This window comes from Phascolarctos cinereus, unplaced genomic scaffold (assembly GCF_003287225.1).
Source record: "Phascolarctos cinereus isolate Bilbo 61053 unplaced genomic scaffold, phaCin_HiC Scaffold_2;HRSCAF=192, whole genome shotgun sequence".
NCBI classification, from domain to species: domain Eukaryota; kingdom Metazoa; phylum Chordata; class Mammalia; order Diprotodontia; family Phascolarctidae; genus Phascolarctos; species Phascolarctos cinereus.
The window spans coordinates 199,330,737-199,402,825 of NW_027555625.1; positions in this window are offsets into that span (position 1 = coordinate 199,330,737).

A 72,089-nucleotide genomic window follows, 5' to 3' on the forward strand; every position below is an offset into this window, starting at 1 on the left:
TATCCATGAAAACTGTACCACTACATAACTGGTCAACTCTAGTTTTCTTTTAAAATACTTTTCTAATCTCTCTTTAACTCAAAAGCCTTTAACTTAGAAAACCATAAAATGTATTGGCTTGGCACTGGTGCAAAGGCTGTTATCCTGCATTACAGTTTGGTGACAATTTTGAAATGGCTCATTTTAGACCATGCAATAGCCAGCATTAACTCTATGTGGTGTAGAGGAAAGAGTATTGCCTTGGAGTCAAAGGCCATGACTCTTGATCCCAGCTACATTGTTTATGAGCTGAGCAAGCCTGTATAAATACACTTCTCTGAAACTCACTTTCCACCTCTGTAAAATAAAGAAGTTGGACTAGATCAGGCATTCTTAAGCCAGGGGTCTATAAACATTTTTTTTAATATTTGATAACAATTTTAATTGGTTTCCTTTGTGATCCTATGTATTTCATACATTTAAAAACATCATTCTGAGAAGGGCCCCAGAGGTTTATCAGATTGTCAAAGGGGTCCATCCATGACGTAAAAAAAGAGTAAGAATCCCTGGACTAGATGATCTCTAAGGTCCCTTTCGATTCCAAAGCCAAGCATTCTACAAAGATGTTTCAACATCCAAAGAAGACTGTAGAAGAAGTTGGGATTTTACTCTCAATGGAATTCCAGTTATGGTGCTCTTCTTGTCATCCATTTTTCTGGTTCTGATGCTAACAATTGTACTTGTTTGCTATGTTGAGCTTAGAAAAGCTGAAATTTTAGCTTTGAAAATGATGCCCCAAGAAGGAACAGAATAAAGTTCTACTTTACTGGGAGTCTGAATACCTGGGTTCTTGCTTGAGTTCTACCACTAACTAGCCCCATAACCTCAAGGAAATCTCATGACCTCCCTAGGCCTCATTTTCTACATCTTCCAGCTGGAGAGCATCCAGAGGAGAGTTTTCAGGATGGTTAAAGAACTCAAGCTCATGAAATCTGAGGATATGTTGAAGCAAATTGGGATATTTCAGCTGGAAAAGAGAATGGGTTGAGGGGGAGGGAGGAAAAGAGGCGGGGAAAGAGGGAGGAAGGGAGCTATCTTCATATATTTAAAGGCCTGTGATGTAGAATAGGAATTCAACTTATAACAGTAACAGCTAGTATTTACATAGTACCCTAAGATTTGCAAAGCACATTACATATATCATTTGATCCTCATAATTTCCCCTGCCCCACAAAAAACCCAAACTCCTGACTCTGAGAGCTCACTGTATTCCTAGAATCCACACAATAGAAACACCCTCCACCCTACATCTTCTCCTTCTAATTCGCTGGTTCCTCCCAGAACCTCCATTTAAGGGGATGCGCAGGCCAGCCCTGCCTTCATTGTTGTCTAGGTTGCACTCTTGATTCTCCAGGACTTTCTCTACACTGCTCATGTGGGTAACTTCACTCTCAGCTTCCTTTTCTATGTTGTTACACCCATAAGAATGTACTCTCCTTTAGGGCAGGGACTAACTTTCTTTTTGCTCATATTTATATTCCCAGACTTTTAAATACAATGCCTGTCACATATTAAGCACTTAATAAATGTTTGTTCACTTAACTCACAAATCCTAGGAGGTAGGTGCTATTATTATCTCCATTTTATAGATAAGGAAACTGAGGCTGAAAGTGGATAGGAGACTTGCCCAGGGTCACACAGGTAGTAAGTATCTTAGGCAGGACTTCAAACTCAGGCCTTCCTGACCCCAGGTCCCACGTTCTAATCATTATGACACCTCACAGCCTCATTATTCTGTTTGGCTTTAAAGGGCAGAACTGTGAACAATAGGAGGAAGTTGTAAAGGAACAGATTTAGCCTTTTTTTCCAGTTCATAACTAAATGACCTCTGAAGTCTCTTGAAGATCTATATCTAAGATCCTGTGCCTTCAAAAAAGATTCTCACCAACTGGTGCAGTAGTTCTTAAAGTAGGCCTTTATCATATGCTTAACTCTTACAAGGAGAGGCTTGAGGCCCAAATGAGACACCAAAAAGTTTGGAGGCAGGGTGGAGACAATAAGGGGAGAATACAACCAGGGAAGGACCTAGATCTTGGGTGCAATAGTCCTAAGGTTATTGCAGGAAGAGAGGGGGCGTTGCATAGGGAGGAGCAGGAGAGATGTTACTACAAATAAGTCACCCATAGACTTCAGCAGGAAGGAGAGGGTGTGTTTAGAATAAAGCACAGATTGCTCCTTGGAAGGAAATAACATGAATCAAAGTGGAAAAGGTAGGGGCCATATTATAGTGGTCCTTGAATGATACAATAGAGTCTGAACTTTGCTCAGTAGACAAGAGGGAGTCATTGGAATAATCAGGTGGCATAACCAGCTCCATGTGTTACCAAAAAACAGATTGGGGAGAAGAGAGTATCTGTCAAGAGGTTACTGCTGTAGTTTAGTGGGCAGTAAGAGGGTCTGGACTGTGGTGGTAGTAGTAGGAAGAGATAAAAGGATGTGCATTAAAGAGATACTGAGGAAGCAGAGCTGAAAGAACTTAGAAAGGATGTGACTCCTGGCTGCAGTCTAGGGGGTTTCTTCACTATCCTACAGTGCCTCTCATTCATCTAATGTGACTGTGGGTTCTGCTACTAGGACTTGGGCTCCCTGACCTAATATGAATTAAGTATTCTTACAGATTCTGTGATTTAGACTTGCTGGAAGGCAAGAGGCCTAGGTCTTAATAACTCATAGAAATGCCTTATACTATGTTTAAATTATGCTTTGGAGAAAAATAGAGAGGGAGGAAAAGAGAGGGAGGGAGAGAGAGACAGAGGTGGGGGAGAGGAGAGAAAGAGGAAGAGGGAGAGAGACAGAGACAGGGAAAGGGGGGAGAGAAGGATAAAGTGAGAGAGACAGAGAGAGGAGGGAGAGGAGAGAGAAAGAAAGAAAGAGTGGGGGAGAGGAGAGAGAGAGAAAGACAGAGCAGGGGTAGAAGAGAGAGAGACAGAGTGGGGGAAGAGGAGAGAAAGAGGGAGAGGGAGAGAGACAGAGATAGGGAAAGGGGGGAGAGAAGGAAAAAGTGAGAGAGATGGAGAGAGGAGGGAGAGGAGAGAGAAAGAAAGAGATGGGGGAGAGGAGAGAGAGAGAGAGACAGAGCAGGGGTAGGAGAGAGGGAGAGAGAGAGGGAGAGGGAGAGAGAGACAGAGTGGGGGAAGAGGAGAGAAAGAGAGGGAGACAGAGATCGAGACAGACAGACACAGACACAGAGACGCAGACAGAGTCAGAGAGTCAGAGACAGAGTGAGGAGAGGAGAGAGACAAAGAGAGAGAGAGAGTAGGGTGGTGACCTTTGTCCCACTTGTCCCACTTGAAAACTTCAGTCCTGGCACTCAGAAAACATCTCTGGTCTGTCAATGTTGATTCCTGTGTGGAAGCATAAAAAACATGAGAAGCTAATACTGGCTGAAAGCAATGAAAGAGCATCATATTCTCTAATGTAAGAGAAATCCAGAGAAATTTAACTTTGGTAATTCTCCATCCAAACTTTGGATCTATACAGATGGAAAGATCATTTGAAGAAGAAACTTAGTGCCAGTGCAGGGGTCTGTCTAGGCACTGTATAAGTAGTATGTACAATCTGCCCAAGGACACATATACACCTGGGTGATTTCCCCCTCTCAACTAAATGATGATTTAGATAAGGTGGAAGCTGAGTGTTGATAGTCACCATAGTCAGGGAATTCAAACGGGTCTATCTCAACCCCAGGGGAAGCTCTGTACAGGAAGGGAATAAAGGTTTCTCTTTTCTCACCTAATCCTCAGATTGTAATGCTGCCTCTAAGGAACAGAGGGCATTCACAGTGATAAAAATCCTGGGCTGAAGCAGGTGCCATGGAGCACTGAGAGCTTGGTCAGACACTGAAGATGCCAAGATCATCCACTGCATCCTGAGGCATCTCTAGTCATCTTGACTTTTGTCTTCCCACTGAACTGCACTAACTCAGGAAGACAGAGTGAGGGTGATGACTGCCTCACTTAACTTCGATTCACATAAACTCAACATCTCACCTGCGATGTCATTGGTCCTCTTCAAAAATGAACAAACAATAATTCTGGGACATTCACAATCTTAGGATTAGGATTGCTAAGCAGTCAGTCTATGGATGGTAACGGTCATCTGGAGTTATCCATAAGCTCAGGGGATCACGTTAGAACGGCCAGCTCTGTTTTGCTCACCCTACTTAACAATCAATCAATAAGTGTCTATTAAGGACTCACAGAGTGCCAGGCACTCTTTTATACACTGGTGTACAAAGCAAAAGCAAAAAAACAGCTCTTGTTCTCTAGAAACTTATATTTCTTTTAGAGATAATGGTGTCTTAAGAAAATATAGAGAAGTAATTACCTATAAAGTCAGGCAATGATCATTGCTAGTGTGCATGTAAAATGCACTTTGTGTATAACTGTGCTAGATGTTACTATGTGCTATGCATAACTAGCAAGTTTTGTTATGTAACATGCTATTGTAGTTATGTAGCTAATATGCAGTGTTAAGTATGTCATATTGCTCTACATACATGGAGTGTTATGCATTGCATGAGACTTGTGATTTGGTCTCAGGAGTATTTTTTTTTATTGCATGCTAAGACCTTTTCTTCAAGTGATCCTGTTTTCTGTATACCATTATAAAGTGGTGATATAGTACAAATGAGACAATTAGTGGAAAATCTATTAGACATTAATTTCTGATGCTTGTAATGAAGCTGATAGTGCATGAGAAAAATATTTTTCCTCCCCTCCGCCACCATGTAATTTACTGGGACTGAAAAAATGTTTATTCTAGGGAGGCCTGACTGCAAATTATTACTGGAGAGAAGACAAAGCTGACCAGCCTTTTCAGTTTCCAGCAACCAGACAAGTATTTGTAAATGACCCAGAACAGAAGACCAGGATGGAGACAGATGGGAAACAGTTTCTTCATCACAGTTCAACTCAGTTTGTCTTCTCTCTAAAGTAGAGTCCTGGGAATTCTTTCCCCAGTCACTACAGGGACTGTTAGATGAGAAGAAGGAAATCATAACCACAACTGACATGATTTTAGCATTTTAACATTTGCAAAGCATTCTACACATGTTATCTCAGGGTGCAGGACTTTACGTCAGAAAGACCTATGTGCAAATCCTGCCTCACATATTTACTAGTTGTGTGACCCTAGACAAGTTATTTAATTTTTTTTTTTGGAGGGAGAGGGTCTCAATTTTCTCATCTGTAAAATGAGAGGGCTGAACTTGACCTCTAAGGTACCTTTCAGCTCTAAAATCTATGATTCCATGACTTTTGGCCCTATAAACTTTAGCAAACGCCCATGAGAAAAGAGATGGGCATGTTATTATCCCAGTTTTACAGATGAGGAAATTGAAACTGAAAGAGGTTAAGTAACTTGAGCAGATCTGGGATCTAAACATTGGTCCTCTGACTGTAAAAACAATCATCTTCCCACTTTAAAAGTGCATATTTTTAAAACAGGGAATTTTGTCTTTAATATTTCAACTGACCACTCTCTTATAGTTCTCCTCTTAGCAGTCTGATAGCTCCTTCTCAGGCTCCTCTGCTGGTTTGTTTTCCATATTATGTCCATTAACCATGGGTATTCCCCAAGGTTCTGTCCTGGTCCTTATTATCTTCTCCCTAATACTATTTAGTTTCATGTTCACCTAAGCTCCTATGGATTCGATCATCATCTCTGCACTTATGAATAGCTAATCTAATCCTAACCTCTTTCTTGACCTCCAACCTTCTATTTCCTTTTGCCTATTGGAAATTTTGAACTTCATGTCCTACGAACATCTTGAGCTCAACACATTCAAAACTCTCCTCACTATCTTTCACCAAAAGCCCACCCTTCTTTTTAACCCCCCTATTCCTATTATGGGCTATCTCAGGGGTGTCCTGACTTTTGTCTTGCCACTGGTCTTTGAAGACTCTGGAAGAGAGAGTGAGGCTGATGACTTTGTGCAACTCTGCATCACTTAAATCCAATTCACATTCAAGTTAAGCCATCATCCTGTGATATCACTGTCCATCCCATGATGTCATCGGTCCTCTTCAAAAACGAAGGACAAACAACAACTTCGTTGAGGGCACCACCATCCCACCAGTGACCCAGGCTTACAACTTAGATATCTTAGTCCACTCTTCACTTTTTCACCTATGTGCTATCTGTTACAAATTCTGTCAATTTCCATACTCTCTTTTATAGGACCCCTTCTCTCCTCTGATACTGACTTGATGTAGGTCTTCATCATCTCACGCCTAGATAACTGTAACAGCCTTCTGTTTGATCTTTCTTCTTCAAATCTCTCCCCACTCCAATCCATCCTCTAGCCATCTATCAAAGAGGACTTCTTAATCTCAGGTCAGATCATCTTACTCTGCCCCGCCAACCTGCAATAAATTCTAGTGGGTCTTGCTTACCTCCAGGATAAAATATAAAATCATCTGTTTGGCTTCTAAAGCCTTTCATAACCTAGGCCCTTCCTATATTTCCAGTCTTACCTTACTTCCCTATAATCCAATAATGCTGGCTCCCTTGCTGTTCCATTTAAATATGTGTGCGTATTATATATACAATAACATACATGCATACATACATACATACTTACATACATATATACATACATAAATAGTACATCATTGTATGTATGTTGTCTCCCTCATTAGATCATGAACCCCTTTGGAGCTGGGGCTGTTTTTGCCTTTCTTTGTAGCCCTAGCACTTAGCAGGGTGCCTGATACATAGTAGATACTTAATAAATGCTTGTTGATTTGATTTTTACAATAAAATTTGAGAAGTGGATTTTTTTCCTTTTTCTTTTGCCTACACACAAACAAACTCAAGAGAATAGAAATCCTTTGTCTTATATTTGCTTCAGACACAACTAGCATTTCAAATAATAGCTTGTGTTGGGTCTGCTTTAAATGCTTGAAATAGAATTTCATTTTAGAAGAAGTATGTTCCTATCTTAGCAAAAGGCCAATAATAATAACTTTTTTTCCTCTGGGTCTAGCAGTTAATTTACACTCTGGATGATTCTTTAATAACCTTGAATATGCCATGGGATTTTAAGAACTTCCTGTTTCTTTTTGAACCCCTCTTATGTTACAATTTTCCTTCTAGCAGAGATGAATCTTTTATCTGTTGTACCCTTAATACCACTGCTAATCTCAGTATAGAAAAGCTTCCTAATTTGAAAAGGAGAAGTTTAATAGGACATGGAGCTGATTGTTTGCACAATCAGCCCATCTAATTGAGCTACAGTATTCTAAGCCACGCTTGCGTACGGAGAGACAATTTTTCCTTCATTTTCCATTTTATCAGAAAATTAACCTTCATTTAAAACGCTGGAGTTGAAAACACTTTTATAGCTACAGTTTCGCTGCTGTTCATAAGAATTTGAATTTTAAATTTGCCATCAGTCCTTTGAAAATGGAGCAAACTGCAGGATGCTTCGGGGAACAGGTGTTTATGATCAAACAGACGTCAGGATGTGACCCATGTCCAAGGCATTATAAGTGCCAACGGAGTGAATGGATAACCAGGTCTCCTCATTGTTCTTTCAACCTTTACAAAAATAATTATGTCTGCTTGAGATTTAACTAATGCCTTTTGTTTCCCTCAAGAAACTAAGAGCTTCACCTACATTGTCTTACCTACCCTTCCTAGGACCAAAGGCATTTATTACGTGTCTCTGTATGTGATAGAAAGCTGTTATATGACTTGGTGGTTCGTTTTTTTTTTAAACAGATACAGAACAAGTAAAAAGTCACCTAATAAGACAATATATCTAAGTCAATTAATCAACCAATAGGCATTTATTAAGTATCCACTATGTGTTGGGCACTGCAGTACACTCTGGGGATGTATAAGTAAAAAGAATGAAACAATCTCTATTCTCAAATCCCAACTTTAAGTAGGGCATGCTTGGTCAACCACAAAAAAGTAGTTAGTTTAGATAAAGTCACATCCTCTAAAAAAAGCATAAAAATCAGAATGCTTTCAAGATCTTGATGCGCCTGATGCACTGTTAGTATATTGGAGTCAGAATACCTGAGTTCAAATCTGGGTCCTGTTACATATTATTTGTATGCCTTAAAGAAATAACCTCTAATCTGTGGTTTTTATATTCTTAATCTATAAGATTAAAAGGTTAGACTAGAAAATCTAAGGTTTCATCCAGTTCTGAAGTGAACAATTATTTTTAAATTTTTTTAAAAAATTATTTATTTTTAGTTTTCAACATTCATTTCTGTAAGATTTTGAGGGTTTTTTTGAGTTTAATTTTCTTCCTCTTCCTCTCCTCCCCTCTCCCCAAGATGGTGTGTAATCTGATATAGACTCTATAAAGTTGATAATTCTTAATAATAATAACAGCTATCATTTCTATAACATTTTAATGCTTACAAAGTACTTTACATATGTCATCTCATTTTACCCTCACAACAATCCTGAGGGATGGAGGGTTAGAGATGCTATTATCATCTCCATTTTACAGACAAGGAAACTGAGACACAGGGAAATTAAGTGACTTGACCAGGGTTACATAGCCAGTAGGTATCCGAGGCAGGATTTAAACTCCAGTGGATAAAGGCAAACAGAGGTTAAGTGACTTGCCCAAGGTCAAACAGCTAATAAGTCTCAGACCAAATTTGAACTCAAGTCTTCTTCATTCCAGGCCCAGTGCTCTAGCCACTAAATCATCTAGCTACCCAAAGCCCCTTGTTATCTGTCCTCAGCTGATCTTCCCAGACTCAGTGGACATTACTCTCTGCTGCTGCACTCTATAATCCAGCCAAACTAGCCTTTTTTTTTCCTGTTCCTCATGCACAGTGTTCCATGTTCCATCACTGAGCCTTTATATTGGCTATTCTCCCATGTCTGGAATGCACTCACTCCCACCTCCACTCTACCTCATGGCATCTCTCCCTTCCTTCAAGATGAAACTCAAGCACAATCTTCTACATCAGGAATCCATATATTTTTATACCATGGACCCCTCTGACAGTCTAGTGAAGCCTGTGGACTTGTCCTCAGAATAATGTTTTTAAACATATAAAACAAAATATGTAGGATTACAAAGGAAACCAATTATATTGAAATGGTTATCATTGTTTTAATATTAAGTTCTCGCATCCAGGTGAAGAACTCTTCTTCATGATCCCTTTCCTGATCCTCCAACTGATCCCCATCCCAACACCATGTATTTGACTACCTTGTATTTAGTCTCTTTATATTAATTCTACATAGCCTTCTATGTGTGCATGTTGTCTTCCCCTTGAATGTCAGCTCCCATACAAGTAGGGATTAAGCATCTAGCATAGGACCTGACACATAGTAGGTGTTTAATAAATATTTATTGATTGGTTGATTGATTCATAAAGAATAATTGCTACTTGAACACATAGGCAGGTACCTGATACTGCTACAGAATAGAAGATGAAAAGGCTGAGCGAATCATTATGGAAGACTAGAACCTGTTACAGACAGGGTCAAAATATGTGCTCAAGGGACAGATCTGGAATTGAGAGACCCAGAACTAGAGCTGGGAGGCCAATGTTGTGCAGTTTAGAAAGTATATATGCCAGGCAAGTGGTGCTAAAAGGTGGTAGGCACATCTAGAGTCAATTCCCCCCTCATAGGATGAAGTACTGCTCGGAATACCAAGCAAGAGGGGATTGAGGGTAATGGTGCCTCTGACAAATAACCTGAGCTAGAAAGACACAGAGCAATGGTTCTAGAAGCAGTCGTGGAGTCCTGAGGAGTCCTGGCTTCTGTGTTCATCCTCATTTTTGCTTTTTTGGGACCTCCCTGAGGAGTTTAAACTGTCTAGACTAGAGAATGTGACCTTGGTTTGAGTCCCATCTCCTACATAAAATAACAGATATAGGATTGGAAGGTCACTGAGCAGTTCATCTAATAAAATCCTATCATTTTACAGATGAAGAAACTGGGGGACTGAGAGTGAAAAAAATTTCCCCATGTTCATGCAGGTAATAAGTGGCATGGCTAGGATTCAAACCTTGGTCTTCTTTATTCTAAATCCAGAGCTTTTCCCGCAGTTTTGCCAAGTCAGTTTTCTCTTCTTTAAGACAGGGAAAATAAAATGATACAATCCATATCATTGGCCTTTTGCTTTGCCAAAAAACAGCCCCTCAGAAAGATGCTTGACATTCCATCCAGTGGCAAAATGGAACATTGCTGGTGATTCAGCCTCTGCCAGGTGCACCATGGGGGCCTGGCACATACTTTCTGAACAAATGAATGTACATCCTGGTCATTGTCCATTTCAGTCAGGAAAACAATAATAGCTGGTACTTGCATGGTACTTTAGGTTTGGCAAAGCACTTTACAAATGTTTTCTCATTTAAGCTTCACAACAACAACCCTCTTTGGAAGGAGCTGTTATTATGCCCATTTTAGAAATGAGAAACTAATGGTGAGAGAAGATAAAAAACTTACCCAGAGTCTGATATCTAGTGAGTGTCAGAAATAGGATTCATACACAAATGCTTTATGGGTGCAGTGTGTCCTATAAGGGAAGATAGCAGAGTGTCTGGCTGAGCATCTTCCATCTGCCTCAAGGTCAATTCCTCCCGCATGCAGAGAATTCACCAGTTCCTGCTGCTGTCTGATTTCCAGCCTCCTTAGGTTCAATTCCATCGCCTGATGTACCCTTTCCTGCCCAATATCCACCCTTTTGAAGGAAGAGGAGCAGTAAAGCAGAACCTCTCATCTGAGTGTGTGCCTCCCACCTCATCATGCACTTACCTCTAGCCTGCTCTCCAGCCTCCTTTACTTTCGCATTAGTCATGTTGTAAAGAAGAATTAGAACCAATGAGAGAAGCCATGAGAAAGAAGAAATAAAAAGAAAAAAGAGAGATCAAATAATATGTTTTGATCTGCATTCAGACTCCATAGTTCTTTTTCTGGAAGTGGATAGCATTTTCCATTATGAGTCCTTTGGAGTTGTCTTGGATCCTTGCATTGCTAAGAAGAAATGAGTCTATCAAAGTTAGTCATCGCACATTGTGGCTGTTACTGTGTACAATGTTCTTCTGATTCTGCTCACTTCACTCCGCATCAAATCATTCAAGTCTTCCCAGATTTTTTTGAAGTATACCTGCTCATCATTTCTTACAGCACAATGGTATTCCATTACATTCATATACCACAATTTGTTCAGTCATTCCCCAAATGATGGGCATCCCCTCAATTTCCAATTCTTTACCACCACAAAAAGAGCTGCTATAAATAGTTTTGAACATGTGGGCCCTCTTCCCATTTTCATGGTCTGTTTGGAATACAGACCTAGAAGTGGTATGGTCCAGCCTCCTTTGGAAAGTAGAGTGGCACCCTCTATTCAATGATGAACATTCTCACACCTGGTCATACTCTTCATATCCCAGTGATTCTGAAACCCTGTAGGTCATCATCTAAACCCCATTCCCCATCATCAACCTTCTTATTCCTTTTACCCATCCCCTCAATCCTCCCACCCCAAAGTTTTAACCAAACACTATCCATCCCTTCCACTGTGTCCTGTAGAATGCCTGTTCTTTAGGCAACAACTTTCTCTTTATGTCAAATCTTTTTCTCTCCCATTCCTATCTACTAGTCATTACTGAAACTTGATAACATAGCCTCCCTGTCCATCATTTCCTATACTGCATGTACCTTTACTCATTCCCCTTTGCTCACCATTTGAGGCAGGGGAGTTAGAATACTCCCACTCCCAATTCCCACTTCCAGGTTCTTCCCCTATCTCCATCATTCAGTAACATCTCCATCTTTTTTTATTAATATCTGCCACCCAACCAAAATCCTGGCAGTTTTTGCTATAGACCTCTGTGTCACTCTTCTTTCTTCCTCAATGAGTCCAGTACTTTGCTCATTTTTTTCTTTCCTCCTCAACCCCTGCCCTCATACTAAGTGAATTCAGCACATATATTGACTCCTTCAAACACCCTAACCATTCAGTTCCTAGACCTATTTATTTCCCATGACCTATTCATCCAGCCCATCTCAGCCACACACAAAGATGGCCATACCCTTTATCTTGCCATCACCCACAAATGTAACACTTCCATTTTCAAGAATTACAAATCCCCTTATCTGACCATAATGCATTATCTTTTCACTTCTCCCTCTGCCTTTGTGTACAAAACCCTGCTCTTCACCTATTTTGTGATTTCCAGTTCTTTGACCCCTCAATTCTCTCTCAGGCCATCTCCCCTGCACTAACTACTCTGTGTTCTTTTCCCCATCTTGACCCATTAGTGAACCTGTTCAACTCTACACTGTTCTACTCTCTTGAATCCCTAGACTCTTTATCATTAGCTGATTATTACATCCTTCCAAGCCTTGGACCTGGATCCCTCTCATCATTTGTTTCATTTGCTCCTGTTGAACGGAGGTTGAGGAAATCACTCATCTTTTCTGACTGGGTCCACTTCAAATTCCCATTATACAATCTCAACTAAGCACTCACTGCTACTAGGCAATCATACTATACCTCCCTTATCAACTCACCATCCTACTTTCCACAATAATTCTTCCAAACTTTTCATTGCTCCTTAAACATCTCATGGCACCCTGTCTCCCCCACCCTCTCAGCTTAGAATCTTGCCTCATGTTTTACAGGAAAAAAAAATGAGTACAGCCACCACGAGTTCTATCTTCTCCTCTATTCCTCTCATATAACTTATATGCCTTGTGCTACTAGATCCTCCTTCACCTCTTCACATGATGATATGGCCTTTCTCCTCACCAAGGCTAACCTCTCTACCTGCCCAAGAAATTCCATTCCAAAAACTCCTCCAAAAGACTGCCCTCTTTGTCGTCCCCTCTATCACGTATTTTTAATCTTTCTCTGTCTACTAGCTCATTCACTACAGGCTTTAAACATACCCATGTCTCCTTCACCCAGAAAAATACCCTCACTTGGTCTTTTCATTGCTATTAATTTTATCTCTTCTTCCCTTTGTAGCTAAACTCCACAAGAAAGTTTTCTAAAGCAGGTGCCTCCATTTTTTCTTCTCCTGTTCTCTTCTTAACCCCTTACAATCCAGCTTCTGAACTTATCATTCCACCAAAACTGCTCTCTCCAAAGTTACCAACGATCTCTTAGTTGACAAATCCAATGACCTTTTCTAATATTTATTGTCCTCCAAATCTCTTCAGTCTTTAATACTGTTCATCACCCTCTCCTCCTTGATACTCTCTTTTCTCTAGGTTTTCAAGATACTACTCCCCCCTTGTTCTCCTACCCATCTGATCAGTTTTTCATGGTAACCTTTGCCATTTTCTCATCCACTTCATACTTTTTAACCTTAAATGTCCCATAGGGGTCTGTCTTAAGCCCTCCTCCCTCCTACTTTCATCCTTCTCTTGGTAATCTCATCAGTTCCCATAGATTTAATTTCCATCTCTAGGCTGACAGTTTTCGAATCTACCCTGCCCCAACCTCCTTACTGACTTCTAATTTCATATCCCCAGATGCCTTTCAGACATTCCAAACAAAATGTCCACAGACATCTTAAACATGTCCAGAACAGAACTTACAACCTTCTCTCTAAACCACCCCCCACCTTCCTTATTACTATAGAAGGCAACACCATCCTCACATCCTTATCTCCTCACTATCCCTCACACTCCATATCCACTCTATTGCCAAGACATTTTGATTTCACCTTTACAACATTTGCTGAATTCACTTCCTTCGCTCCTCTGACACTGTTACCACTCCAGTGTGGTCCCTCATCATCTCATACCTGGATCATTGCAATGTCCTGCTGGTGGGTCTGCCTACCTCAAGTCTCTCCCCTACTCCAATCCAAACTCCATTCAGCCACTACAGTGATCTTCCTGAGCCCAAGTTCCACCATCACTACCCCTACTCAATTACAAAATCCTCTGCTTGGTGTTCAAAGCCCTTCATAAGCAAACTTCCTCTTAACTTTCCAATATGTTACTCCCTGCAAACTAGTCTTTGATCTAGTGACACTGGGCTCCTTGCTGTTCTATGAACAAGTCTCTCCTTCTCTTAGCTCTAGGTCTTTTCTCTGACTGTCTCCCATACACAGCATGTTCTTCCTCTTACTCTTCACCTACTGGTGAAGTATGAACTAACATCCCAACTTTTACAGGAAGCTTTTCTGAACCCCTCTTAAGTCTAGTGCCTTCCCTCCTTATCTCCTATTTTTATCTAGCTATATTGTACATATGTTTGCTTGTTGTCTCTCCCATTGGACTGTGAGTTCCTTGAAGGCCAGGACCATTTTACCTCTTTCTGTATCCCCGGCATTTAGTAAATCACCTGGCATAATGTTGGTTTTTATCCTTTGTTTTCAAAGAGGACCATGACATTGGGAAGTTGATGCCATCACTTGCAAGTGAACTGTATTTAAATGAAGGAGGCCTGTGCAAGTTCACCAGCCTCACTGTCTCCTCCACAGCCATTTGGGTCCAGTGGCAAGATATAGATCAGAACAAATGGAGATGGCCCCTGCCTAATATATAATAGACACTTAATAAATGTTTATTGGTTAATTTATTGATTGATATTCCTGGCTTCAAATCCAATAGTCTATCCACTATTTCAAACCATTTCTGAAATGTGTCAGTTGACCCAAAATGATCTGATTTCCTTAATGTAATCCTTTTTCTTCCTCTCAGTCTTTGTCTGTGGCTACTTGCAGATTGCATGAAGAGCTCAAGATTGAAGATGTAATTTTTTTTTGTGCACTTGGCCTTCAAATTCAGCAGAATTTGGATCTTTTGAAGTGTTTTAAAAACAATCTGTACTAATGGCACAATGTTCTCATCAATGCCCTTTGAGGGCCAAATTTTTTAAAATGGCAAAGGAATGTGTTTGCAATTTTACTCGTGGACTCATTTGAGGGTGTAAATACTTTAACTAGAACAAACAGCTGATCTTCCAACTCAGATAATGACATCCAAAGCTTAGGTAAAGTAAAAGGCATCTAGATTCCATTACTTTAAAGACCAAAATTATATGGTGCTAATACATAAACCAGCATGGTGCTCCATACACAGTAGGAATTTGTTTTAAAACTTTAAAAGTAGTATTAATAATACCTTTTGTTTCATATACCACTTATGTCTCCCTAGAATATAACATTATAACTAAAAAAAACTCTGGGTCACATCAATCAATACAGCAACCATCTCTAAAATATACAACATTCTATTCCTAGAATTGCACACTTGAATCCAGGTGTCTCTGACTTCAAAACCAGTCTGACTCCCACCATCATTCTCATTTCTTATGTCACAATGATATTTCATTACATTCACATACCTTGATTTACTAAGCCATTCCCCAATCAATGAACACTTGTTTTATTTTCAGTTTGATTTTACCACAAAAAGAGATGCTATGAACATGTCGGCATGTAGAAGACTTTTCTTCCTGTCTCTGCTCTCCTTGGGGTACAGGCCTAATAGTAGGATCACTGAGTATGAACAGTTTCACAACTTTTTTGTATAATTATAAATTGTTTCTGAGAATAGCTGGGCATATTCTCAGCTCCACCTAAGGTGAAATTAGTATGCTCTGCTTCCTTTAGCCTTTCCAATTCTATTTCCATCCTCTCTCCTCTTTGCAAATTAGATGGGTGTGAGGTGAATCATTAGAATTGTTTCAATTTGCAGTTCTCTTGCTATTAGTGATTCAAATCATTTTCTCATGTGGTAGTTGATGGTGTACAATTCTTTTGAAAACATGTTCTTCATGTCCTTTAAGCACTTACCTATTGGAGATGTTTTTAAAAATGTGTGCTGCATGTGTTAAAAACTGAATTAAATCATCATTCACTTCTCACTCATTCTTTCACTCTAGAAATTTTAGAGCAAGAATAAACAGTAGAGACCAAATAGTGTGACATCTTTATTAAAATTAAATGTCAATAGAGCCAAGAGAGCCTAATTGTAGTTTTGGGGTCATTTCGGTCTTGTCCACCTCTTTGTGACTCCATTTGGGGTTTTCTTGCAAAGATAATAGAATGATTTGCCATTTCCTTCTCCAGTTCATTTACAGATGATAAAATAGAGGTGAACAGGATGAAGTGACTTGCTCAGGGTCACACAGCTAGTGTCTGAGGTCAGATTTGAATTCAGATCTTCCTGACTCTAGGCCCAGCACTCTATATCCTGCACCACCTAACTGCCCATGAGAGTCTAAATCATCTCCAAAAAGATGGCTAGGATTTGGGGTATGGAAGGGCCCTTAAAGATTGTTTAGTTCTGTTTTTTCTGCTTCTGGGAGCTAAGATGGCAGAGTAAAAAGGTAGTTACTCTCACCCTCCCCTATCAACCTCTGAAAACCCAGAAAATATCACTCCAGAAAAAAAAAAAAACCCTGGAACAGCTGAACTAGAAGAAAGATGGGGAACCCACAGTGCATCAGCCCAACAAACGGGTCTCCCAGTGCCTCAGCAAAAATAAAGGAAGCAGCACTACGAAGGGCCCCAGGCAGGTAAGCACCCTGCAACATTCATCTGAAAGGAGCTGAAGAAAGTAACCTAAAGTCTTCCTAAAGTCCCAGCCTTGCTGATTCCAACCCAATACCAGGTAAGCTGTCAGAACCCTACAGCCTCCAAATGTCAACCAGGAGGAGATCCTGAAGCCCAGATGGTAGAGCAGGCAAACACCAACACCTGGACCTCCCAGTGCCTCAGTGAGGGCAGGGGAACCAGTGGAAACCAGCTTAGAAAACCACCAGGTACCTCAGCACTCTACCTCAAAGGAATCTCCCAGTGCATTAGCAGAAACAAGGGAGACAGCACTGCAAGGGGCCCCAGGCAGATAAACACCCTGCAGTACCCATCTAAAAGAAGCTGAAGAAAGCTAAAGGAAAGGAAAAGCAGGCAACCTAGAATTGCCTGAAAGTTCTAGCCTTGCTGATTCCAGCTCAACATGAGGTAAGTTGCCAGAAACCTACAGCCTCCAAATGCCAACATAAGAGGCCCCAGCACACAAGGCCAGCGACCAAGACCTAGGCTCTCAACACAAGAAGCTTGGGTCAATGCCCTCTGTTCCCCAGCAGGAGAGCTCAATCTCTTTAATGGCCAGGGAATAAAGAAACCATGAGTAAAAAGAAATGTACCATTGATTCACATTATAAGAAGAGTGAAGATCAAGATAGAAATTCTGAAGAGGACAACATTGACAACAAACCCACATCTGAAACATCAAAAGGGAATATGAACTTGTCTGAAGCCCAAAAAGCCTTCTTAGAAGAGCTCAAGAAGGATTTTAAAAGTCTAATGAGAGAGATAGAAGGGTCCTTAAAAAACACAATTGGCAAACTGGAAAAAAAGTACACTGAAGAAAACAAATCCCTTAAAAATACAATTGGCCAATTGGGAGAAGGAAATACAAAAACTAACAGAAGAAAACAATCTGTTAAAAACTAGAATTGGACAAATGGAAACTAATAACTCTATAGAGAGCAAGAATCAGTCAAACAGAAACAAAAAAAAATTAAAAAATGGATGAAAACATAAAGTACCTCATTGGTAAAACAACCAACCTGGAAAATCGATACAGGAGAGAGACAATTTAAAAATTATTGGAGTACCTGAAAAGCATGATGAAAAAAAGACCCTCAACAGTATCTTTCAGGAAATCATAAAAGAAAACTGCCCTGAAGTCCTAGAACCAGAAGGTAAAATAACCATAGAAAGAATACACTGCTCACCACCTGAAAGAGATCCCAAATTAACAACGCCAAGGAATATAATAGCAAAATTCCAAAATTACCAGATGAAAGAGAATGTGCTGCAAGCAGCCAGAAAGAAATAATTTAAATATCATGGAACCACAGTCAGAATTACACAGGACCTTGCAGCTTCTACATTAAAAGACCGCAGGGCAGGGAACATGATATTCCATAAGGCAAAGGAGCTTGGATTGCAGCCAAGGATCAACTACCCTGCAAAATAAGCATGACTTTTCAAGGGAGGTGATGGATATTCAATGAAATAGGGGACTTCCAAACCTTCTTGATAAAAAGACCAAAGCTCAACAAAATATTTGATCTTCAAGTGCAAGATTCAAGAAAGACATAAAAAGGTAAATGGGACAGAAAGATAACAATATGTTGTTAACAGAGGCAGATCATTTACATCCCTACAAGGGAAGATGACACTTGCAACTCTTGAGAATTGTATTGTTATTACACCATGTTAAAGGAGTATACATAAAGGGAGTAGACATTAGTTGACTTTGATGTAATGATAAAAAAAAAATCTAATCAAATGGGTTAAATGGATCCAAGTAAGTGGAGTAGTCTGATCTTACAAAATGTACTGAGAAAGGAGTAGGCAGACAAGGGTAAATTACATTACAGGAAAAGAGAAAATCCTGTTACAGTAGAGAGAAAAAAGGGAGGGGGGGTGAGCATTGTTTGAACCTTGCTCTCATCAGATTTGGTTCAGGAAGGGAATAATATAATCAGTTAGGTATAGAAATCTAATTTGTCCTATAGGCAGTAGGAGGGAAAAGGTGAAAGAAAAGGGAGGGGGGATAGAAGGGAGGGAACAAGCAATAAGGGCAAAAGGGAAGAAAAGGGAAAGGGATAATAGAAGGGAGGGGAGACTGAAGGAGGCAGCGGTCAAAAGCAAAACACTAGTGAGGGGGGGAAAGAAGAAAGGAGAAAGAAAAGCATAAATGGGGAAAAAGGATGGAGAAAAAGACAGATAGTAATTATCATTGTGATTTTTTTTTCTCTTCTATTGAGTTTTGTTTCCTCTTTCTGATGGTTCCTCCTATTGGTTTTAATTTGTACTTACAACTTCACTAATGTGAAAATATGTTTAATAGGAATGTAAATGTATAGCCTATATCAGATTGTGCACTGTCTTGGGGAGGGTGGTGCAGAGGAAGGGGGAGAAAATCTTTAAACTCCAAAGCATATGGAAGTGATTGTTGATAAATCAAAATAAATTAATAAAATAAATTTTAAAAAAAATTGTTTAGTTCTATCTCTTCATTTTACCAGTATGGAAAATGAGACCCAGAGAGGTTCATAGGATCATAAGATCACAGATATCAACCTGGAAAGGACTTCCAAGGTCATCTTGTCTAACTCTCTCATTTGACGGAGGAGCAAACTGAGATCAGGAGAAGTTAAGTAGCCTACCCACAGTCACCACATAGGTAATGGGATTTGAACTCAGATCCTCTGTCTCCAGAAACAGTGCATGTGTTTCCACTAGATATCACTGCCTCCCCACAAGTGACTTGTTCATAGTCACCCAACTAATAAGTACCAGTTCCAGGATACAAACCCAGAAGTTGTTAAATGAAATAGATTTTTACTTCTTCACTACCAATGACCACACAGTGGACATAGAAGATGTGAGAAATGGACAGCACATGCCTGGCCTAGGTTACTTCTTGAGGGAAAACAGAAGTACATTGTGGGAGAGAGACTAGGCTGAAACTGTGCTGGATTGTGTCCAAGCTCTCCTCTCTTCCATTTCAGAGAAGAGATAGTCTTGTGTATATTGTCACCTTCTTTGTGTTAACAAATCATCCATAGTATGCTGAGTGGAATGTCCACACATCTATCCTTCTTTATGAATTTGTCCACACTGTGACACTAGTTTCATGGCTTAGGAAAGAGTATTCTCTGAACCTCAGTTTTTCTGTCTGTAAAACAAGTATGATGATGGTATGGGAGTAGTGATAACTTGCCTTTTTAAAGCACTTTGAGATTTGCAAAGCACTTTTAAAATAAAAACATATTATTTCATTTGTATCTAATACTTGCACAATACCTCATTTGGATTTGTGAGAAAAGCATTTGGGGGAATTGTACTAAGTAATTATCATTATCATTTTCATTAGAGGGGTCTCAGCATATGGTGCTGTTAACCACCCTCTTCTCCTGGATACTCTCTCCCTTCTGGGTTTTAGAAACACTGCTATCCCTTGGTTCTCCTCCTGCATGCCCAACCACTCTTTGCCGGATCATAATCTTTACCAAGCCAACTAGCTGTGAATGTACACCAAAGCTCTGTTTTAGGCAATTTCTCTGTTTCTCTCTGTCTGTGTGTCTAACTCTCTCCATCTCTGTCTTTTTGTCACTCTGTCTCTGCCTCTGTGTGTGTCTCCTCTCTCTCTCGCTCTCTCTCTCTCTCACTCACTCTCTCTCTCTGTGTGTCTCTCTGTCTCTCTCTCTGTCTCTCTGTCTCTCTGTCTGTCTGTCTGTCTCTCTCTTTCTGTGTGTTTCTGCTTCTCTGTGGGAGTCTAACCCTCTCTGTCAGCCTCTCTTGACTAATTATTCCCTCTGCAGATGACTCCCAGACCTCCATGTTTAGCCCTAGTCTATCTCATTTGCTCCAGATCCAAATCATAAACTACTAATTGCACATTTTGAACTGGATGTGCTATAATCAGTCATCTCAAACTCAATGTGTCCAAAATGGGCATCAGGATGCACAATCTTTCTCCCAAAAACTATTCATCTTTTTTTTTTGGCTAGGCAATGGGGTTAAGTGACTTGCCCAGAGTCACACAGCTAGTGAGCGTTATGTGTCTGAGGCTGGATTTGAACTCAGGTCCTCCTAACTCCTGGGCCAGTGTTCTATCCACTGCAACTATTCCTCCTCTAAATTTTGCTATTTCTGCTATGGGTGCCACCATCCTTCCAATCACACAGATTTATACACTTTGAGAATTCTCCAACTCCTTCCTCTGCCTAACTCCCACATGTCCAATTAGTTGTGAAGGCCTATTTATTCTACCTCTCTGTTTTTCACATCTGACCCTTTCTCTCTGCTTACAGTTAGGGCAAGCTCTTCTCACTTCTTGCCTATGCTATAGTAAAAAGCCTCCTAATCAGCCTTCCTGACTCCAGTCTTTCCCCTTGGGAGTCAATCCTTCACAGAGCTGCCAAAACATTTTTCCTAAAGCACAAGTCTGACCATGTCATTCCTCTGATCAATAAATTCCACTTCCTTCCTCTGGAATGAAATGCAAACTGTTCTTTTTGACACTTAAAGCCTTTCACAACCCAGTCTAATATATGTTTTCAGCTTTATTATGTTACTCTTCTTCACACATGCTTCAGTCTAAGTAAATTGTCCTTCTTACTCTTCCTCACCTATAACACTCATTAAGTTCACAAAGCATAGGTTAAGAACCCATTATATAGGTGGTCTCCAGAAGACTGATGAGCTTTAATATATTATAATTCTAGAATCCAAATCTCTTTACTTTGGAGAAGCTGTCTAATCCCTAATAAAATCCTAGCCTGACCATCTTATGGCAGGGATAGCCATAGTATATCTATAGTAGATAGCATGCTAAACTTAAGTTCCAGAAGACCTGGGTTCAAATCCTGCTTGATTCATACAAGCTGGACAAGTTATTTAACCTCAGTTTCCCCATCTACAATACAGGAACGTTATCTTCTCCCTCAAATTGTGCTAGACAGACAGGAGGTAAATGGATAGAATTCCAGGCCTGTAGTCAGGAAGACTTGTCTTCTTGAGCTCAAATTCAGCTTCAGACACTTGCACGTCTCTTAAGCCTATTTGCTTATCTGTAAAATGACCTGAAGAACCAAACGACAAACCATTCCAGTATCTTTCCCAAGAAAAACCCAAATGGTTGAACTGATCCTGAGTGAATTGAGCAGAACCAGGAGAACATTGTACACAGTAACAGCCACAATGTATGATGACTAACTTTGACAGACTCACCTCCTCTCAGCAGTGCAAGGATCCAAGACAACTCCAAAGGACTCATGATGGAAAATACTATCCACATCCAGAAAAAGAACTATGGAGTCTGAATGAAGATCTAAACACATTATTTGATTTCTCTTTTTCCTTTCTTTTTTTATTTGTTTCTTTTTTCTCTTGGTTTCTCCCATTGATTTTAATTCTTCTTCACAACATGACTAATGTGAAAATAGGTGCAATATTAATGTTTATGTAGAGCCTATATCAGATTGCACATTGTCTTGGAATGGGGGAGGGGAGAGATGGGGAGATAATTTGGAATTCAAAATTTTATGAAAGTGAATGTTGAAAACTAAAAATAAATAAATAAATAATGGAATGACAAAAGGAGGGGGAAAAAAGAAAGAAAATTCCAAATGGTTTCATGAAGAGTCAGACATGACTGAAATGACTAAACAATAACAATAAAGGGTTATTGAGAGTCTCAAATGAGATAATGAATATAAGACACTTTGCAAGTTTTAAAGTACTATATAAATGATGATTATTATTACCTCTATGTGTTTGGGCAAGTCCCTTCTCCTCTTTGGACCTTAGTTTCCCCTCTGTAAAATGAGGGGATGTGATGAGATGATAGCTAATATCCTTTCCATCTGTAAATGTTTTGATCCTATGGATACAGTCCTTTACAATCAACGTCAGTAGATTATCCAATGAGTGAAGCTACCTTGTGACAAGATATGTTTGATACTAAAACAACCAAACTACCTTAGGTGGTCTGAACTGGACTCTAAAACATCTGATGGTAATGAGAAATTTCCAGGGAGCTGACAAAATGAAGCAGGGTGCCTGCACATTTCAGATCTCGGATTTAAAGCTGGACCTTTGAGGTTGTCAAGTCTTAACTCCTTGGTTTTGTAGAGGGAGAAACTGAGGATGAGAAAGGCTAAGTGATTTGTCCAGGGTCATGGAGCTAGTAAGTGACTGAGCTAGAATGTAAATCAAGGTCTTCTGACGCCAAATCCAGCATTGTGAATGAAAGGTGAATGGGAAAAAAAATTATTAAGTACTTTACCAGAGACTGTACTCAGTGCTCCAAATACAAATAAAAATAAGCAAAACCATCCCTGCCCTCCATGAACTTGCCTTATAATGGGAAAGAGGATACATTGCTGTTGTTTTGTCCTTCAGTTTTCAAACAGGACCAATGATGTCATGAATTGATATCTTGGATTTGCTCATCAATTAGATTTAAGTGAGTCAGAATTGCACAGAGACACCAGCCTCACTCTCTCTTCCTGAGCCATGAAGTCCAATAGCAGGACAAAAACCAAGATGACTGGTGATAGCCCAGGATGCAGTGGACAACGTTGGCATCTTTGATATCTGACCAAGCTCTAAATGTTCCTTCCACACAGCACCTGCTTCGGCTGCCTTCGTGGCCACTGGAACAAATGGTTCTCATCCACCCATTCTGCCAGGGGGAAGTTTTGAGGTAAACATCCCCCTAACTCACTGACTGGTTTGAGGTTTGTCTGTTACTTTCAACTTGGTTTAGCCCATCTACTGAGACAATTTTACTGGGGTGTATCCACTGCATATGTTCCAGCTTCTTAGAGTCACAGGTAAAAGTTAGGTGGCAGGTGGACACAGAAGATGAATGAGCATCCCTGAAAAGGGCTCAGCAAGCCCTCACACCAGAGATGCTAATCCTCCCTAAACACCCCCACAAACCCTGAGAGCACATGAAAGGACAGGGAGGAGCATTTTAGATAGAGAATTCAGGGGGAATGGTTATTGGAATCATAAAGCAGTTAACTGGGATAGCCTTTCTAGGAAATGTGGCATTGATTTAATTACTATTATTTAATTGCCATTCTTTCCATTGTTGTCCTATAAGCATGCATTTTTTTTTAATACTTTACAGAATTTGGAGCAGGAGAGGACCTTAGAAACCACCTAGTGCAGCACTCTGAACCCTAGGAAAGGGAACATGAGATACCCACAGTCACACAGGGTGGAGTAGATTCAAACAGCATTCATGCTGAGTTCTTCTGGCTCCAAATTTAGAGCTCTTTCCAATAGAGGAGACTTTCCTCTTCATAGATTCCTTTCCTTCTCTCTCTTTTTTCTTTGCTGTACACAATTTACTACTAAATCTGATGCTTGTGTCATAAACACAAGCAAATGTCTTGGCTTCCTTAATCACAGCAAACTCTCCCACTCCACTAATGAATATCTCCCAGGCAACTTCTTTCTCCTTTATTGGCATTCATAAAAGCACTAGCTGATTTGTCTAGCAAAGATTAGATTTTATTGGCTGTGTACAATTCAATCAATTAATTAAGAACTACTCAACACAGGGTTAGATTGGTCATTTCCCTCCTTTCAGTTTTAAAATATGTAAAAGGAAATATGGAGGATTCAAAAGTGGTCTAGACTTAGAGTTCAAATCCCATCTTTGACACAATAGTTGTATGGCCTTGGGTAATTGACTTAACCAACCAATCTGATCTTCAGTCTTCCAAGTATGAGGTAACAATATGTTCAGGGTTAGTTTGAAAATCAAATAAACTAACGTAAATAAAGCATTTTGCAAACCACAGGCCCTATATAGTATGATATGATGGCACAGGGCTGTATCACAACTACCCGGGAGGCTGAGGTTAAAAGATCTCTTGAGCTCAGGAGATCACACAATTTTTCACCAAGTTCAGTATTTATATGGTGAGCTCCCATAAGCAGAAGGCCAACCAGGTTGCCTAAGGAGGGGTAAATGAGCCCATATCAGAAGCAAGACAGGTCAAAGCTCCCATATCAATTGATGGTAGGATCAGACCTGTGAGTTATAGCCCCTGTACTTCCAGCCTGAGCAAGAGAGACCTAATCTGAAAAAACGCCCTATATAAATATATCGTTATTGTTGTTATTGTTATCATTACACAATACTGTATACTCAGACATTAGCTGTATAATCTGGCTCTCTTTTGCCTCAGTTTCGTTATCTATAAAACTGGAATAATAATAATAAAGCCTACCTCACTGGATATTTTGTGAGGCTTAGATCAGATAATGGATGTAAAATGCTTTGCAAAGTACTATATAAATGCTTGCTATTATTCTAATCAGACAGATAAGTGATGAAGTGAATAGAATTCCGGGCCTAGAGTCTGGAAAACCTGAGCTCAAATTTGACCTCAGACATTTACTAACTGTGTGACCCTGGGCAAGTCACTCAACCCTATTTGCCTCAGTTTCCTCATCTGTAAAATGAGTTGGAGAAGGAAATGGAAAGCCACTCCAATATCTTTGCCAAGAAAACCCCAAATGTGAACATGACTGAACAATAAACTAGTTACTATAATAATAATTATGACTATAAAAGTGACCTTTGGTCACTTCAAAAGGTCTCACTATTTATCTCTGTACTTCAAGAAAAAGACCAAAACTCAACCAGAATTATATTTTTTTGTTGTTGTTTTACTGTTCAGAACTACAACATTGGATGTGGAGTCCAAGGTCCTGAGTTTGGGGCCTAGTTCAACTATTTTCTACATTAGTATAGACAAAGCACTTAACCACTTTGAGGCTCAATTTCCTTCATCTGCAGAACTAAGGGCATTTGACTACATGATTTCTAGGATCCCTTCTAGCTCTAAATTGTAGATCGACAGCAGTGGGTGACATTTCTATTTTTTTTTTAATTTTCTAACCCAATATTTTACTTTTTTTAAGTGGGAAAGGAAAGTCATACTTTTATTCTTGCTCTTTTCTAGTCACTGGTAAGTCTCCTGCTTTCTCATCAAGCCAGACTCCTCAAATTTCCTTGGGGTGAAAGGAAGGGGACAGCCAATGGAGAAAAGGGAACTCAGCTTTGCTGCCAGATCCCACTAGGTTCTGCTGTGCTTCCTGGAATTTTGCCAGTGGCCATTAATCGAACACAATCTAATTGCACTAATTAGCTTACCTTAGAGTGTGTCCATGTTCCGAATTTGGAAAGGCTATTTAACATGAGCTGCCCCCATGAAGTTTAGGTCTTTTGCTCCCCTATGCTAGTCAGGAGAGGCTGTGGTTCAACATTCAACATTCAACAAACATTCTGCTCTTTCCTCTTCTGAAAGGTCAAGAGTTTGAGCCCAAGGGCATGGACCTGTCAGTTAATGGCAATGTCTGCTGTGCTGTCTGGTGCGAGGACAATAGGAAACTCAGACTTATGAAGTGATGTCAAGTGTCCTCAGCCCCTGTCTTGTCTCAGACATATTTACTTATGCCATGATGAGATGCAGTGCAGAGTGTTGGGACAGAGAGTTAGGAAGACCTTGGATTCAAATTCTGCTTGACAGCAAGTCATGGAGTCCAATTTCCTCAAGTATAAAATGCAGATAATAGTGCCTGTAGCACCTACCTCAAAGGAAATGAGATGATGTTAGCATAACCTGAGCCCCAAATCCCATTGGTATGGGATTCTGTCATCACCTGCGTGAGGGACAAAGCAGAATTGTCCAGAGTAGAAGAAAGAGGAGAAATCGGGGTTCTTGATTCTCTTCAGGTGCTTCTGCCTTCCAGATTTGAGAGAGAAGATGGATCATGGCAATTCCAGTTCAATTCACTGAAAGGAGGAAAAGACTTGGGGTAGATATCAACATGAGAGGAGTTGATAGTCCCCATCATGTCCTTATTTTCAGCTTGCTTCTCTCTCTCTGTCTCTGTCTGTCTCTGTCTCTCTGTCTCTGTGTCTCTGTCTCTCTCTCATAACTTCCAATGGGAGATCTCCTTCACTTTGTATTGTTGGTGTATTTTCTTAAATGTATACTTCCTCTGTTATCAACTTGGATAAATGTGTTTATTTGCTGTTTGCCATGTGTGTTCATTGTGGATCTGACATTTGGTGGGAAAGAAGTCAAACCTTAGATATAAAGCTTGGGGTCCTCCTTTCCCCCTTAGAGAATAGTGATTAGAAGTTTAACTTGAACCTGAAAATGATATCCCCCAGACTAATTTTTAACAATAATATTTAAGAAAGAATAGGGAATAAAAATAAGTAAGCATAATAAAAATATTTAAGGAAGCAGAGAACTTTAATTCTGACCCAGCATCCCTCACTCTAAAAAAAAAAACAAAATGCCAATACCTCCTGATTCCCCTTCTGGCAGGAATTAAGGTCTCCCTTGGAAAAGGGTGGAAAACAAGAGGCTAGAGATAGATATCTATTCCACTCCATGCTACATTTATAACCACTTTGTGCTATCTAAAATCAATTATTATTTTTCAAATTTGATTCACCTTGTTAATATTTTATTCCATCTATAGCAATTTTACTAGAGATTGCCGAAGAGATAAATTCTTTTCTCGAGCACTCTGGAAAAATAGCAAGGAGATAACTGTGGCATTGTGGAAAGGGTGCTAGACCAGACAACTGGGTTCTGGATTCCACTATCACTCTTGCTAGTCATGTGACTCATAGTCATAGTCAATAAAAAGTTATTAATATTAAATACCATGGAAACAAAGAAAAAGAAAAAAAAAACTCCTGCCATCAAGAACCTTACAATGTAATGAAGGAAAGGAACACAAAAAAGAAAGGTGAAAAGTGCAGGTCAGGGGAGGAAATGGCCAAGGCAAAAACATGACAGAGAAGTCCAAAGAAGTTCAAAAATAGTGTAGTTGATGGGTTATGAGGAAGAGACTGTGCTAGGCCCCCTCCTTAAATGGAGACCCAGGAACCCATGGCTCTGACCTCCAGTCAGAGGGTCCAATCAAAGGGCCAGAAGTACTGATAAGACATTAGTACCAAGGCTGAGTCAATCTTTACAGGATAATAAAATCCCTAATGATGAGTTTCCTGGAGCAGGAAGCATAATGGAGAAATCCACAGAAGTCCACTCACCAGGTGGCACAATAGATGGAATGCTAAGACTGAAGTGAGAAAAACTTCATCACAAATCCAGCCTCAGTCATTTATTATTCTGTGACTCCAGGTAAGTCACTTATCCTCTATCTGCCTCAATTTCCTTACCTATAAAATAGTGATGATAATATAATATGGGATAACTCTCAGGGTTGTTGTGAGGAACAAATGAGATGATATTTGTGAAGTGTTTAGCATGATGCCTAGCAAAGTGTAGGTATTTAATAAATGCTTATTCCCTTCCCTTCCCTTCCTTCTCTGAGCCTCAGTTTTCACCTCTGTCAAATGGAGATAATGATTCATGCACTGCCTATTTTATTGCATTGCTATGAAGATTAAGTGAGAAGGTTTGTATAAAACTAATTCTTGATGAAATTTCACATTTATAGAGCAAATGCTCTAAGATTTTACCAAGTGCTTCCCTCATTAATGTATGGTACTATGACAATCAAATCCATGCATTAGGAAACAATGCAGCAGCAAAGTATAAGACAGGAGGTATTAAGGGGAGCAAGTGTTTAGGAGACTACTAAAACAATCCACATGAAGACAATCTGGAGGTGAGGACCTGTGAGATTATACTGTTTTAGAATTCCTTGAATGAAACAGCTTGAAAGGGATTATCTTATTTCATTTTTTGGTATCCTCAATGCCTAGCACAATGCCTGGGACACTTCACGTGCTTGATAAAATTTTGTTGATTGACTGATAGATTGACATTTGGCCCAGAGAAGAGAAGATTTAGAAGGAGCATGATAGTTGTCTTCAAGTACTTGAAAAACAATCATAAGGAAAAGAGGTAAAATACCTCTTCTTGTCCTCAGAAGGTAGAACTAGAAGAAATGAGCAGAAGTTAGAGGGTCAGATTTGGATTTGGACTCTTCCAACTACTTTTCAAGCAAGGTGGCCATTGGTCCAGGATTTTGCCAAAGGGATTCCTATATGGTTATGGGTTGAGCTGGATGTCATCTGAATCTGGTCCTAAATTTGAGATTATACAATTCTAGATAATAAGGTCTAAAATAGATTTGAAATTGCCAGTTTACTTTTAAGCATAGAGATAGAGATTTTGAAGTCACATTCAGAGTCATAAAAGTCAATGTGTCAGGAATATGCATTTCTCCATCACAGAAAAAGCCAGAGAAAAATAGAGTAAGTAATACAGTAGCCCTTTGAAGGAATTAGCCTAAATTCAACAGTGAGTGCACTGGAAATCCAAAGAGCAAATTAGGAAGTGGGGGAGAAGGTAAAACTCTGCTATTTGATTTTTTTCAATTAAAAAAAATCTGTGTATGAATGGATGAATGAATGAATGATAGTCATGAAATATTAACTATCTGTAAAGTGCTTACTGTGCTTAAGTGCTGGGGATGAAAATAAAAAAAGGGAAGACAGTCCCTACTCTCAAGGAGCTTAAATTCTAAGCTGCTGTTACCAGGTTCTTGGATTTACCTGCTCCTAAGTAGGGGTTGGTCAGTGGTTGATGGTGGTGGTGGTAGGGAACGTGAGCACCATCTCTACAAAGGCTGCTCCCCTCAGTGATGGCTGCAAGGGAGGAGCTGGAAGCAGGGCTGGTGATCTGGGGAGCATTGCAATTTCCAGAGCTCTAGGGCTCAAGGTCCAATGCTATCTCTACCAGATTATGAGAGTAGTGGCAGTCTAGATGGCTTAACCTGCCTGATGCACACCACCTTTATCTCTACCTCAAGGTGCCTTGCTGCTTCAGCCAGGCTGGCTTGCCAGCCCCATCAGTGACAACTGGTCATAGGTGATAGGAAGAAGGGAAGAAGGCCTTTCTCAGAAAGAATGTATGGGAAGGAAACATAGATATGCAGGGAAAGCTAGCCAACACCCCAGACTTCCCAGAGCTGATAAACACTGTCACAGAACAGGCTCTTTTGTTCTCTGTATCAACACGCTCTATTGCCACTCTACAGACAAGGTTAGGAAAAACAGCTCAGAGGTTGTGGGGCCACATGCCTTAATGCAGCCTCAGAGTGGGATCAAACCCTTCACAACCTAACTCCACCCTCCCTTTCCAACCTTCCTGTTCATCACTCCCCTTTCTACACTCTGCTGTGGTGGCAGACTGGGCTTTTTGCTCTCTATAACACGGGACATTGCATCTTCTGCCCCTGTGCTTTGCCTCTTTACCTTCACTTCTTAGAATCCTTTGTTTCTTCAAAACTAAGTTCACTTCTACACGAAGCCTCTCCTGATTCCCCAGGCCTATTGCCTTCTCTGTGAACAATCTGTTGTTGTTGCTATCATTTAATTTTTTCAGTCATCTCTGACTCTTTGAGACCCCATTTGGGGACTTCTTGGCAAAGCTACTGGAATGGTTTGCCACTTCCTTCTCTAGCTCATTTTACCGATGAGGAAACTGAGGCAAACAGGGTTAAGTGACTTGCCCAGGGTCACACAGCTAGTAAGTGTGAAGCTGAATTTGAACTCAACATGATGTGTCTTTCTGTATCTAGACCCAGCAGTACATCCACTATGCCACCTAGCTGTCCATCATCCCCCTGCCCCACTCCAAAACTTACCTGGTGTTTCATTAGATACACACACATATATATGCATATATGTGTATGTGTATATAAATGTGTATATACACATACATATATATATACACATACAAACATATATACATATACACACATTTAGACATGTGTATATAGCCAAAGTTCTATGGAGATAGGAGATAACATGCATAGGTAGGTAGATAGATGCAAAATTCTATGAGCATGGGAGATATATGCATACACACAAACACAGATATATAGATATATAGATATATATATATACATATATGCATATAATTATATATAATATAAATACATGTATATATTTTGAAGACATATATACTCACATATATAAAATAAACATGTGAGTATGAAATATATACACACACACACACACACACACACACACTCATATGTATGTGTGTATTGTGCATATGTGTGTGTATTATCTCCCATCCCACAGAATGTAAGTTTCTTGGGGGCAAGGATTGCTTCATTTTTGGCTTTATATCCCCTATGTCTACCACAGTGCATGGCACATAGTAAACATATAATAAACAAAAAGCTTGTAGAACGAGGTTTCTGGCTTTTGCTATTTAAAAAAATAATAATAATTTTAGTCCCCTCTCAAATTCTCTGCCATAAAACTTGATTTCTTAAGATAATGAGTTGAGAGTTAGAAAAAGCCTTAGATCTATGGTCCAACCCTCTCTTTTGCAAGAGGAAGAAATTGGGGGCCAGAGAAATTAAATGCCTTGCTCAGTATCACCCAGATAGTAAATAGCTGAGACAGAATTCAAACCCAAGTCTTCCAACTCTAAATCCTTCACCCTTTCCCCTGCATCATGCTGTTTTCCCTTCTCAATTGTTCTCAACACAGTGGAAAGAATGCTGAATTTGAAATCAGAGAACCTGGGGGCGAATATAGTTCTGATTCTACCTTTGTGACCTTGAGCAAGTCAATTAATTAACCTCTCTGAGCCTCAGTTTCCTCATCTGTAAAATTAAAAGGTTGGACTTGTCATCTGTGAGGTATCTTTCAGCTCTAAATCTATGATCCTATTTAATTGGTCTGAGTTAGAACCTACTTTGTTTTCCAGATGGATCACCTTTCTCAAATTAACCCAGAAATTTGAAGGCATGGCTAACCCTCACATGGACAGTGAATACCCTAGTTTTCCCAAACACCAAAGTTGAGAAGACCATGGCCTATACACTGTTAATCCTCCCAACTTCCTTCAGGCAGCTACATAAAATTTCTAACAAGTAATAGAAAGATAGAAATAAAAGTAGGGAAGGAAATAAACACCAAGCAGCCTAAGCTCACACACACACACACACACACACACACACACACAAACAACTCAACAACTGAAACCCATCATTTTCAGAGGCTCCCCTCCCCCCCCCGGTTGTATAGTAGTCTGGTGGGGAAGGGAGAGGGCTGTGTATGTGCATGTATGTATGTGTACAGGGGGTGTGTGAGGAGTCCTGTTACACATGGCATCTGTTTATCTTCTCCTAAGGATTAGAAGGGTTCAGATGGGGGTACCCAGGTCAGGAGGTGAGCCCCTACTCTCATCCACAAAACTGGCTTACTTACTCTTTCTCCCCATCTGTCTATGTATTCTCCACATTCACGCACTATTGCTGCAATAAAGGGGACAATTCCTCTTGACAAAGCAGCAGTTGTCCATTGCAATCCCCTTTCTTTCTTAACAAGCGGCTACCAAGGCAGTGTCATGAAACATCTCCAACATCACAGGGGCTGAGAAAATACCAAATGTCATCTCATGCCATGAGAAAAGCAAGACAGACACAATTCCCAAATCCCAGTGGGATCTCCAGGCCCAGCTGTGTCTCAGATTTATCCCAGCCTCAGCTATCTTTTAGGGTATGTTGCCTTTGAAATGTATGGGCAGGGTGGGGGAGGGAAATGTCAGGACTATTTCAGTCATTCTAAGGTTTTCTAAGGTTCTATTTCAACATAAATCTCAAATAGGTTATTGTTTTCACTCAGAGATATTTTTCTTGTTCACATAAAGGAGCTCAAGGAGATAATCGATAAAAAAAAAATTGCTGGTACTTCATTAAAAATATGACTTTTTTTAAGTTAGAGTAATGGGGTGAGGGTACAAGATAAAAGGAAAAAGCTGAAGTTGGTGTTGAATGAATTAATAGCAGGCAGGTGTCTGGGTGGGTGTCATGGCACATAAACAGAAGATGCAGCCAAGGTAATTATAATTATAATCTGGCCAGTAATGCTTTCAGCTGAGGATGTAGAAACCACTGTAAGTTTGCACTGAGATGTTCAGTTCAGTACTTTTCCTCTTAGTCTCCCTCATTGCAAAAGATCTCCCAACCTGGATTTAAAATGTGTTCTGATCTATACAGCTTGAGCAATAGCTCCAGTTACAACAAGTGGGCATTCTTTATGGACCCCACTGAGTTCTCACACCATTCTTTCCTCTAAACTTGAGTTTAGAGAGATTTTTTTCCCTAGATCATTGTTTACAAAATAGAATTCATCCCTTTATGACCCTGTCCTTTGGTTCTTTCTCTTTCCATCCCCCTACATGCACTAGGCTCACCAGCTCCCTGTATCCCCCTTCTCTATATTCTCCCATTGTACAATACAGTGTTATTTTGGGGCAATTGTAAAGTGCTCTTACTAGAAGTCAATGGCAACTGTGCATGAGTATTACAGAAGCCTTCCTTTTAATGTTACCCGGTAGCTATCATTAATGCAAAGAGTTGCAAGGATTATTTTCATTCTTTTTGAGGGGGGAAATGAGAAAAACAAAACACATTTCACTGACAAGAATTGATTTGCAATCACTTCCCCAGAAGTGAGAGAGATATCATACACACTCAAAGCTGTTCCATAAATCCAGAGACATTTTTTCCTATTCTCCTTCAACATACCAAGAGTTATTTTGGGGGCTGTTGGAGGGAAGAATATTGCTTTTGGGGTATTATTGTGGATGCCAGAAATATAGCTCTTTCTCTAGCAAAAAGACTGTATTATTTTTTAAAGGCAATAATTCTGCCTTTCTCCCGTGGGGAGCAAAGCAGCCTCCCATTTTGATTTAAAAGTGTTGTCAAGATGCTGATGCTTCTCATGGCATTAAGTTATTTTTTATTCTTCTTAATTGTTCCTTAAAATTTCAAAATTGGCCTCTTTGCCAAATATCTTTTTTATTGTGTACATCTCACACTGGCTTATGATAATAGGTTTGCTCATGAGGGCTAAGTTTCTGGCATTTGCTTTGTTATGATATTGTAATAATAATTAACATTTTGCACTTACTGTATAGCTAGCCTTTGATCCATATTTTTAACAGAATGTAATAACAATGCTTTGCCACACAACATCATTCTTCCAAGTGCCTCCAAGGACTTGGCAACTCCATATGACAACATGAGCTGGTGGCATTCTCTCATGAGATCCTCCCAACGCCCCCATGGGGTCTTTAGGCAGCAAGTATCTTTCTTCTGGAGAAAGGAAGCCTAAGAAGGTTAAATGAACTGCCAAGCAGTAAGACAATGGCAGAACCATAAATAGAACTTGGAGATTCTGATTATATTGGTCAGGAGTTTCAAAGAATCAACAGTATCTATTTTTTTAAGGAAGAAGAAAAAAACAGAATGTATGAAACCCAAATCCATTCTGCACATCACTATCAGTACAATCCCCTTAATGGACTGCTTTGAGTAAGTTTCCCCTTTACTCAAAATCTTCAATAATTCCCTGTTGCCTACTAAATAAAACACAAATCACTTAGCCTGGCATTCGAGTTTCTTCATAATCTATCTAGAATGAGGGTTCTAAATGTAGGTTCCATGAATTTTTAAAATATACTTTGAAAACTATAATTGATTTCCTTTTTAATTCTATGCATTTTATTTTATTTATTTATAAACAGAATTCTTACAAGGGGTCCATGGCACAAGAAAAGATTAAGAACTCTTGGTCTAGAACCAGCCTTGTCTTTTACTATATTATTTTTCATGCACTTCATATTCCATCTAAACTGAAAAACTAGCCATTTTCCTATCCCATCCTTCATTCTTCTTCCTCTATGCCTTCATTCAAATCTTCCCATATGCCTAGAATGGAATCTCCTTCAACTCCATGAACCAAAATATTTCCTTGGTTCTAGGCTCAAATCAAGTACCACCCACTCCTTGAAGCTTCTTTAATTGCCTCAGCTGGAAGGATGATGTAATGGTGTGTTTTCTTACACACCAAAGGAGCTTTAAAATACTTGTTAAATAACCAAATGAATGCATGGTCATATTTGAGATATTCTCTCATCATGGCTAACCTAAAGAAGCTCTATCATTATTCAACCCAGTAGATATCATCATAGGTTTTAATCAGTGTTTAAGCAGGTTTAAGAAAAATCAAAGGCTATAGGAGTAGGTAGTTGGTCCAACGCTATTGGAGTTATCAGGATACGTGGTTGCAGAAACTGAAAGGTCAATGAGACCTTTCATTATGTAGTGTTGCATGGTGGAAAGAGACTCTCTCTCATGGTCTGGAAGACCTGTATTCAAGTTCTGTCACTGATTTTTTGAATTGTGTGACTCTGAGCAAGTTATTTAGTTTCTTAAAACACAAAGACAACTCTTTAAAACTAGGTGTTACTGCACAATTGCTAATTGCCTGACTTGGCATTGATAAAGGGAGTTGACTCATTCAGAATTACCCCCATCAATGGGGGAAGGGGGAATCACAGGTCTAGATAATAATAATGATGATGATGATGATGATGATGATGATAGTGATGATGATGATGATGATGACGACAATGTAATGCCCTTCCAAAGCTGCCTGGGAATGATCTCATCCTAGTTCCCGGAGGCTGTTGGTATACTCATGCGACCTGCATCCTTCTCTAATCATAAGATTCAGAGCTTGAAGAGGCATTAAAGATCATCTAGGCTAATGCTTCTCATTTAACAAATGAGGAAACTGAGGCCTAGATGGGTTAAATACAAATCAAACTGTGGAAGGAAGGCAATCTGTGTGAGCTAATTCAAAATTCAGGGGCTGAAGTAATGTGCAATAAACTATGGTTGGCAACCTACCCTGAGTCATTACCCTGAGAAGCCAGGAGTAGAAAGTATCACTCAAAGAAGGAGCAGAGTTGGCACCCTAGTGAAGAAAATAATCCAAAGTAGAAAGCAAAGAGACTGGGGTTTATTATGAAGATAAGTCACAAGAATATAGGTTCCACATAATAAGTGTCACAGGGGTATAAATTCCAAGTAAAATTTACTTAATATGTTACCCTCAGCTAACTCTTATTTGAGGGTTGGTTTTTTTTAACTTGAACAGCATAAGACAGACACAATCTTCTAGCTCCCTCTAAACTCTCTGCAGCTGGACAGCTCCTGCCACAGCTTATATTCCTCACTATGTAAACAGTTGTCTATCAATAGAGGTGGATACTGGAAACACTGAGTGATTAAGTTTTCTAGCTATCTATGCTCAATCTTGGCAATTCTTGGTTGTCTATCCTAAAAACATCACACTCAACAAAATAATCTTTTTTTTTCTCTTTGAACTGCACAACATTCTCTGTCTGCATTTGTCATCTGCACTCCAATCCCCAATGAAAAGAACACAGACACTTTAGAATATAAGTGATTCAATAAAGAGCATTTGTGTCCATAATGAAATATTAAATTCAGTTGTAGAATGCATTTTGGCTCAGATTTACATTTGTTCCAGTACCATATAAATCTTGATGGACTTTCATTTTATAAGAGCCTCATTCCATGTGTAAATAAAAATAAAATGACCCATAAGACTACATCTCTGAAAGGGAGATTTCCTTAAACAAAACACATAGCAGAAAAGCATATCTGGATCCCCTCCATGCCCTAGAAATGCGTTGAGGACTATAGATTGATATGGAATGCAAAAATAGAATTTTTCTCCCCAAGAAATTGGCTGGCCAAACTGTACTACAAAGAAGAAACCATGATTTAAACTACTTAAGTTGAATTCCATTTTCAGAATTTCCTTTTTGTGTTACCTTGGGATAGCAAATTGCTAAAAGATTACCAAGCTCCACTTTACAAAGGACTAGGAAGCTGAAAATCAGAGCTGTCTTGAGCTCTGAACCAAATTTACTTTCATCTCAAAGAAAGCTTTTATCATCTGGATAAATTTGACAGTTACAACATAGAGGCATAGGTTGTTACATTTTGGAAAGTTCCCCTAGAGAACACCTAGTTCAGGACCTGTTCTTTTTATACAGTAAAAGTTAGGGCCTAGAGAAGATAGCAATAATGCATATTCATATAGAAATTTAAAGTATTTTCCCTCCAAAAGAGCCCTGTAGGGTAGGCAGTAAATGTAAATTGATCTCCTTTTAAAAGATGAGAGAACTGAGATTTATAGAGATGAAGTGATTGCCTGTGGCTTCCAAGCTAGTAAATGTTATGACTGTAATCCAGGTATTTGACCTCCAAGTCCAGAACACTTTTCACATTGCCTCTTAAGTTGACGAAAGTCACAGAACTACTTAAATGGCAGTCATTGAGATGCAAACCTACGCCTTCTAATTCTAGGGCCAAGACTCTTCCATTACACCACATAGTCCCTGAAAAGCAGGGTCCTTTTTAGTGAAGTTGCTTTATCAGAAACAAAGTTTTTAAGTATTACAATCCTATGTCTTTTCTTATCTTTATGGAATCCCATTCTAACAAATTGGAGTCACATATCATCGTCTAGGATTGGCCTGGGAAAACAGGCCTAAATGATGTAAAAAGGAGAAGGAATCGCCATAATAAATATCCTTTCATATGAAAAGCTATATTATTAAAGCAATGACAAAAATCACAGCTCATCTAGTAGAAAACAAATGTGCCTAACTTGATTCCCAAAAAGATGGCAATGTTTAAAATCAAACCACAACCTTAGTGCACACGGATGAGTCAACTCAATCAGGAGGAAAATAAAAGGCAGGGAAGAGCATCATTCACATGCTGAAATGTAGATGTTGTCTGGGAACAGGAGTCCTAGATAAAGTGCCTCATCCAAACATCACGTGTTCACAGTTAAGATATCCCCATGCCTGCTTTGCAAAGGTGATAAGTTTCTGTCCCCCAAACACAAACTATACCATGGGACAACAGCACTTCCCTTGGCACACTTTTAGACAGATGACTTACTGCACATCCTTTCAGGCTAGATTAAAGGAACAAAGTGTTCACAAAGACTTTGGGGCACTCATGTTAAACACCATGTCTTGATTTCTATTGGAGTTGTAGGGTTCAGGTGAAAAGGACTCACTCAGCCAGAAACATGGGTCATCTACTGATTCTGTTCTGTCTGTCCTATCTTACTTATATCATAAGATCTAGAGGTGGAATCCAACCTAGAGATAATCTAGTGCAATCCTCTTATGGAGATAGAAACTGAATGCAAACTTCACAGAACAAATCCCTTTAATAAAAGGATTTGTTCTGTAAAACTTGGACTCAGTCAAAAAGCCGCACCCAAGAACATAGAGGGCCACAGGTGGCCTTGAGACCGCAAGTTCCCTACCCCTGGGCCAGGGCCTGACTCTGAGTAAGTAAGTATCAGAGCCAAGATCCAAATCCTGGTCCTTTTATTTCAAATCCAGTATTTTTTTTCCTGTGCTATGCTGCATTTCCCTTAGTCTAACTCCTATATGCATGCCTCATGTAAAGCTAGACAATAGCAGAAGTGACCAGGCAGCAGAAAAATAAAATAAAATGAAAATTTTCTCAGTCATGATAAAAAAAAAAAGCATAATCCATTTGGAAATCAAGAATTCTACTTGCTGTCCCTCCTTGGTAATCCACAAAGGGGGGATGGGAGGATGACAGAGGGGAAGTCACTTAAGAATCAGGCCTCAAGCTTGCAACATTATTCACTCTGATAAAATGCTAGTTAATCAAGCTTATTAAAAGTTAAATGGTAGAGTTTAAGTAAAATTGAATGCATTATGTGGGAAGCTGCACTTGGTTAAAAATGTGCTAATCTTCCTGAAGCGGGAACTTGGTTTTCTTTGTAGCTCCCATAATCTCTGTCTCTCTGTATCATCCTAAATGTGGCCTGGTAATCACTGCAGCATTTCCACAGTGTGCTGAGCCTTTGGCAGAGCTGCTTTATCAGAAACAAAGTTTGCAAGGATTGCAATCCGTCCTCAATAGGCCCTGAGCTGAAAACCAGAGACTCCTCTGTCTTTTGTTTAGAAATGAAGACCATATATCTACTTGGCCATGATTTGAGATCTGGGGAGAGATGGGAAATCTGAGCTGCTGATCTACCTTAGCAGGCAGCAGAAAACAGGAACAGCATCGAGGGGCTGAACATAAAAGGACAATGTTAACGCTCTCTTTGCACAGGCCCTATTAATATGAAAATTAACTTAATATGATAAGCTGTTCCTCTTCACACTGAGGAGAGGTAACCATGAAAGATTATTTTTTACAGAAGTGATAAAGCTCCCCTATCCCCGAGGGAAGCAGCAAAAGTGTGGATTTTGATTCGAACAATCATGAACTGGTAAGTGATACAGTTTTGCTGTCTTATAATGACTGTATTAATTTGCAGGCTCCAGCATTTGGCCAGAATAGAGTCCAAGAAGAGATACCAACCGTTATCTCGGCAACAGTTAATATGATGGAAATGCCATTGGAAATGGCTGACTCGCTATCAGGAGCATAACTATAATTCCTCAAGAAATCTTCCTAAATTCCTCTAAAAGTGTGGCAACGGTTGTCACTTATAAATAAATGCCATTCTCAATTTTAGTTACAGATCTCCAACCTGAAAAACACATTTTCAAAGAGAAACCCTTCCTGTACCTTCCATCCCATATTGCTTTCCCAGTTTAGAGAAATGACTTCACTGTGATAAAAAGATTGATTTTTTTTCACCTTCCTTAGGTTTGCCTGAGCAGGGTAGACCCTTATCTATTAATTTGCCAGTGAGATGCTATTTTTTTTTTCCAGCAGCACCATTTCCTTCCCCAAAGTGAAAAGCCCCTTTTCAATTTTAATTTGAGTGTTAGGAAGCAGACCGAAAGCAAATGACAAAATGGAACTTTATGCATATTCGGGATTTATCACTGGGTTGCAAAGCTCTGAGTGGGTCAGAGCGAACAGTCCTCCTGGAATTGTTTGAATTTCATATGACTAATGGAAAAAAAGAAACCCTGCCCAGGACAAGGAGCTTTCTTATCAGCAGGTGAATTGTAGCTGTTAACAGTATAATTATTCTATATTGGATTGGTAGGATTTCCAATAAATTCCAGAGTGCAGTTAGATTATGTTTAAGACTCACCCGTTAGAAGGCATTTAGAGCTGTTGGGTGCTGCATTATTGTATTTCCATGTTCTTCAAAAAGTTCAGGCTCTGAGCACCTCTAGTATGTTAAGAAAACCCCAAGTCAGAAGCTTTCGTTAACAGAACCTCTATGTCAAAGGTTTAGAGTTCTTGATTAAAGCAGCCCCTGTCATCCACGTCTCTAACCAAGAAAGAGTTGAAATATTAAAGGGTACCATTCATTTCTGCCTTCATTCATCTGATCATCCAACAAACATTTATTCTTTGCATACTGTGTGCAAAGTACTAGGCAATGGGAGAGATATCAAGTTGAGGTGCACCATAGTTCTTACTCTGAAGGAGCCTACAGTCAAGACACTGCCGCTAGCATGTACCGTGTTGTGTGACAAGTGAGGAAAGGAGGGAAATGATCATTTATTAAGCACCTACTATGCACCAGGCACTACGTGCTAAGTGCTTTACAAATATTTCATTTGATTCTTACAACACCTTTGTGGGGTATCTGCTATTATGCATTTTACAGATGAGAAAACTAAGACAAACAAGTACATTGGAGAATGACACAGAGACTTCTATGTGATGACTTAGGATCATCCCCAACTGATGCTGGAGATAAATCTGGCAGTAAGATGCAGAGTTTTTTTTTCCTTTTAATCTTTATACCCTCCATAAAGATCACCATAAAATGTTACAGAAAAAAGGAAAGATCTGTTATTTCTGTTGTTTTTCATGATCACCAAATTTTCGCACTGGAAGGGACCTCAGAGGTCATCTGGTCCAGCACAAATCAGAGTCAGAATCCCTTTTACCACACTCTTGATCAGTGCCTTTGCTTCTGATTGAGTTAGAAGAATTTCTTAAATTCTATCCAACCAGGCCAAACGATTTGGTTGGTTAGCATAGTGCTAATAGAAATTCTCAATGGTATGTTTTTTCTCTCAAATAATCATAGATTCTCATAAAAAGGAGGGACCTCAAAGGCCATTGGGTCTAACCAATAACTAAACATGAATCCTTCTGACAACATCCCCAATATATGGCTTTCCAGCCCATGATTAAAGAATTCCAATGAACAGAAGCTCACTAACTCCCAAGGCAGATCATTCCACTTTGGGACAATTCTGATTGGTAAAAAGCTGTCCCTTGCATCAGGCCTAAATTTGCCACTTTGCAACTTTGACCAGGAAATTATACCCTAGAATTGGAATTAAAGAGGTAAAACTCACCTCTTTTACTCACCCATGAAGCCTAACTTCTCCACTCCAGCTCCCAGGGATCTCTCTTGACTCTGAAGTCTTCTAATCCTCTCACCCGCATGTTATTTATGAGCTGATTGTCTTTATTCTGTATGTTTGTCTTAGAGGCAGCACAGGGTAATGCAAAAAGCCCTATTCTTTTTCTTTTTAGGCAATTGGGGTTAAGTGACTTGCCCAAGGTCACACAGCTAGTAAGTGTCAAGTATTTGGTCTGAGGTCAGATTCAAACTCAGGTCCTCCTGACTTTGGGGCCAGTGCTCTATCCACTGCGCCACCTAGCTGCCACCTAGCTGCCCCTTAAAAGGCCCTACTCTTAAAGACATCACTTCTCTGAACTTCTCTTTGTCCATCTGCATAATGTAGTGCCAGTCCTCCCTACCTCACAGGATTGTTGTAGATATCAGATTATATCAGATTATTTGATACAAGAATGCTCTTTTTCACTGCTACTCTTTACCTTGGAGAGGTAAAAGAAATTGAACCTCTGATTTTATTGATATAGGAAATTCCTTCCACCATTGCAGGTTAGCACATGCTTAGCAACTTACTGTCTTAGAGTTTCCTGGGGCACCAAGAGATTAAGTAACTTGTTCAGGGCCATAAAACCAGTATATGTCAGAGGCAACTGGCTTCCATTACACTATGCTGCCTCCATTGAATGGGTTATATCAATGTAACTTATCACTCTCATTCTTCTAAAGGGCAATCACTTCATCATGTGGTTATTTCTTCCACTATCGCTGTTCTCTACCTTCCATACCTCAATAGATGGTTTCTGGCATTTTCATGGCAAACATACATAAGTAAATAAATAAATACATAATTATATAGATAGATAGGTGGCAGGTAAATAGATAAAATGACTGAGTATATACAATAAATAAACATATTTTAAAATTATCAGCAGGCAACCAACATAATAGAAATAAGCCTTTCAAAATTAATGTAGGTTCTCAATAACTCTTCACTAGTCCCATACTCAAAGATCATGTAAGTTGGTCATTTTATCCCCTAAACAAATATATTCAGCACCCAACTACTGGCCTCTCATCCTTATTCATCAAGTTTTCTTTAACACCACTCCCTAACCCACCCACCCCCAAAATAGAAATGTTCCCTCTCCTTAAATTCCTTATAGTATTGTGCCTAGATCTCTCATTTGTCTTTCTCTCATTCTTCTTTGCAACATAACGTGTGAATGACCTTCCTTGCTATTCTACTATAAGTCCCTTGATGTTAAAAGGTCTGTGTTGTACCTTTAATTGTATTACCAGTGTTAACACAGACAGTGCTTGTACATGAGAGAACTCACCAGAGTATGTGTCTAGCTGACATAGACTTTGAGAGAAACTAGGATCACTGCAGCTCACCACAGGCTTCCACGAAAGACTTTAGTGGAAGAGGCTGTGATCATTAATACTCAACAGTCACAAGATCATACGTCTAGAGTTGGAAGGGGTTTCAGAGGGCTTTAAGCCTAACCACATCATTTTATAAGTAAGGAAACAGAGGACTGTGCATATTAAGTGAATAATAGCCCAAGATCACACAGAGAGCAATTAGCAAGGCTGGGATTCAAAGTTCAGCAAGCTTTCCAATATACCACCACACACATGACCCTGAGAACTAGTTACTTAATCTCTCTGTTCCTCAACTTCCTCGTCTGTTAAATGAAGGTGTCAGACTAGATGACTTATAAAATGCCTTTCAAGTACTGAATCTATAGACACAATTTCTTCTTTCAGAGAAAGGGGGGAATGAAGGCCATCACTTTACCCTAATGAATCTCCACCACCCCTCCAAAGTTAAATGTCAGTTATGGAAATGTATTATGGAGGACAATAGGTCCCTGGGCCACATTCTTCTAAATGACAAAGGACTCTGTCTTCAGGTCATTAAGTCATATTTCTTTTCAGTTTATGGATGAATTCTATCTCAGTGTCTAGTGGCTGAAATGATCAGCTCTCAGTGATTTACATGTGCTTTCCATATTCTATCAGAAGCCATGTGAGAGCTGATCAGAAGGTGAAAGGCAGGCTGCCAGTTGCAAACCCCACCCTTGGCAATGTTCAGGCCATTCATGTCAGGAAGAAGGGAGCTACTGATGGGACAATGCTGGACTGCAACTCTATTTGCACCCTCGTCCCCTTCCCCCATCCCCAACTCTTCTGTCTAGCTCTCTAGTGCTCAGTGCTTTCAAAGAAAAGAGGTTCTTTCATAGTGAGCTGTTGAAAAAGGGCCAGAATTTTGCATTAAAAAAAGACCCTCAGGATGCTGCTGAACATAAAGCCAGATTAGTGCCTGAGAAGTATCTGAACAATACTCTCCACACATTCCTCCCACCAGCCTAGATCACAAGACTCAGAGCTGGAATAGACTTCAGGGGCCATGTACTCCAACACTAACATTTTACCAATAAGGAATCTGTGCCTCTGAGAGGTGAAGCAACTTGTTTAGGGCCACACAGTGAGGAAGCAGGAGATACAGGATTCACTCAGGTCCCCTAATTCCAAATCCAATGTCCTATCCACTGCAATAGTACTTCTCTATTTGTAGGACTGTGCGGGGGCTGGGGCTCATGGTGGAATTATCACAAGGGATTTATCTTCTTCAATAACACAACATGGTAAATAATTATACATGCCTTCCATAAACTCAGTAGGTAATATAATGGTAAATGTAATAAAAAATGTTAATAAATGCTTATTGAATTCAATTGGACTTCTCATATGTGTTATTTTTCAAACATATGTAGATGTTTTGAGGATTATAAAAACAGATTCATTTAAAAGTGTTGGTGAATTTCTAGTAGCTTTTTATAATTATTTATTTTCTTAAGCAATGGATACCAATATTATAAAATCTATTAGAGTTGATACATTTACAGTCTTAGTACGAAATAGCCTGGCTCTGGAATCAGAGGCCTAGGTTCAAATCCTCATCTGCCTTCTACCGCCACCACCATCCCACTGCCTACTGACTTGTGATCTTGGCCACTTAACTTCCCTGGGCTTGTTTCCTTCTTTGGAGAATTAATGAGTTGGATCAGTTGGCCTGTGGGGGCCCTTACAGCTCTAAATCTATGATCCTATGGGATTTATGAAATCAAGGTCTATGAAATTATTGGATGTTAAAAAGAATTCCTGAATTTCAAGAAAGGTCAGGAATGAGAGCAGCATATCACACTAACTGATGCCATCTGTATGAGGGTGAAGAAGAGAGAGCTCACAATACAGTAACAAATGAAAGCCCCTTCAGTCAGTCAACTAATAAACATTAATTAAGCACCTATTATGTGTCAGGCACTGTGATAAACACTGGAGGGCTAGGATTCTAGATCTAACCTGCCAGCCTTAGAAAAAAGCACTTTACCTCTGCTGCTACTTGGGTCACAGTTTTTGAGCTATAGTAAGAGATCCTGGAAGTCTTGTCCATCTGGTCCAAGCCCATCATTTTACAAATGAGGTAGCTGAGTCCCAGAGAAGTTAAGTGAACTATCCAAGGTCACACAGGCAAAGGCCAGGATGTGAATCTAATGCTTTGTTTAGATACTCTAGCAACTGGACTTTTTGTCGTTTTCAGTCATCTCTGACTCTTCATGATCCTATTTGGGGTTTTCTTGGCAAAGATACTACAGTAGTTTGCCATTTCCTTCTCCGGTTCATTTTACAGAGGAGAAAACTGAGGCAAACAAGGCCAAGTGACTTGCCCCAGGTCACAGAGCTAGTAAATATCTGAGGCCAGATTTGAACTCAGGAAGATGAGTCTTCCTAATTCCAGGCCTGGTACTCTAACTACTGTGCCACCTAGCTGACCTAGCAACTAGACTAGACAACTTCTAAAAGAAGCCTACCCAGCCTGGCTTGGCAGGCTGGACATTCTATGTGATTATAAAACCTGCATAGTATCGTAGAAAAAAACAATGGACTTAGAGTTGTAACATGTAGATTTGAGTCCTGGTTCTGTCACTTCCTAATCTCTCTGAGAGCATCCTTTTAATCATCTATAAAAAAGAGAGATAATCCTTGTACTAACTAGCTCCAAGGGTGATGGTGTACAGTTCATTTTGTAAAACCCAAGGGGCTGTGGAAATGGAAACTACTGAATTATTATTCAATAAAATAGGTCTGCATGTGAGTAACTTCCTTTGTTCTGTTTAGGATTATGAGGAGAGGATTCAATGCTGGTTAATCTCAAAGAAACCTAGTGCCTTTAACCCTTCTTCCCACTGCTTACATCACTATAAACCAGTCTCTCTGTGTCTGTCTATAACCATTTTTGTCATTCTCTCTCTCTCCATCTGCCTGTCTCCACCCCTCTGTCTGTCTGTGTCTCTGTCTCTCCCTTTCCTCTTCTTTCCTCCAGCAGATTGTTAGCTCTATCATTCTCACTCTACCAGATACCTTCAATCTCTCTGTACCTATTGCTTCTTCCCTATTGCCCACAAATATGCCCATTTCTTCCACTTAATCAAAAAATCCTCTCTTGGTTCATCTATCTCTGTTAGCTATACGCCTCTATCTCTCCTCCCTTTTGTGACTAAACTCCTTGGGAATGCTGTCTATAATCTGTATCTACCTCCATTTCTTCTCCTCGCTCTTATTAATTGTCTGCATTCTGGCTTCTGACTTTATCATTCAACTCAAACTGCTCTCTCCAAAGTTATTAATGATTTCTTAATAGTCAAATCTAATGGCCTTTTAAAAATTCTCACCCTTCTTGACCTCTTTGAAGCATTTGAAATTGCCACTCACCCTCTTCTCCTTGACACTCTCTTCTTTCTAGGTTTCATGACACTACCCAGTGCTTAGCACAATGCTTGGCACATAGCTGGCACCTAACAAATGTTTGTTGGTTGGCTGACTGACTGACTGCTCTCTCTTGATTCTCCACCTGCCTTTCTGATCACTCCTCAGCCTCCTTTGGTGGATCTTCATCCAGGTCATGCCCACTAACTGGTCTCCCTGAGCCATCTTCTCTTCTCCTTCTGTCTTGTTACATTTGGTGACCTCCTCAGCACCTGTGGATTCAATTATCATCTCTAATGATTCCCATGTCTATTTATCTAGCCCTAACCTCTCTCCTAAATTCCACTTGACCGTCTCCAACTCCCTGTTGGTTGTCTTCCATTAAGTATCCTGTAGATATCTTAAACTTAATCTATCCTAAGTTATACTCATTATCTGTCCCCTCCAAGCCCTTCTTCCTAATTTTCTTATTACTATCAAGCATACCACCAATCTTCTAGCTACCCAGGCTTGCAACCTACATGTCATTCTTGACTCTTCACTTTCTTATCCCTCATATCCAATCCGTTGCCCAGTCAGTTATCCCTCTGTGAAGTTTCTCACATACACCTTCTTTCTCTACCCTGGCACTGCTACCACCCAGGTACAGGCCCTCATCATCTCACACCTAGACTATCCCAAAATTGTCCATCCTCTACTCAGCTTTCAAATTGATCTTCCTAAAGTGCAGGTCTGACCATGTCACATTCATATTCAATAAACTTCAGTGACTACCTATTACCTCCATGATGAAATATAAAATCTTCTATCAGTTTACAAAGCCCTTCATAACTGGCCCCCTCCCTTTCCAGGCTTCATATACCTTACTCTCTCCCCATACTGTGCAATCCAATGACATTGACCACTTGGCTGTTTTTCGTACAAGACACACCATCTCCTGACTACAAACATTTTCACAGGCTCTGTTCCATGCTTGAGAATGTCTTCTTTCTAATCTCCCTTAGCCTCCCTGGCTTCATGCTTTGTTCAAGGCCCAGATAAAATCCCACCTTCTACAGGAAGCCTTTCCTGATCATCCTTCGCCTTGGTGCTTTCCCTCTGTTGATTATCCCCAATTAGTACTTTCTAAATCTTGTCTGTACATAATTGATTGCTTGTCTTCTACTCCCCATTGGACTGGGAGCTCCTTGAAGACAGGGATCAGCTTTTTTTTTTTCCTTTTTTTGTATCCTAGGGCTTAGCGCAGTGTCTGGCACATAATAGACTCTTAATAAAAGCTTGTTGACTTTTGTTTACTGACTGTCCAACTCTTCTATATCGTGTTCACATTTGACCTAGAGCATGCTACTAAAATTTTAGCAGGCACTCCTCATTTTCTAAGTGTTTTTGATAAAACTGATGCACAATGTATTTTAAGTCCCCATGTGGGCTAGGGTATAGATTGGTATGAATTTCTTAATTTGGCAAGATATAGTGAGACACCAAATTCATCATACCATTTCATCTGGCATTCTTATTTACGGAATTATATTTTAAAGATAGTATTTTAAGGGGAAAGGAGCATTGTATAAACAAATATTCATAGTTTTATTTCATTTGAAATAAAAGGCAAAAATAAAAATGAACCACCTGTGTGACCACCCCATGATAGGAAAATGACTGAACAAATTATAAAATATATTATTTCTTAAAAACTCAAAAGGTATTGGAAATCCAGAAGGTAGATTTGAATAGACCATAGTAAATAACTAATGATGACTTGGGTAACAACATTGTAGATTAGGTAAACAACTGAAATAGGAGAAGAGTTGGCCAAGCAGCTGAATCATTTTTTTCCCAAGGAGAGCCAGGGTAAGATCTATGATCTCCATATGCATGCCAGTCAGGGCACAAGCCTTTCCATCATATAATCTATGCTGTCATCATAGAGGCCAAGATTCAGAGATAATAAAGAACTTTACAAACACTTCCCTCCTTATCCTTTCCAGTACTGGCTACACATTCTCTAATACTCCCATATTCACTGCTCATGGCAGGGGACTGAAAACATTCCTTGACCCCCGTTACTGCTTCCAGATCCTCCCTCAACCACTTTCACAAATCAACGTCTCCTACTTTCAGGTCCATACCATCCAAATTTATCAAACAATCAGTCAATCGTCTATAGACCAGAAGAAACATTCTCTTTTCTTACTTAATGGTTATGGCATCCAACTTACAGTTTTTCTATTGTCCACATCTCCTCCCTTTGTACTAGAGGACTTCAACATAGCTCTTGAAATACTTTACTTCCCAGTTCTTCAACTTGTTTCATTCTCATGACCTGCTCCTTCACTTTACTTCAGCAACACACAGTTGCTGTGTAAGTACACTTGCCCTTGACATTATCCACATGTGTTCCACTCCATGTCTGTAGACTTGATAATTGATCACAATCTTTTGTCATTCCATTTTGACGCTAACTTAGTTCTTTGTCTTCATCAGGACCTCCACTCCCTCTACCTCTCATTTCTTTCCCAGACCATCACTTCTGCATTGGCTATACTCCCTTCTCTTCCCTCAGGCAGCTAGGTGGCACAATGGATAGAGGGATGAGCCCAGAATCAGGAAGTTCAAAATGAGCCTCAGCTACTTTTTTATCTGCGTCACTCTGAGAAACTAAAAAAACAAAACAGAAAAAAACCCTCTATCTGCCTCAGTTTCCAGAACTGTAAAATGGGGAAAATACTAGCGCCCTCCTCTCAGCATTGTTGTAAAGATCAAATGAGATATTTGTAAAGCACTTTGCACTTTGTGTGATATGCATGGTACATAGTAAGCACTTCATTATTGGTCCTTTTCCTCTCTCAACCCCTTGGAGCATGAACTCAACTCCACACTATCTTCCATACTCAGTATCCTTACCCTCTCATCTTACTGCTAATCATACTTTGCCAAGCCCCAACACTAGATTAACACTGGATCCACCACAAATTTACATAATCTAATCACAACTGGGATCTCACTGCCGCAAGGTAAACATTCTATTCCTCCCTGACTGATTTACTATCTCACCCTGTGCATTGAGGATTCTAACTTTCTCATCTCTCCTCTCATCTACCCCTGCACCTCACCCTCTCCCTCTCAGCTAAACACCTTGACTCATACTCCACCAAAGGAACTGAAACTTTTAGCTGAGAGCTTTCCTGATAGTGATTGTCCTATTTCTCTTCTTGGATGAACTTGAGAAAGCAATATAAACTTGGTGTCTCACCTTCCTCTCCTCTCACTCTTTTCTAAACCCTCCACAAATTGGCTTCTAACTTCATCTTTCAATCAAAACTATGCTCTCAAAAGTTACTAATGATATACTAATTGCCAAATCTAATGGCCTTTCCTCAATTTTCATCTACCTGGACCTCTTTCCAGATGCATTGGTTTTCTTGCTTTTCCTCCAACACTAGTCTTCATATCTTTGCTCTAGCTGCCCCTATAGGTGGGATGCTTTTCCCCTTACCTATAGGCCTTGGTTTTCCTCATTTCCTTCAGGACTTAGTTCAAAACTCAACTTCTTCATGAGGCCCTTTCCATCCCCCTCCCCATTCCCCCAGCTGCTAATGCCTTCCTTTTTCAGATGACTAACTCAAATGAGATAAAAACAGATCAAACAAGATAAAGTATTTTGCAAACCTTAAAGTGCTATATAAATGCTAGTTATCATGATTTCCTTTACATACTATGTATATATATTTATCTGCACCTAATTATTTACATGTTGTCTCCTCCATTATAATGTAAGGTCCTTGAGAAAAGGGATTTTTTTAACCTTTCTTTCTATCCCCAGAGTTTATTTATTATTTTTTTTTAGTGAAGCAATCAGGGTTAAGTGATTTGCCCAGGGTCACACAGCTAATAAGAGTCAGAGGTCAGGTTTGAACTCAGGTCCTCCTGACTCCAAGGCCAGAGCTCTATCCACTGTGCTACCTAGCTGCCCCTATCCCCAGAGTTTAGAAGAGTACCTGGCAAAAAAGGTTGTTGTTGAGTCATCTCCCTGTGTCCAACTCTCCATGACCTCATTTGGGGTTTTCTTAGCAAAGATACTGGAACAGTTTGCCATTTCTTTCTCCTGCTCATTTTATAGATGAGGAACTAAAGCAAAGAGGGTTAAGGGACTTACCCAGGGTTACACAATGAGTAAGTATCTGAGGCTGGATTTGAACTCAGGTCTTCCTGACTCGAGGGCCTGTACTCTATTTACTGTGCCACCTAGCTGCCCCCTGGCAAATAATAGGTATTTAAAATATGCTTGCTAAGTATGAGTGTTGCTCTCATATCAAGAAAATATCAAAAGAACCAAAGAAATATCTGCAATGCATTGGGTAAGCTCTTTATGGAAGGCATGTGTGAGGGTATGTATAACAGCAAAAAAAATAATAAAATGGAAACAATTGAAAGTAATACAGCACTTATAAGTTTGTAAGGCACTTTAGAGACATTACCTCATTTGATCCTCAACAGCAGTCCTGGGAGGTCTAAGATTTTATAGATCCAGAATTTGACAGAGGGTAAAAAGTTTCTAAGATCAGAGTCCATTCCAACTCCCAAAGGCCTTGCTCATGCAGGATAAGTGAGATAGCATGAATGGGTCATAACCTCTACTAGTATAAGGTAGTATTGAGATCATAGGGCCATCAAAGTTCTAAAATACACGAGCAGAATGGAATAGTCTTGTGCCATATACAAAATGGGAAGTACAAAGAATATAAAGTAAAATACGAAGTATATAAAAAGGTAAAAAATTACTGCAAATGAGGTCAAGGATACTAGAAGAACATTTTAGATATACCTTCACTACTGCCACATAAATTCATCAAAATTCATAAAACTTTCTAGATCCACAGACCAACTCAAAAGGGCTTTCCATGGCCAAGTAAGTTGGTATTGTGTTTATATCCACAATATTTGAATTTTATTATGAATCTTCTAATCAACATAGGAGGAAATATACTATGATGGAAAGAATAATGGATGTGGAGTCAGATAACCTGGGTCCAAATTTTACCTCTACTGCTCACTCCCTGTGACCTTGGAAAAGTCACTTAAATCTTTCTGGGCATCAGGGATTATCCATACGATGACAGAGTTGGACAAGATGGCCATTCTAAGATCCCTTCCAGCTCTAAATCATGGTCCTTTGGGCCTGTACTCTAAAGAGCTCAAAATTTAAAGTTTTATCTGAAAATTCATTTAACACTTTGATTAGTAATATTCATAGAGTGTTACTAAGTTGATAATAATAAATGAAAAGAAAAAATAACTTTTATTTTATCATGGCTGAATTCAGTGATAAATTGTGTCTCTTCCAAGGTCATCTAGTGAAGGAAAATGATCATCTTCTCTCACAAATTTCAAATTTAGTTTTTAATTAATTGACTTTGGCAGCTGGCATGCAATCTTTAAAAAGGGGGAGGGAATACTTAAAATGGCCAGCTTTGAAAGAAAAAAAAGCAGCCATACGATTAATTTCCTTTAACTGCCAACCAAAGCAGGCATGCTCTCTGCGGACCTGTTAAACACTGTCAATTTGCAATTGATTGCAGGAGAATGAGCAAATCCATACAACAAAATATTTACTAGCGAAGCAAGCGTCCATGATATATACAGTATGTTCATCCAGATACTTACACCTGTGTCCTGGAAAACGCTAAAGCTTGAGCCTGGTTAACATGAGGGAGTTCAGAAAAACAAGAGTTGCAACATGGCTAAGAAAAGAACCTTTGTAGGCCAAGAACACGGATTTCCAACTTGTGAATTTGGGGGCTAAATAAAAACCAAATCTCTATCATTTCTTTGCTTGCTAGTCAGTTTGGTTGGATGAAAGAAAAATAGAACCAGAATCTGAAGCCGTCAGCAATTGACTTCAGGTGCCATCTGTATATATTCCTGGCACTATTAATTTGCAATTAACGAGGGCCTTATGTTTTATCCCCTGCAACTTGCTGTCTTAATGTCTGGGGGAGGGGGTTTTAGCGGAAGGGAACATGCAGGTGGGTGGCAGGCTTTCTAGAAAACATAAATAATCTCTGCTTTTCTACATTTGAATCATTGGAATGGAGGCAACATTAATGGAATTTAAAAAGGTCAGTTGTTGAAAAGGGGAAAAAAATAATGATTATGTCATCATTTTCCATGGCTCCATGATATTGCATCATCGAGGTTCTGCTGTGCTGGGTGGTTATGCTGGTTGCTTGGGTTAGAACTAAGGATCATGGGATTTAGAGATGGAGATCTCAGGTCATCTCATCTAACCCCCTCAGTGTAGCAGTTTTAGCACCGGACCTGGAAAAAGGAAGACTTGAATTCACATATGTGGCATTGCACAAGTCACTAACCTCTCAGCCTCTATTTTCTCATCTGTAGTGTGGGAATAATAATTATAATAATATCTACCTCACATCATTTCTATCAGGATCAAATTTTATAAAATATATTTTATAATATATATTTTATAATATATATATATTACATATTTGTATTACACATGTATGTATATATATAAAATATCAGTGGTTCTTGCTATTATATGTATATCAACTAATAAATAAACATTTATTAAGTGTCTACTATGTGCCAGGCACTGTGCTATACGCTGGGAATAAAAAAAAAAGACAAAAGACAGTCTTTCTCAAGGGGCTTGTGATCTAATGAGTGAGACAACATGCAAACAAATACATACAAAGCAAGTTAAATACATGAGAAATAAGAAATAATTAAAGAGAAGGCACTGGAATTAAAAAAGGATCAGGGAAGTCTTCCTATAAATGGTGGGAATTCAGTTGAGACTTAAAGGAAGCCAAGAGGGTCAGTAGTCAGAGCACAGGAGGGAGAGTGTTCCAGGCATGGGGACAGCCAGAGAGAATGTCCAGGGCTGAGAAACAGAGTGTCTTGTTCACAGAACAGTAAGAACGCCCACGTCACTAGATTGAAGAGTATGTGTTGAGGAGTAAAGAGTAAGAAAACTGGATTGGTAGGAGAGGCTAGAGGGCTATGGAGGGCTTTGAATGCCAAAAAGAGCATTTTCTATTTGCTCCTGAAAGCAATAGAAGCCACTGGAGTTTATTGAATTGGGGGTGACATGATTGGACCTATACTTTAAGAAAATTATTTTAGTGGCTGAATGGATTGGAATGGAGAGAGATATGAGGCAGGCAGACCCACCAGCAAGCTTTTGCAGTAATTAAGGCATGAAGCCATGAGGGCCTGTACTAGTATAGTGGTGGTGTCAGAGGAGAGAAGGGGACATATTTGAGAGATATTGCAAAAGTGAAATCAACAGGCCTTGGCAGTAGCTGGAATATGAGGGTGAGAGATAGTGAAGGATCCAGGATGACTCCTAAGTTGTGAGCTTGAGAGACTGGAAGGATGTTGTCCTCTATGGTAATGGGGAAGTTAGGATTCAGGGAGGGTTCAGAGGGAAAGATAATGAATTCTGTTTTGATCATACTGAATTTAAGATGTCTACTGGACATCCAATTCAAGATGTCTGAAAGGCAGTTGGAAACATGAGATTGAAGGTGAGCATAGAGACTGGGGCAGGAAAGGTAGATTTTAGAGATATAGGATAATACTTAGCAAGCAAGGGTTTTTTCAGGATAGCAGAGATATGGGCATGTTTGTGGGGAGTAAGAATAAGTGAAAGAGCGGGGATGATTGAGGGGGGCAATCTGTTAGAGGAGACAGGAGGGAATGGGGTTAGCCTTGGTAAGGAGTAAGGCCACTGCCTCATGTGACACAGGGGTAAAGGAGAAACTAGTGGCAGAAGGCACCTGAGTGATAGGAGACGAGGAAGAGGGAGTTCCCTGACAAATAGCCTCTATTTTTTTCTGTAAAATATGAAGCAAGGCTCTCAGCTGAAAGAGTAGGAGAGAAGGAGCCATGGGAGGGTTGAAGAGGGATAAAAAGGTTTGAAAGATGTCTTTCCATCCATGCTGATTCCCCATGCCTCGGTAGCTGATTTCATAAGTTCCTGTGTATAGGGGAAAAAAACAAGCCAACCTTAAAACATGACCTGGTGGCCAGAACCCTTGCCAAATTTAGCTAGTAGGGTATTGAGTCCATATTCAAAGTCTTTCCAAATTAATAGGACCTGCCAGATTGTGCTTTGGAGAAATAGATTCTAAGAAATCAAGAGCATTTACACACTATGAGAAGGTATTATAAGAAAATTTTAGTGGATTGATAGCTCTCTACTTCTGGAGAGTGGGATAGCAAGTGGATAAGGCAGGTATGGAGGATTGCCAAGCAGCTGTGAGGGCCCACTACATAAATTTGTAGTGGATCCAGTCAGAATGGCTGTGTAAATTTCTCCACCTTCACTTAGCTATATGTGTGTGTAGAAGCAAAGGAAATAAATGGTGGGAGTGATCCATGGCTGAGGCTTGACTGGGCTACATATAAATTTCAGCTATCATTAGTAGGAAGAATACGAGGCTCAAACAAATTTAGTTGCTTGTTCAAGGTCACACAGATAGTAAGTGGCTAAGGCAAGATTAGATCCAAGCTCCACTTACACCAGATCTAGGACGCTAGATTTCCCACTACAGCATGCTGATTATTTCAAATGGCATGTAAACATATCACTATACACTATGAAAAGCCAAGAGCGAGAAGAGAGAAAATACAGATAATGAGTTGAGATTTTCAAGTCATCTTTGCATTATTGTTGCTGTTGCTGTTCCTGTTGTTGTTGTTATTTCAGGGGGACAAGTAGAGAGCTATCAATTCACTAAAATTCTCTTATAATACCTTCTCATAGTGTGTAAATACTCTTGATTTCTTAGAATCTATTTCTCCAAAGCACAATCTGGCAGGTCCTATTAATTTGGAAAGACATTGAATATGGACTCAATACCCTACTAGCTAAATTTGGCAAGGGTTCTGGCCACCAGTCATGTTTTAAGGTTGGCTTGCTTTGTCCCCTATATACAGGAACTTATAGAACCAGCTACTGAGGCATGGGGAATCAGCATGGATGGAAAGAGATCTTTAGAGGCATGGGAAGAGATAAATGCTGCACACCAACCATCCTGATCAGGAAACAGAAACATTAAAGTCTTTTCCATACTGTTAGACTCAACTCAAATCCAGGTTGGCCAACCCTCGTGGAGTGCCCACTCTGTGCAGAATGAGCTGCTTAGCAATGGAAGAGACACCAATGAGGCAAGTCCTTCCTTTTAAGAATTTGAGAATCAGAAGGTGGAGACATTCACCAATATCCATAATAATGAACACCAGGATACATCACAGGACAGAGGTGAGGAAAATGTTGTCTATCTGTAAGCTATTATTATCATTGTATGAGGAAGTAGAATATAAACAGCTGGCCTTGGGGTCAGGAAGACCTGTGTTCCAGTACTACTTCCGACACATGCTGACTGTGGGATGCTGAGCAAGTCACTTAAACTCTCAGCAGTAACCCAGAAATAAAATTAGTTTTAGTTACAGTTGTACTTATAAAACTATATATTGTCATGTATAATTAGTTATAGCTATTCATATCCATGTACACATATATGTTTGTATATATGTGTGTATATACAAATATGTGTTTGTACACACACTCACACACACACACACACACACACACACACACACAAGACAAGACTAGAAAAAGTGAAAATAGAGACTTTCTTTCCTTAACCAGTCCACCAGGACCAACTCTTTTGACCAGGGACTTTGAAAAGCCACAAGGGCTACTAATATGTCACCCAACCTTCTACGCGTATCATTTTAACAAAGCCTCAGAGAAAGCTCAGGCATCTGATGGTCAAGATTAAAAGTTTCACCAGAATAGCAAGAAGACTGCAACTTCCTTCAAGGCTAGTAGGGAATAATAGGTGCCTCTGCCTAATCCCAGGAGTTCTACCACTGATTTACACAAAGAACATTACACGGTCAGTGGATGCTGTAACGTGATTCCCTGAAACATCCACTCCCAGGCCAAAACATAAGGGCATGACTCATTCTGGGTGAACATTTTCTGTGATGAAAATGTGTCTCCACCCTAGATATTGACCAAATTCTGCTAACTAGGTGAAATTATGTGAGCCCTAACTGGTAAAAGCAAGTGTTGTCATATCTTTTTAATGCTATAAGAAAGATAAAAAGTGGAGATAAAGTGTGGACAGAAATAAGTTGCTATACACATGTGTATACCACTTTAAGCAAATACAGTATCTGAATACTAAGATTCAGGAAAATGTAAATTGGAGGCAATTATTCACTTTATCACAGGAATCTTTGCCTTGTAATGGGATTCATTATAGGACTCCTTTAAATAAGCAGGGGCTTGTGTTAAATGATCTCTACATTCCTTTGTCTTAATAAGCATCTTTGGGTCTATAGTTTTCTAGTATATTTAAAATACCAATTAATTGAAAAGCATTTTATTTACATACAACTTTCTATATAAAAACTGCTACATAAATGGGGGCACAACTAATAGAGAATGACCAAATTGATGTAACAGGAAAAAAGAACAGGGCATTCTGGTAGGCTTTTCCAGGATAACTCTTAAACAAGCACTATGATTTCATTTGCATAAGGAATTCCCCAAGAGGAAATTTTCATAACCAAGGCAGATCAGCCCTTAGCCTTCAATTTGTACACTTGAAGAGTTGCCTAGGATGAATAAATGGATAGATTTTTTTCTTCTTCATCCATTACAGTCCCAGATAGTTGCTTAAAGCACTGACAGAATAAGTGGGCTCATCTTGAGTATGTCTGAGGTAGCATTTGAATTAAGATCTTCCTGATACCAAGGCTGTCTTTCTATCAACTACATTAAGCTACTTCTCACACATTATTTTAAAAGTTTTTTTAAGACATATTATGAGGTTTGCATGTTTTTGGTGTGTATGTTGTTTGTTTTTGTGGGAAAAGGAGTGGATTTCACTATGCTGAGATTAGCGTTAGAAGAAAAATTATTAAAAATCGAATAGCACCTTGTGAACTGTGAATTACATACAGCAGAAAACTTAATAAATTAATTCACTTGAGAACAATGTGGTATAGAGGAAATAAGACATTATTTGGGGTGAGAACAGGCTCCATTGTTTACTAGCTTTGTGTCCTTGGACAAGTCTTTGGACCCTCATTTTCCTCATTTGAAAAATTTATGAATAATACTTATGCTCATTGGGAGGAATTAGTGTTATAATGTGTGGTGCTTTGTAAGAACTATATACAATTATGAGAACATCAAAGTTTATCTCATTCTCATCTTCCAATCATATGACCATTCATTGACCATTGGATAATTAGAGTGCCAATAGCTAAGTTAATGTTTATAGTCTAAAAACACTGGGATTCTTGAAATCCTTTGTTCCTCTTCAATCACTGCACAATCTCAATGAACCCACAGAGGAACCATTATAGGACCTAGCGGTGTTCTGTACATGTCTTTGTTTTGTGGGTTTCCATAGCCATGAATTCATTACCAAATGGTGAAACTGGTAGTGACGAGCCTAAGCTTCTCCCTGAAGCAAAGACCTACTTTTTAATGTCATGATTCTTTTGGGGATGGTATTTGGCTATACATCATTGAACACTACAGTCTCTGAAAAAAACAAAGTCAAAAGTTGTCCCAAGACAAAGAAAATAAGGGAGAGGCATTCTGGATGCAAGTAGGCTGACATGCATTATCAGTGAAGAATTATAAAGAACACACGGACTAAAGGATGTCATCAGAGAAACATATGATCAAAAAAAGATGGGTTTATCACATTACAGGAACAAGACATAAGCAATAGAGAGTCTACATATTCTATTGCTATTCTTGTGACATAATGAGAGCTTGAGGGAAAGACCCATCATGCTAGGGATCTCTGGTTGTGAACTTAGGGGAGGACATGAACAAGAGAAGTACAGGACAGGCAGACATAAGCACATCAAAGCTGCATCACTAGAAAGAATGCCCTCATCAATGAGAATGCAGATCCACTGGCATATTGAGTGATATAATAAACCAAGGTGTGATGTAGTGAGTTAAGCACCAGCTTTGGACTCAGATGATCTGGATTCAAATCTTAATTATTCTACTTTGTACATAAAATTAAGACACTGATGATTCTCCTTCCACACACTTTTTGGGAGAAAGAGGGCCTGTAGCAATGGGACTTTAGGTTTCCATTAGGTAGTTCCCAATAGCCCATGACTCAACTACGCTATCACCTACTCTTTACTAAACAAATATTTATTGAATGCTTACTGTGTGTTGTCCTGAGCTAGGGGCTTTGGTTGGAGTAAGATGGGAGGTGATACTAAATTTAGATAAGAAATGCTCCTGTATGGAATTCCCATTCAGGGAAAGGAAATATGAAACACGACGATTAATAACCACTACACAAAACATTGCATGACAACAGCAATAAAGAAGCACAGAACAAACAGTTAAATTTGAACCACTGGCTAGTGAGGAGCATAGAAAGCTTCACTGAGAAAGTAATACTACAGTTCGCTATTAAAGAATGAGTAAAAATTCAGAAGATAAAAAGTTGTTTTCTAATCATTACCCACATCTCTACAAAAAGATTAGAAAATCCTGTAGGTAGAGCCCTGTACCTTGTGTTTGTGCTGCTGTGGTGCTCATAGTGCTTGTACAGTACTGAGTATGGAGCGGTTGATTAACAAATGCTTATTGGTTGATTGTGAGTTAGGGTTAAGGTTCTTTTCTCTCTCTTATCACTCTGTTCTGCTGTGTAGGCTATTCTCACTCATATTATCCTTAACCTGCTTTCTCTTTCCTCTTACTCAAGCATATTTTGTGTCAATAAACATTTAGAGAACATTTACTCCCGATGCAGCCCTCTACGGAGTGACTGCAACCTCTTAGTCCTAAAAATGTCCTTCAGAATGCTGGGATACATACTTGACCACTCCACAAGGGCTTCATATAGTCAACTATAATACAGGAGTCATTCTTTCCTATTAGAAAGGTTTAATCGTGACAGGTAAGAATGGAGTAAAAATGAGGGTAAGTGGGATAAATAGGGTAGCTCACTAAAATACAGGTTCTAAGAATCAAAATCATGGTCTGTCTTCAGTCATGGGGAAGCAGCCCTATGTTTGACAAAAGAGGTTATGGTACATGGAAGTTCCCACATTGCTCTGATTATTCATTATTGTAAACACGATATAACATTTTCAAAGAAATATTACAATGGCTTCTTGCAAATGAGTTGTGAAATACATTATAAGACTAGATGATATTATCAAGTAGACATGTCTTTCGTTTGTACCAAGGGGTGGGAAGAACTAAATGTCTTTACCCAAGTCGTATATAACCTTTTGTCTACTGGAAATATTTCTAAATATTTATACCTGACAAAGGTATTTTGTATTTATAGGGCACAAGAAGAAAATGTATACAGCACAGTGGATTACGAGTTGCCCTTTGGAGTCAGAAGACCTGATTATTGCTCAGACCTGCGTCTGAGAGGCGCTGACTCTGTGACCCTGAGCAAGTCACCTCAAATGAACCCTCATTAGAGCAAGTAATACTTTTACTATTCCTTAATTAATTCACTAACTCACTCTCCCCACGGGTGTTCCCCAAACTTCTCATCTCTCTCTAAGTGTTTCAGGGTACTCCCTCTCCCCATTGTCTCAACAAGTACCTTAGTTCATACTTCAATGCCTTCCCCCAAATAAAGACATTCACTGGCAGCTTTTGTTCTCCCCTCTTCCTCATCTCATGTCACTCAGACATCTTCCCCCGCTAGCTCCTCTCTACTCTTTTGGAAATTAGAGATGGAGTGTGGTATGAGAGGAAGTGGCCCTTTTCCATACCAAAGCCAATACCTGTAGGCGCACCCTTGATCCCATCCTCTTCTCTTTCCTCAGAAGATTGTGCCTCTAAAATTCCCAATCTTTCTCTAATCTTCAGTCTCCCCCAACCTTCTTGTTCCTTGCTGCACAAACATGCCCATGCTCCCCACAACCTTTTAACTCCACACTTGTTCCTATCCTTGACCACCACCAATAGCTACTGTCCTACATCTCTCCTCCCTTTCTTGCTTAAACTTTATGAAAAAGCCACCTATGCTGGAAGCCACTGCTTCCTCTTCTCACAATTTCTTTTAGATCCTCTTCAATCCAGCTTCTTACCTCAAAATTAGACTGAAGCTGCCTTTTCCAAAGTTACCATTGATCTCTTCATTGTCAAATTTAAATGGGCTTTTCTTAATGTTCATTCTTCTTGACCTGCATGCCTTTGACACTGTTAATCACCTCCTTCTGAATATTCTTTCTAGGCTGTCATGACCCTGCTCTCTCCTAGTTTTCCTCCTGGATGTCTGGCTTCTCTTTCTTAGTCTTTGCTGGATCTCCCATGTCCCACTAAGTCACCATAGATGTCCCTCAATGTTCTCACCTGAGACCATTTACCTTTTCACCGTACTACCTCACTTAATGTGATCAACTCCCATGGGTTAAGTGATCCATCTGCACAAATCATTCCCAGATCTATAAACCAGGCTTCTACTAGTCACTTAAAGCTCATCACAACCTGTGACCTTCCTATATTTCTTACACTTTAGTCTCCTTCATGTACGTTATGAGCCAAGTAGACTGACCCATTTAGTGTTCCTCTCATACCACACTCCATCTCTAATTTCCAAACCTTTTCACAGGCTTGGAATGTTCTTCCCCCTTAGCTCCTCCTCTTAGTCTCCCTAGCTTCCTTCAGAACTCATCTCAAGTTCAACCTTCCACAGGATGCTCTCCTGGACCCTGACTGCTAGTGTCTTCCATTCTGAAATTACCTTCCATCTACTCTGTACACATCATTTTTATGTACCTAATTATTTTCACGTTGCCTGCCTCATTAGAATGTGAGCTTCTTGAAGGCATGGAATATTTTGCCTTTCCTTGTATCATTAGAACTTAATACAGTGTCTGGCACATAGCAAGCTCTGGAGTCCAGTCCCTTCCTATGATAGAATGAAGCCCAGAGAGGGAATACCACACAGTATGCAGCAGAACAGGCATTTGAACCTAAATCCTCTGGCTCCAAAACCTGCATCCTTTCTATTGCATCACTCTGCCTCTGACCTTTTCCAAGGCCAAAGGCTTCCTCCATGAAATCTTCTCTAACCCAATACCCTACTGATGACTCTGCCTACCTCCAGGCTCTCCCTACACCAGTCCATCCTCCATTCAACTGCCAGAGGGATTTTCCTAAAGCACCAGACCAGCTATGTCACCTCCATACTCAATAAACTTTAATAGTAAAATCCCATTTGGCATTCAGAGCCCTTTGTGACCTAGGCCCTCCTACCTTTCCAGTCTTCTTTCATCTTACTCCCTGATGCATGATCTTTAATCCAGTGCCAGTGGGCTTCTGGATGCTCCCTTAACAAGACACCCTATCTCTCGGCTCTAGGCATTTTTTTCCAGTTGTCCCGTGTGCCTGGAACACTCTCCCTCCTCCTCTCTGCCTGTGGGCTTCCCTGGCTTCTGTTAAGTCCCGAATAAAATTGTGCCTTCTACAGGAAGCCTTTCTCAATGCCTCTGATTTTTAGTTAACTAGTTAACTAAAGTTACTAGTTACTATTTATCCTGTATATAGTTTGTAGACAGTTGTTTGCATGTTGTCTCCCCGATTAGATTATGAGCTCATTAAGGGCAGGGACTGTTTTTTTTTTTTGTCTCCAGGGCTTAGCACTGTGCATGGCACATTGTAGGTACTTAATAAATGCTTATTGACTGACTTACTCCTAGAGTTGAGAGTGATCTCTCTTATCTCAGATTCCTCTTCTCACTTTGCCGGTCAAGGGCAAGGCCTATATCAAATCCATCTTTGTAATCCTTAGCTCTGAGTACAAGGTCTTGAATATAGTCAGCATACATACACTGCACATTTTTTAATTGAAAGAAACCCAAGAAGGTGGTCCTAGGCAGCCCCGTCTGAACAGGCAAAGTGTGTGCCATTGTTCCTCAGGGCCACCGGAGATACCACGTGATCCTCAGATTGTGACTTCCTTCACCAGCTCAGAACTAATTGTAGGGACTGGGCATTTCCAATTTGGGCCGGGGGCATGCCCAAATGGGGCAGTTCTTCCAAATGCCCCAGGATGGTCATGGCCTTCTGCTAGGGTGACTAAGAACTCACAAAGCTAACTTTGGCAGCAAAATTGTCCATAAATTTCTAATTCACAGTGTCAGTTCAAAATAGAAGCAGGTTCTGAAGGAACCATGAATACTTTCCATGGATTAACCTCCTAGAGAGGTAACTCCCCTTTTCCTAGAGAGATGAGCTGCCTGTTGTAAATGAAGATGACACCATCTCAAAGAGTCATTGTAAGGATTCAAAATCCTTGAAATGCTCTTTACAAATGTCAGCAACCCCTCTCCTCCTTCCCATAGAGAGGCTGCTTACCATGGAATATAGAGCATTAAATAGGGCTAGGAAGATTTGGATTCCAAGGCCACTTCAAGATGTCACCTGTGTGACCCCAGGACATTCCCTCAACTTTTCTGATACTTAGTTTTCTCCTCAGTAAAATAATAGCACTTAACTTGCAAGGGTAGGTTCAAGTGAAATAATGGGCCAACCTTTGTTATGTATGTAAAATGTTCTTCACACCTCAAAGCATTGCACAAATGTGAGCTACTCACTATTATGTTCTGGAACTGTACATTAACCTCAGCTTGGGGGGTGAGGGCTTGCAATAGGAAAAAATAGAGACTGAACTTGTGATTTAATTGCTACAGGAACTACCATGTGAGGTAACTTCCTTTTCCAATGTCAGTCTGTTCCTCTTCTGAAACATGCAGTCTTAAAAAGTTGCCCAGATCACAGAGAGGTTAAGAACCTTGCCCAGGGTCACACAGACAGAATGCAGCAGAAGCAAACTTGCACCTGGTTCTTCCTAGCACCACTCTATTCAACAGGACAATGCGACGGGTCTCTTCCCTATTCGAGCCTGCCATTTTCTGTTTCAGCATGAACGGAAAAGAGAATCCCTGGGAGTGCTGCTCATTTCAGCCCACACTGCCTGCCAGACACAGCTCCCACTGATTTCACGGAGGGCAGATGCAGCACAGAGGGGCTGGGAATCACCCACCTCATTCTTCGAGTCTTGTCAGAGCTTATAGTGCTTTGGTGCATTCATAAAAGACCAGTCTGCTGACCCAGGAGAAGTTAGGGCCTGATTCTGACAACAAAGGCCCTGCTGTAGGGTGAGCATGACCCCTTTGAAGAAGCTATCGTTAGGCATGCAGAAGACCTCATATTGATTCTCATACATGCAGTGGGACTAACATTAAGCCCTTACCCTTTTGTACACTGAATGACACAAGATGGGCAAACAATTGTTCCAGAAAGATTGAAAACACTATTCCTGCTCCTGCCAGAGTATTTGCATTTTTGGAAAAGGTTCTTATTTCTTTTTAAGGCTCAGAGTGAGAAGCTTTTTAAAAAGCTAAAAATATCCCCCCAAAACTAAAAAAAAAAATTCAACTAGCTTGTTTTCCTTTCTTCTTAAGGGGATGGCTCAGCATGCAGAACCAGAATTCACACAAACCATGGCACAAGATAAAACTGAAAACAGTAGAGGTCACAGGACCAAATAATTCAGAACTGAAGAAGATTATATTGTCATAGATATAGGGCCGTACATCTAGGACTGGAAGAGACCTCAAAGGCCATCTAGTCCAACCATTAAATTCATAGAAGAGTAAACTGAGGCTCACTGAAGTTAAATGACTTGGCCAAGGTCACACAGAGTACAGCAGAGCTTGGATTTTAACTCAAGTCTTCTGACTCCAAATCAAACCCTCTTTTTGTACCACACAGCCTTTGCAGACATGCCAGGGAGTTCAGGAGCCATGTGCTCCAATCCTGCCCCAGTTGAAAGTTGAAGACACCACACTCAGAGGGTGATGGTCACCCAGTGAGTTATGGGCCAACTGAGGCCTTTCAACCATGGTTCACTTTTTTCTACTACTTTGATACCCCCTCAAAAGTACAGCATGGTATAATATAATGGTTCCCATTAAGTAGTCTGCAAACCCTTTGGGAGTTCCCAGCAATGGTCTAAGGGATTAATGCTAAAAATTCTTTAATGGAACATTAAGTAATGAATAATAATAACAATAACAGCAACAGTATTATTAATAATAATGACACGTATATGCTGTGTACCAGGCATTGTACTGTTTTACAAATAGCTAACTTTATTCTTACAACAACCCAGGGAGATTGGTGCTATCATTATTCCCATTTTACAGATGAGGAAATTGAAGTAAACAAAAGTTTAAGTTACTTGCCCAGAGCCACACAGCTAGTAGGTGTCTGAGGCCAAGTTTGACCTCAGGTCTATCCATTGTACCACAGCTGCCTCTATAATACTTGAACTAATGACAACATAGGATCACTATAAAGAAGTCACATTATAAATGCTACTTATATATAATTAAAAATGTGAGACTTGACTATTAAGGGTGCTCTGCCTTCATGTAGATGTCAATGACATTTGATCCAACTGCCCCCAGGAACAACTTCTATTTTTTGTTGTTGTTCAGTTGTTTTTCAGTCATTTCTGACTCTTTGTGACCTCATTTGAGGTTTTCTTGGCAGAGACTAGAGTAGTTTGCCGTTTCCTTCTCCAGCTCATTTTACAGATGAGGAAACTGAGGCAAACAGGGTGAAGTGACTTACCCAGGGTCACAAAGCTAGTAAGTGTCTGAGGCTGGATTTAAACGCAGAAAGATGAGTCTTCCTGACTCCAGACCGAGGACTCTTCCCACTGTGCCAGCTAGCTGCCCAGTGACTTTTATAACTGCTATCAAACCAGAGCAAACTCTGAAGTAGATCATTCTAGGATATGCTGATGGTAAACCTTGGATTACTGATTCAAAACCAGAAAATGTTTGTGAAACTAAGGTTAATCTACATCTGACTAGGGGGACAATTCTGGTCCTATTTTCTCTCACATCAACCCCATGAAATCAATCAAAATTTTCACAGAATGTGTCTACATAAGGACAATATGGTACAGTAAACAAAGGATTAGATTTGGAGTCAGAAGACTTAGGTTCAAATACTGACTCTACCTCTTATTCCCTGACAGCTAAGTAGCACAGTGGGCCTGGTGTTGGGAAGACTTGAGTTCAAATCCAGCCTCACCCTGGGCAGTCACTTAACCTATGTCTCCCTAAGTTTCCTCAACTGTACAATCTTTACCAGAGTGGTATGAGATAATATTTGTAAAGTACTTGACATAGTGCCTCACACATAGCAGAGATTTAATAAATGTTTGTCCCCATGTGAGAACTTAGCAAGTCACCTAACTTGTCTGAGCCTCAGTTTATCCAAATGCAAAGGAAGGATATTAGACTTACTGATGAAATCTAATATGATATGATAAATATAGCAGAAGGGGAAGTGAGTAAATTGAGAGAGAATCTAGAGTGAAGAATTAATTAACTGATTGATTGATTAATCGATGGATTTAATTCATTTATTAGGCACCTACTATGTGCCGTGCACTATGCTACACATAGGAAAATTTTTCTTAAAATTTCATAGTACCTGCCTTCAAGAAGATTGCATCCTAAAAATGAAAAGCATTTATAGGAGAGTGTTGGCCAGAGGGAAGACTTTGGGGATTGGCAGGAGGGGCATGGGGGTGGTAAGTTGTTTGATATGCCTTTTCAAGGGACTGGAGACATGTTTTCTGGATGGCCGGTTGCAATGTAGATGTTATCATAGAAGAGAGAGCAACAGCAGGACAGATCACAAAATGATATGGGTATTTGACTAGATGAGTTGGGAATCAAGAAGACCTGAGTTCAAATCTTTTCTCTGACACTTAACAGCTATGTGAGCATGAGCAAGTCGTCTCATCTCTCTGGGTCTCAGTTTTACTATTTCTATGCAGATGATTCCCGAATGGATATATGCAATCCTATTCTCTTTCTTAAGTTCCACCCCTAAATCAGCAATTGGTCTTTGGATATCTTCAACTAGATGTCCTTAAGGCATTCAAGCTCAACATGTCCAAAACAGAATTTATCTTTTCCCAAAAATCCTTCCCCTCTTCCCAAATTTCCTATTACTGTTGAGTAGACTATAATCCCAGTCCCCTAGGCCTAAAACCTCAGCACCATTCTTACCTCCTCATTCTCGTTCACCATATATCTAATCCGCGGCCAAATCTCATTTCTTTATACACAGCATCTCTTGCATGTATTCTCTTCCTTACACTCATACAATCCCTTATCACCTCTGCCTTGGACTACTGTTAACATCTGATTGACTTCTCTGACTCAACATTCTCAACACTCCATTCCCTCTTCCACTCAGCTGCCAGACTGTCTTTGCTGAAGGGTAGGTCTGAAAATGTCACTACCTCAACCAACAAACTCTAGTAGTGCCCTCTTACCTCCAGGATCAAATATAAAGTCCTCTATATGGTAATTAAAGCTCTTTAAAACCTTGATCCTTCCTAATCATCTTAACTTCTTATACCTTCCTCTCCTCCACCCACTCTACAATGCAACCACACTAGTCTCTATGCATTTTTCTCACTCTACAACAATTCTACTGCCTCTGTGCACTGGCTTTGCCAAATTCCTAGAATACTCTTCCTCTTCCCTTACACATCTTAGTTTCCCTAGCTGTTTTCATAACACAATTGAATTCTGCCTTCTGCAGGAATACTTGTCTTGTACCTTAAGCTGCTAGTGCTTCCCCTTTCTGAGAATGGTGGTGCAGTGGATAGAGTGCTGGGACAGGAGTCAGGAAGTCATCTTTGTAAGTTCAAATCTGGCCTTAGACACTTACTAGCTGTGTGACCCTGAGCAAATCACTTTACCCTGTTTGCCTCAGTTTCCTTATCTGTAAAACGAGCTGGAGAAAAAATGGAAAACCACTCCAGTATCTTTGCCAAGAAAACCTCAAATGGAGTCATGAAGTCAGACATGACTGAAACAACTAAATAACGTTGTATATATCTTGTACCTTCCTAGTTACTTATATGCTCTCTTCCCCATTAGAATGTGGGTTCTTCAAGGACAGGAACTGTTTTTGCCTTTCTTGGTAGTCCTAATACATATTAGCACAATGCTTGATCCATACCAAGCAGTTAATAAATAGCTTTGACAGATTGTATTAATTGATTGATTCCTATTGCTATGCTTAAATGAGATGAAATATGTAAAGCATGTTGCAAAATTTAAAGCACTATGTAAAGGACAATTATAATTATTATCATCATACCATCAACCAAAAAGCATTTAGATATTTCCATCTTTAAATCTGTGACATGTTACTATGTATGTAGATTTAGCAAAGCAGTTAATGAGTAAGTAGAGAAAAGAACCTGGAGTCAGGAAAGAATGAATGAATGTGGCAGGGATGGGGAAAGTAAAATTTATTAAGTACATTCTATGTGAGAGGCAGTGTGCTTGGCACTGGAAGACACAAATACAAAAATGAAGTTCCTGTCCTCAGGGAGCTTATAGAATTATTCCTAGTCTGGACTTATGATGAACAATGAGCCACTTCCACTGAAAAAAATCATATCAATAACAGAATTGACATTTATAAAGCATTTTTTCTCACAATCTTAAGAATTAAGTAGTCCAACTCTTCTTTTCTCCATTTCACTGAGGAGAAACCTAAGGCCAGTAAGTGTGTGACCAAGGTTCCCTCCTTGGTAGGACTCCAAGTCCAATCTTCTTTTCACTAAAGCATTACACTTTTCTCCAAAAATAGAATAATAGGATGTCTGTTCTCCTAAGTTTACAATTCAACACTCATTTAGCTCAAAGCTGTCTAATTAACTTCCATGCTTCACTTCTCAAAAGCTTTACCTGATCATTCAACAGTATCTACAGTAGCAGACTTGATGAAGTCAAAAGAACAAATAGGATTTCACATCACTCTAACCTGATTCCATTTAAGTTCATTTGCCACATAAGTTTAGGGCCTATTATGTGTAAAACTCTGTACTGAGCAAAGTAAGAAATACAAGATCAGATCTATGGAGAACAGAAGAATTCACGACCAAACAGAAGAGAGAGAACATTATGAAAAGCAAAATGGATAATTTTGATTACATTAAATTGAAAGGTTTTTGCACAAACAAAGCCAATGCAACTAAGATTAGAAGGAAGGTAGAAAATTGGGAATTTTTACAGCCAGTGTCTCTGATAAAGGCCTCATTTCTAAAATATATAGAGAACTAAGACAAATTTATAAGAACACAAGCCATTCCCCAATTGATAAATGGTCAAAGGATATGAACAGAGCATTCTCAGATGAAGAAATTAAAGCCATCTATAGTCATATGAAAAAATGCTCTAAATCATTATTGATTAGATAGATGCAGATTGAAACAACTCTGAGGTACCACATCATGCCTATCAGATTGGCCAACATGACAAAACAGGAAAATGATAAATGTTGGAAAAGATGTGGGAAAATTGGAACACTAATACATCGTTGGTGGAGTTGTGAAATGATCCAACCATTTTGGAGAACAATTTGGAACTATGCCCAAAGAGTTATAAAAATGCACATACCCTTTGATCCAGCAATAGCCCTCCCTAGGGCTATATCCCAAAGAGATCAAATAAATGGGAAAAGGACCCACATGTACAAAAATATTCATAGCACCTCTTTTTGTTGTGGCAAAGAACTGGAAATTGAGAGGATGCCTATCAATTGGGGAATGGCTGAGCAAATTGAGGTATATGTAATGGAATACTTTTGTGCTATAAGAAATGATGAATAGGCTGACTTCAGAAAAACCTGGAAAGACTTGTATGGTCTGATGCTGACTGAAGTGAGTAGAACCAAGAGGACCTTGTAGACAATAACAGTCACGTCATGCAATGACTAATATTGTTAAACTGAACCCTTCTCAGCATTACAAGGATCTAAGACATCTCCAGAGGCCTCGGAATGGAAAATGCTGTCTACATCCAAAGAAAGAACTATGGAAGTTGAATCGCTATCTCTTATTTTTGCCTTTTGTTGAGTTTTGTTTCATCTTTCTGATGCTTCATCCTACTGGTTTTAATTTTTACTTACAACTTCACTAATGTGAAAATATGTTTAATGGGTATATAAATGTAAAGCCTATGTCAGATTGTGTGCCATCTTGGGGAGGGTGGTGGGGAGGAAGGGGGAGAAAAATTTTCAACTCAAAAGCATGTGGAAGTGATTGTTGATAAATCAAAATAAATCAATAAAATTTTTTAAAAAAGAAAAACAAGATAAATAGATGTGGTCCCTGCCCACAATAGACTTCCTGTCACATACAGGAGGTAAGAAATATAGATAAAGCCTATATTGTTTTAAAAAATCAAAGAAGGATGCGGAGTGAAGCAAGCAGAACCAGGAGAAGATTGCACACAGTAACATTTTGCAATGATAAACTATGACAGACAGCTCTTTTCAGCAAGATAATTCCAAAAGACTCAAGATGGAAAATGCTAACCACATCCAGAGAAAGAACTAAGGAGTCTGAATGCAGAGCAAAGCATATTATTTTCACTTTTTTGTTTTTGTTTTTTCTCTTTCTCGTGGTTTTTCCCTTTTGTTCTGATTTTTCTTTTATGACATGACTAATGTGGAAATATGTTTAACATGATTGTTCATGTATAACCTATATCAGATTGCTTGCTGTCTTGGGGAGGGAAAGGAGGGAGGGAAAAAATTTTGGAACTCAAAATCTCACAAAAATGAAGTTGAAAACTGTTTTTATATGTAATTGGAAAAAGGCACTATTGAGAAAAAATAAAAAATAAAGGAAGGGAAGAAGAAGGGAAGGGATTAAGGGAGAGAGGGTGGAAAGGAGATAAACGCAAACAAAATGGGACTTGATGATTGCATAAGAGAAGATAGCAGGCTAGTCTGTTGACTTCATCAGTATAGGAAATTTCTGGAACTCATAACTCCATTTACTAGTGTAAGTCAGCCCTTTCTTTCTCTTTGCCTTATGATCTTTATTAAGTATTGCCTAGAGACATCTGAGAGAAAAAGGAATTTGCCCAGGATCACGAAGTCAGTGTGTTTCAAGGCAGTACTTGAACAGAGGTCTTCCTGGCTCTGAGGCCAGCTCCCTATACACGATGCCATGTTGTTTCATACAATAGACCTGGACACAAAACGCTGTGCGCAATCTGCTAAAATAAATATCATAACCAAATGGGGAAATCATGGTTGACTTCATGGAGGAAGTCATATTGCAACTGAGTTTTGAATAAGGGTAAGTATGGAGGCTTAACAGTAGAGAAGAATGGAGACTGCTTGCATTTACATATCTTTAACTTTAAATGTATATCCCCAGGAGAAGAGTACTAGATGGGAGCATCAGGATAGATCTGCTGTAGAAAATAATGCTCGAGTTGTTTCTTTAAGAAAACTAGGGATTCTGAGAGACTGAAGTAAAAAGGGATCACATTACTGGCATGGGGTACAACCAATGTATAGGCATGGCTGTGGGATATGAACTAGGCTGGACTGGAAAGGACTAGAAAAGCATTTATTAAATGTTTTAACTATTAGCTAAGCACTGGAGATACAAATAGTGAACCAGTTTCTACTGTCAAGGAGCTCATATTCGAACTTGGGGAGAAAATACATGAAGGAGGGTTCAGTTCACATCAGACAGAAAGGTCAGGTAGTACTTAGGATCTTATAGGAAAAGTAGTTGAACAGATGACAAGCCCCCAAAGACCCTGGAAAGCAATGGCTGGACAGATGATCCCAACAAAAATTGTAACAGGTCCAAGGACCAGAATGGATGTGGCTTTATGATGTCTCTAGTAGAGGTGGGTTGAGCAAGGAGAGTTCTATTGGTACAAGGGAAGGTCTCTGATTCCTCTCTATGAATTCAACTGGTAGCAATAGTCTGGCTGGTGCCAGGGACAAGGTGCCCAGTACCAGGCTGGGCTGAGGGAGAAGAAGATAAGAAACAGGAAAAAGGATGGTTTGGTTAGACTAAAGTATGCACAAAGAGGAATGATTAAACAAGAAACATGAGTATTAATGCCACTGAGCCTCTTTATAAAAAGTCTAGCTGCTGAATGAGCATTACCATTTTAGAATGTTATGAGTCTTTATCCCAGGGCACTGACATGTGGTGTTGGGTAGGGAAGCTTCCCCAACCCTGATGATTACTATCCCTGCTCCTCACTTCATGGTCCTCTGTGCCACCATATCCAGATGCTCCTCTTCTAAGGCCTGCCTCCCCCTCCCCTCCCACAAGCTGATGGGAGCACAAGCCTCCCCATCTCTATGCAATTAGACCAAAACCTGGCCTTTCTCCCACCCCAACTGCATTTGTCCCAGATGGCAGCTACCCTGGTTTAGGCTGTGATCCTAAAACGTAAGGTCAATTTGGCAGTGCCACACTGGTCACGTTCATTGGGGGGGGGGAATAGAGGCCACTCTAAGTTCCTCCTAGACTTCTCCCAGCCTTGTCACCAAGAACTAGGAAGAAGAGTTCCTGGATATAAGCTTCCAAATTGAGGTTGCTAAGCTGACCACTCCAATGATTGCAGACACTGGCCTGAAGTGGTTAAAAATGTCTCTGTTTGGTGTATCCCTTTCCCTTCACTCAAGCACAGCCCTAATGCCTAACAGATGCTCTACTAGCAAAGCCTTCCTCCTGGAGGAAAGAGAGAGAAAAAGGACAAGAAAGAACACACTCCATTGTTTATGTATAGGGTACATCCCCATATGATTATATTATGTCAAGTGAGCATCAGATACAAGGCTCTGAGTCCACACAGAATGCATATGAGCCAGCCCCCGGTTAATATTCATTCAGTTCTCAATGGAAGCCCTCCCACTCTTCGGGCCCAGGGTAATCCCTGTATCATTGGCTCCCACCAGTTTACTAAGAAGCTTAAAATGACACTGTATAACTTTGCCAAAGACCTGCTAATGGCTTTCCATTTCTCAGAAGTATTAAGAGCTATCTTTGTCACTTTTATCTTCTAATGAGATCAATAAATTTAGGGAGCAGACAGAGAGGGAGCCAACCTCAATGCCATAGCCAAGGGCATAGGCAGAAGCGCTGAGATATAAATAATAATCTTGATGATAATCAAACCTTGACTTTTACGGAGAATCTGAGTTGTAGAACTCCCAGCGTAACATTTTTCACAGAAACATTATTGAGGCTGGGGGAGAGAAGGAGAGTATGAGGAGGAAGTATTAAATCTGGAACCAAAATATCTGGGTTCTAATCCCAGCCTTGCAGCTTCCTAGCTGTGTGACCTTGGACAAGTAATTTCCTCCTCTCTTCTTCATCTGTAAAATGAGGAGGCAGGACTCTCCGACCTCATGAAAATTAGCCAGAACAAAACTGCAAGATCATCACGTTTTCAACCTGAACAAACGAGATCTGATATTTTCCCTTTTATTGTACTTTTTTTTTTTACTATCATAATCACTGTAGCTAAGGGAGCTTTAATCTCACACAGTCCATTTTTACAATGTGTACCATGTGGCTGAGAATCTTCTCTCTGGAGGAACAACAAATACCTTACTATCTCTTTAGGTTTCCCCAGTCTAGCCAGGAGATAGG